Raw genomic sequence first — 72,089 nt, 5'->3', positions numbered from 1 at the left:
CGTACACCAATCATATTCAATTGACCTGTCTGCCACGGTACACGCTTGCATCAAGGGCTTAGACATATATATATGATCCATCAGTCGAAGGACATATGACCAGACCCAAGAGCACCATCAAGAAAGCAGTACGGAATTCGTTACGGGCCGATTCGGTTTCTAGCTGGGTGACGTTGCCATCTTCATCCTCTTCGACTAACGCATCGATGACTGAACGTAAAGAAACCATTTCCTTTCCCTCCCCATTCACCATTGTGAATTTCCGAGACACCTTCCCAGCCTTAGCAACCAACGCCAGACTATCAACCACATCGAAGGGAACCGTCTTACCTCCCATTGGGAGATCAAATACGCATTTCCATTGTGTTGGAGACAACGGTAAGACTCTGCCATCACCTGCAACCAAGGTCTGGGCAACTCCATCCACCCTAGTCATTAACCAATAGCAGAACTGTCGCGAGAGTTGGGTCAACTTCAACTTTAGCATCCCACCAAAACCCATTTGTTTAACAACTTCAATTCTAGAAGCATCAAACCTTTTGATCAACTTCGAAAATGCATCAACACGGCAAATGACCGCTGTAGACACGTACTTTTATCCCCGTTCCCGCAAGGGAAAGGTTCGATGATGAAAGCATAAAAACTCCACTTGACAACGCATCTCCTATAAAATAAACGAATCTCGATTCCCCATTTCATTTCACCCGAAACCTGCTATTTATGGAAACCTGCTAAAAATAGTAACTGCCGTAAAAGGTAGCTTCTAAAAGTGGCAAATCATAAAAGATAGAAACCTGTCAGAATTAGGTGTTGCATTCCAACATAAATCCTAAATGAGATAGAAAACTGCGAGAATCCTATTCCTAATATGATTCGGAAATAAGAGTTACGTATTAATTAAAATCCTAACGAGCCTAGAGTTCGTAACGGGCCCAAACGCATTCCGTCACAAAATTGATACGCGCTAAAAGACTCGAATTAATCTCAAACTCTACGGATTTCAGGAATCCGAATCTGACTAAAGAAAACAGCCCAGACCCTATTTTCAACGCCTGGCTCTGGGCACCGAAATATTCGGCGCCCAGGCCTGGGCGCTGAAAATACCTGGGTACGTGTTTTTTCCTAATTCTTTGTGGATTAGAACTATGCAATTCTATCTTTCCACGAACTCTTCCCTATAAATAGGCCCCTAAATTCGACGTGAAGGAACACACAACAACAACACACAATTATATTCTGAGTATTGACTCCAACCCTTAGCCTAAGCCTCTCGCTGCGAAACTGTTCACGCGTTCTGTCGCAATCGATCCATAAATTGAAAAGAACGTATCCTGTCCCATAATTGAGATTCGTTAAATAAAAAGGAGAAATAGCAAAGTCAAAGTGGTTAGTTTTCTGAGAACCGTGACGCACCTCTTAAGGGTGCGTCGTGATGTGTCCCTTTTCGATGATTTAACTGCTTTCCTCGCCCTTTTTATGAACTGTTAAACTAACCTAATCTGATTGTTCTATCACGCCTAACAAATATAATATTTTTGGGAAATCGGATTATCATGCTAGGTCCCTTAATGCTATTTAAATAAGATAATCGCGATCGAATTAGTATTATATGTTGCATATTGCTAAAATCAACTCAGATCAGTTTAATAGTTAACGTATGTCCTTTCAATTATTTATGCTAAGCTAGTAAGGATATCCTGCCTCTGGAGTTATCGACGAGCGAAGTACTCCTCTCGGTAGTTACAGTCCCCCGAACCCTCAATCTCTACCTTGCGGGTGTATGTTGAGAGATCCCCACACCAGGGATCACAAGGGAACCTACGGCCGTTGTGGTCAAACATAATTGCACTCCCTTTATGTCACGATAACCGGGTTTTGTCAGTTTTTCTCATTGTCGTTAAAAACTGAATGGCGACTCCTATATTACTAGTCAATTGGGTGTATACTCACAGGAAATCCAATTACACTTGATTGAATAAAAGAATCGTCACACCCACGAGGGACGAGGTCACACATTAGCCTCGCGCTTTTTCGACCCCCTCACAGTGGCGACTCCACTGGGGATAGTGAAGGCCGGAAATACTCGTGCTTGTAGGTAATCAAAATAGCCGGGGTGAAACGATCCTACCCCGCGTTTATTTCCCCATCAAGTTGGGACGACCTGAAAATCAGCATATTAATGTGAACTGGCAGAACCGCATAACGAATCTCGGCTCCCTCGGGAGTTGGGACTAAGGATAACTTTTTTCACCAATAGGGGGGTGCATACGCCGCGCATGTTTCCCACTCGGTACTTGTGCAGGTAGTACACCTATCCCGAACCCAATCGCTCGCCTATTAGGTCCCTCTCGCCTGCATGCCCCCTTGGCTTGCACTTGCGGGTTGGCCTCTTGAGCGAAATTCGTTTGTTGAAGACACTACCTCGACCGGGGCATGCGTTGGATCTACGATAGAAGCGGTACCAAGCCAGGCGCAAATAACTACCCATAGAAGCCTATCATAAACTACGTGACATATTTAATTTTCAAATCCATGTTTGTAATGTAGTTATGTGTAGCGAACTATGTGACTATGTTATGATTGTGCATACGAATAATGCTAGACAAATAATCCTAGAAAAACCAACGACCTTAAAAATTGCCCAAACATTCATGAACCAATTTGCCAAAGAGTTATACCAAAACACGTGTTCCGCAAACCCGAACGATCGCCACAAAAATAAGCGACGCTCGGGATGGCCTGTAACGAATCCCACAAACGCTGCACAACGCGTAAAGGACGTTATTAGACAAACACGCAAATCGAAGTCGCATAAACAAAAGTAGACGCAAACAGAAAACGAGAACTAGCCAGGGACGCATTTTCAATGCCCCTGGCTAGGCGCCAAAATTTCTCACACCCACTGCGGGGCGCTGAAGTTGCTGCCTGGCCTTATGGTCAGGCACAGCAGCCTCGGTGCCCGCCCATAAAAAAATATACGTAGCAAAAAAAAAAAACTTTTCGAAACAAAAAAAAATTGCTACGAGAGGCGTATGAAAAAGCACTCGATTCCAAAAGCGACTTATAAAAAAAATATAACTCTTTGTGTCGTTGTTAGGCTTCCTACGACGACAATGCTCGGCACCAAAACCGAGCATGCTAATTAAACGACCTTGAATGTCACATGGGAAAAGTATTCAAAAAATAATGTTCAAATGGAGTCTTCAAATAATGTTCGAATAAAAAAATAAATCCGAGTCTAGACTAGGTTATGCCGAAGTACAATCTAAATCCTAAGTCTTAGTCGTCTTATCTATAGAATCGGTCCTAATACTTGGTGTCGTTCTGCAAGCTAAAAGGTTAAACCATGTTGAGTCTCCCTTCCTAACATTTAAATCAATAAAGCACCCATATGTAATTGTCATCCCTTGCTAGGAATCCACGGCCTCAATACTCTCTCTCACCAATAAAATATATTATAGTATTTGCAAAATGGAAACGGTCACATTCTGGAAATCATTCCCCCATAGTCGCACAACCCCCAAAGTGAACCTAAGGTGTTAATACCATTGGCAAAGAAAAAATTAATGGCCCCAAGGCTTATAATCACATTGGGTCACGACTATCATAGTCCTCTCGAGTCACTCGCTCCTTGAAATACTACTAAGTACGGACTAAAAGATTTTCCATGAATGCAACATGACCAACCATGAAAATACCCAAATCGGCATACCATAAGGCTACCATTGGGGTAAAGCAATACACACTAAGAGGGAAGCCGCACTAATGATTCTAGTCTTGCAAAAATAAAAATCCGATCTCCCCAACTAACTACCTTTCCAACATTAAGCAAAATGACGCATAACAAATGAACACCCCAGGGTTAAAATCTAAAGTGTCAACCAACGAAAGTTATGGTCCAATTAGCCTAAGTCTGAGAGTCGCTTGGTCAAGTATTATAGGCTTACGCCATGTCATTATTTTAAGTCTAGGCCACCTCCTTGTATTCATACACGGGTTATAATCAGAAAGATTAATGAAAGTTCGAGTCTAAATCACAACTTCCAATTAAATCCCAGAAACTGGAATCTGAAAAGAAGCAAAAAAAATTATTTTCGATGTAATTCTTTCGTTAAATTTCAATAAGGTAAAAACAACATTTTGAATCTATGCTGTTTGCACATTTTAAGAAACGACTAAATACGCTTACAAAGTAAGATAATTAAAAGGTCCACCCTAGGCCTACTAAAGCTAAAGTTCCACCCTAGGCCTGCTAAAGTTAAAGGTCCACTATAGGCCTACCAAACGAGGCTCACTCAGTCTCGCCTTGTGACTCAAAGACCACAACCATCTACCTTTTAGCCCAAGTAAAAAAATTGATCGAAGGATTTATGTTGGGGAGAAATCCCAAGCAAAAAGAAAAAATAGAAAGAGAAAAGGGAGAGCGAAAAGAGCGAGCCATGAAATACTTAGCCCGTACCTCCCAAAGTACGAAATTTACCCAAGTAAACGAAGGAAAAGAATTGAGTCAACCAATCCAAATCATAAAATTCTACGATGTCTACCCTTTCCAATCCTTATGTTCTTAGACGCCTTCGCTCAGGGGCCCCTGTTCAACTCATTTAACCCATCCATGTTCTCGTTGCCATAACCCAAGAAACCATTACCTCGACTCTTGTTCTTGAACTTGTTGTCAAACGCAAACCACGCACGGCCATTGACACGTGCGTCATACCCATTATTTCCAAAACCTGCTCTTACACCACCATTAGCATAATGACCATATAACTTGTGTGGATACATCCTGTTGATATACCCTTGAGCCGTCCCCATGCTACTCATTGGCCTTGGTTGATGTAAACTCATGACCCTAGCTTGAGGCTGCAAATTGTGAGTCCTAGCAGATATAATCCTCATGCTTGACCAATACCTATACAAATTATCCTATCTCATTCAACCAATCTTTCAAACCGTCTTGAGTCACGAACAAAAAAAAAGGAAACAAATGAAAAGTGCAAAAAAAAATAATAAAATGTGAATAGTGAAAAAGAAACTTTGCAAAAGCGCCTCTAAAGTTAGTCTAAAAAGAAAAATAAAGAAGCATTTAGCGCACCAAAAAAATATCCGCCCAGAAACCATTTTCAGCGCCCAGAGCTGGGCGCCGAAATCTTTAGCGCCCAAACCTGGGCGCCGAATCTCTCTGCTTGCTGAAAAATTTGTCCAAAAGTGCTCGTCATTTTATCCGCACATGCACGGAAAAATAACGAACACTTGGAGGGGTACAACACGTATTCAGGTATACGTACCAAAAAAAAAAAACACATGAAAAGAAAATACATGTACTCAAAAATATAAAACAAATTTTTTTGGCTTACGGCAAGGCAGCAGATTTAAATAATAATAAACCTCACTTATTCTACCGTTTCAAATAATATGTTTCCACCTCAGAACATACTTGTTTAAAATCGGCATTCTACGAAACCATTTTCTAGGCTAAGAACTACGCAAGACCTGATTCCAAATCAAATCTATTTAAGGCGGATACGTAGGCAATCCATGATTCGGTCCAACCAATTTGCAAAAATATTAGAGCCTATAGAAAAACAAGAATAAAAAATAGAAGTCCCTTATTGAAATTTAATTACTTGCAATCCAAGTCGAAAGAAAAACTTAAGTCAAAAGAAGAATCCAAGTCATCAAGATGCCAAAATTAATGAGCACACATCGAAAAATAATAAGGGCACGTACCCTTGCCAGAAGGAACACTCACACTCCTAGGCACTTAGCCAAGACTCAAAAGATCACTCTGCCTCAATTGAATGGGGGCTAGCGCAAGCATCCATGACCTCTAAAGTACTCGACTTGACCCTCCCTAAAGTGAACTAACTCACTTAAAGGCCTTCTTTCACCACTAGACATAAGTCGTTCGCTTAAAGACCTTCTTTCACCACTAGGCACAGTCATAATCGCCAACAAGTAGTAAAGGCAGTAAGCTTGCAATAAAGAGAATTGTTCTACGGCATTGCCCCATCGTTCCTTCGAACCCAGGGCACCCGTTCATGGTAATTCAAATGCTTGCTAATCCCCTTTGAAAAAAAAATCAGACATTGTCAATAAGACTTGGCACTTAACCAAGGCTCACCCTACTCAGACATATGACACGGGCATCTAAAATTGAAATCTAAAAACATCGCTAATGGGAAGACATAATAGCAACTGGGGGCTAAAAAATTGAAATGAAAGAGCTAGGGAAAGAACTAGGTATACCTTGACCTTTTGTGCAGACATACACCAAGTAAATCTAAGTCGATTAGAAAACGGTTTATATTCCCGCAATTCTGGAAAAGATGGCCCTAAAAGCCTAAAGCATATGCCAAACGGGCACAAGTGTATCTTGACGCCTGCACCCTGGCCTCCAGCAAATCTTTAGACAGCATTCCAAAAATCGTAACAGTATTTTGATTCACTCAAGTAATCCTGTGCGAACCCTTCTATAAGTCAACTTACTTAGGACACCTCGGACTGTACACAGTAGGATTCGGATTTTAAATAATTTCCAAATAATTTTCAAAGACTTCTTCGAACATAATAAAGAGTCGTTGGTTTAATCTAAGTATGCGTTTATCCCGATGTTGCAAGTGCATGAGTCAAAAAAGATTTCTAAATATGATTATGGATAAAGAAAGGCACCTAGATTTTGGTCAAGGCACACTTCAACATGTGATTACCTTGACCATGGCAATGTCGCACCATACGACATTTACAAAAGAAGTAGCAAAATCACTACTCGAACATACCTCGCACTAAACGAGTCTGGTTCAAACTATTCATGATCCGTGTCACCATGAATGCATAAAAACGTATGCAAAGCATTGTAGCACCAAGCCAATCCCGTAGCTACAATTGGAGGATTGAGAAAAACACTCTAAAAATGCTCGAAATGACGATTTTATCGCAAATTCTCGACGCTAATGCTATACATACATCATAGGGGCACAATCCTAAGCTTTGATCGTGTAAAACGAACCTTAGAATGGCTACAACCCCTCCCAAATTCTAAGCGCTACTTAGAATATATAAAGTCACCCCACTAACAAGGGTAACTGAAAATCGCGAGTCACCAAAACTCTGATCAAACCACTGCACATAACGCTCGCCCTATAAAGCGCCCGTTACACAGTCTACCTCGTTCCAAAGCAAAAGCGAAATAAAAAAATCAAGGATAAGAACTGTCAAAATATACCCAGAGATAATTTTCAACGCCCAGAGCTGGGCGCCGATATCTTTAACGCCCCAGCCTGGGCGCTGAATCTTTCTGCTAGCCATGTTTTGCCCAGATATAAAAATGAGAAAGAAACATCTATGAATCCTCGCATCGAACGAAGTAATAAGCCGTGCAAACCCACGCAGAAGGTGCTACCCTTGTTCGAGGACCTGAACAAGGCGTGATAAAGTACTCCAATGCAAAAATAATAATGATATCCCAACGCCTGGAGGAATGTTCTAAGACACGCCGTTAGGCCACACAAGCCTACGTTGCACCATAAGTTCAACCGTCCCACGGTACAAGTAAAAAAAAAGAGTAAGGCATATCGCACTAATGCGAGCACGACCAAAGAGCATGTGTAAAAGAGGCAAAAAAATTACTTATCGCCCAAATTCAAAATGCAAGCCACACGACTTCTACATTAAGGATTAAAGGTAGCAAAATATTACCTACCACGAAAGGGATAGCTCGCACCTACACGAGCGGAACCCCAAGGCATCTTTTTCGAAAGAACCTAAATATCGTACGCCAAAAGGAAGCATCCCAACATGCATACTTGGAGGCTCCAAGCTACGAAACAACCATAGCAAAATAAAAAAATCTCGAAACAAATGTTTGAACAATCGAAAGGGTACGATGTTTGAGCCCACTTCATGAATGGGCCTGAACCCTATCAAGCTTCCAAGCAAACTATTCAAAATCAGTCGTTGCTCAAAAAAAAATGAAACAATTCAAGCAATCTGATTAATGGACCGCACACAACGGCCATTCTATGAACGCTCGTTCGCACATACATATCATCATTCACGAACACGTTCAAAAAAAAATATAAGAGCGATCAAAGTCTTACACCTCAAGGTATGTTCCTCGGGCCATATAGACTCGCCCAACTATCGCAATAACTGTACGCCTTAAGAGCAACAGTTCCTTAAAATAATCGCCCCAAAGCAACAAGCAACGTAGTCCACCAATCGGCTACGGCTTCTCAAGAAAATCATCACGTTCTAAAAACAGAGAAAAAACAAAAGAAGAGAGAATACATAGAACTTCCAAGTGAAATAAGTGAATGAACAAGAGGCCAACTATGTCATCAAGAAACCTCGCCAGAAATTATTTTCAGCGCCCAGCGCTGGGCGCCGAAATCTTTAACGCCCAGGCTTGGACGCCGAAAATTATCCCAGTAGGCCCCTAACTTCTATTGGGCCCTGCCGCATCCATTCGACTCGAAAATTGCCGATTTCCTTACTAAAAGTCGCACCTCACGACTTTGTCAAGAGTAGCACACCACTACAAAGATCGCTCGCACTTACGAGCACAATCCCAAACACGACCAAGGACATTACAAAATGCGTATCCCCAAGGAATCTCTTTGACAAGAAATGACCGCCAAGCGCGAGTGCTTGGGGGCTCGAAAGAAAAAAATATATCTTAAAAGAAAGTATGCAAAGTTAAAACAATATTCCCAGACTACCCTGTACGAAATCCCGTGTTTGGATAATCTCAAAAGAAAAAGAACCGGTTTGCGACCTCAAGACAAAGGTCGCCGTTGATACTTATACATGGTCCCCTAATCAAGGACCCAGGTAGTGGCAAAATTGAGCCGTAAGGACTAACTCAAAACCATAAAGGATGATGGCCACAAGACAATGGTCCGTCTAAGCATGTTGTCAACCCACATTCAGGTTGCAACTAAATCCGAGCATCCCTCGAAAGAATTCGCTCCTACAAGAATAAATGAAAAGAAATTCTCAAAAGAAATCACAAGAAAAAAAATGAAATAGGGACTTGCCCACCTCAATCAGGCAAGATCGAACCACGCAAAGTTCCAAATTAAAAAACGAATTCAGGGACGTCCAACCTCAGCGGACAGGGCTCGCCCACCTTCAGCGGGCGGGGTCTGCGTCACTAGCCGCGCAGGTCCTCAGTTTTCGAAAATGAAAAGAAAATAAAATCTTCAAATAAAACAGGCTCGCCATCTTCAGCCGGCGGGGTCTACGTCACAAACCGCGTAGGTCCTTATTTTCAAAAAAAGCAAAATAAATTTCAAAATAGATTCGTCCACTTCTATCTGACGGGGCGTCCACCCTCAGCGGACAGGTTCGCCATCTTTAGCCGGCGGGGTCTACGTCACAAACCGCGTAGGTCCTTATTTTCAAAACATCAAAACAGATTCGTCCACTTCTATCGGACGGGGCGTCCACCCTCAGCGGACAGGCTCGCCATCTTCAGCTGGCGGGGTCTGCGTCACTAACCGCGCAGGTCCTTAGTCGCTGCAGCGATAACTTTTGCTGGATTTTCCTTCGTTTTACGTCCTATAAAAACAAGGGTGCTGGATTTTCCTTTCCTTCGTTTTACGTCCTATTAAAACAAGGGGGTTTTCTCGTTTAGATAGCCCTGAAAATGAGAATCTTTAAAAAAAAAAAAAACGTTTTACCTCGTGATTGGGCTTGGCCAGGCCCAATTACACTTTATAGCTTTGATTTCGAAAAAATCTGTAGCCACTCCCAATGACAAAGTGAGGGAGTTTCTACGCACCTTTAGATTCTTCCAATGACAAAGTGAGGAAGTTTTTATACTATCAGTTGACAAATCCCAATGACACGTGAGGGATATGTCGACACTTCAAGTGATGACCCTTAAGTCAAATGTTATCACTCGGGGGCTCGTGAGACCCTCGCAAAACAGGTCACATACACCATGGCTTGTGTGACGCACTCCGTCTAATACTTTGACCATCGTCTTACTCCAAGACTCATTCAAAGTGGGGGCTAACTGTAGACACCTACTTTTGTCCCCGTTCCCGCAAGGGAAAGGTTCGATGATGAAAGCATAAAAACTCCACTTGACAACACATCTCCTATAAAATAAACGAATCTCGATTCCCCATTTCATTTCACCCGAACCTGCTATTTATGGAAACTTGCTAAAAATAGTAACTGCCGTAAAGGGTAGCTTCTGAAAGTGGCAAGTCATAAAAGATAGAAACCTGTCAGAATTAGGTGTTGCATTCCAACATAAATCCTAAATGAGATAGAAAACTGCGAGAATCCTATTCCTAATATGATTCGGAAATAAGAGTTACGTATTAATTAAAATCCTAACGAGCCTAGAGTTCGTAACGGGCCCAGACGCATTCCGTCACAAAATTGATACGCGCTAAAAGACTCGAATTAATCTCAAACTCTACGGATTTCAGGAATCCGAATCTGACTAAAGAAAACAGCCCAGACCCTATTTTCAACGCCTGGCTCTGGGCGCCGAAATCTTCGGCGCCCAGGCCTGGGCGCTGAAAATACCTGGGTACGTGTTTTTTCCTAATTCTTTGTGGATTAGAACTCTGCAATTCTATCTTTCCACGAACTCTTCCCTATAAATAGGCCCCTAAATTCGACGTGAAGGAACACACAACAACAAAACACAATTATATTCTGAGTATTGACTCCAACCCTTAGCCTAAGCCTCTCGCTGCGAAACTGTTCACATTTTCTGTCGCAATCGATCCATAAATCGAACAGAACGTATCCTGTCCCATAATTGAGATTCGTTAAATAAAAAGGAGAAATAGCAAAGTCAAAGTGGTTAGTTTTCTGAGAACCGTGACGCACCTCTCAAGGGTGCGTCGTGATGTGTCCCTTTTTGATGATTTAACTGCTTTCCTCGCCCTTTTTATGAACTGTTAAACTAACCTAATCTGATTGTTCTATCACGCCTAACAAATATAATATTTTTGGGAAATCGGATTATCATGCTAGGTCCCTTAATGCTATTTAAATCAGATAATCGCGATCGAATTAGTATTATATGTTGCATATTGCTAAAATCAACTCAGATCAGTTTAATAGTTAACGCATGTCCTTTCAATTATTTATGCTGAGCTAGTAAGGATATCCTGCCTCTGGAGTTATCGACGAGCGAAGTACTCCTCTCGGTAGTTACAGTCCCCCAAACCCTCAATCTCTACCTTGCGGGTGTATGTTGAGAGATCCCCACACCAGGGATCACAAGGGAACCTACGGCCGTCGTGGTCAAACATAATTGCACTCCCTTTATGTCACGATAACCGGGTTTTGTCAGTTTTTCTCATTGTCGTTAAAAACTGAATGGCGACTCCTATATTACTAGTCAATTGGGTGTATACTCACAGGAAATCCAATTACACTTGATTGAATAAAAGAATCGTCACACCCACGAGGGACGAGGTCACGCATTAGCTTCGCGCTTTTTCGACCCCCTCACAACCGCTGGTTGCTGTAAACATGAAAAGCGTATGGTCATATAAAAAACATTCCTACACAACTAGAAATGAATAATGGGACACTGAATTTTAATGAATACAGTTTCATGATTTAGATAAAGTTCACTGACTAACCTTGTTGCGACATTTTTGTAGTTGCGTCGCAACACATAACTCTTCCCTCTTAACTTGTTCCCCGTTTGACAGACCTTTGGTTCTTCTCACAACGTATTGCTGCTCCTGAATACCAATAACAAATATATTAAGAATTTATTTTTGCCAATCAACAGGGGAACCAATTACAATGACTCACTCCTGCTGCATTGCTTTACCTGTGGCCGTGGCTTTGGGGTAGGAAGTCGTCTCCTTTTTACACCTTGCTTGGGTAATATTTTCCGAGACACTTGTTGTTTGTATCCCCTCTTAATTGGATGTGGCTCTCGCTCTGGCACTTCATCGTACTCCTCATCAGAATTCTCAACTTCATCATAGTTAGTCTCCTCAGCTTCATAGTCCTCATCACCCTCATCTTGACTTTCGTCTTCGTACGAATCTTCATCTACGACCGCCCTACTCTTTTTCGTTGGCGGTTTATGAATAGGAAGTACACTCAAGTCACTGGTGAAGTACTTACACAGTTCATCATCCCCAAAGTCCTCGAAGGATTTATGTTTTTTATATTTGGACTTTGAAGTTCCCTCACATTCAATGACATTATTCCCCATTTTTCTCTTCGTATAACTATGAACTAGTCCCTTCCTCATGACACTGTGAAAATAATAAATAGGGACACAAAATCAAATACTTATACTCATCTCAAATTACCAACAACAAACACAGAAAAAAACCAAACATTACGCAAAATGGTTTGGTTCATTATTTCTTACCAACCCTAAAGTATACACGCGAACATTTGAATCGGGTCTTAATATAGTTAACTACAATTACTTTATATTCATCTCAAATCACCAACAACTGACACATAAAAGTACCATACATTAATAAATTTGACTACTGTACTTCAGTTTTACCAAACCCAATTTAGAAACGAGAAATGTATAACTGGGCCTTTAGAAATAATTGAGTACAACTACTCAATACTGATGTCAATTCCCCAACAAAGAACGCAAAAAGTGACCATACATTACTCAATTTGTAAGAACCCTAATTTAGGAACCCTAATTTATAAACGACATCTTTTGAATTGGGTCTTCTCATAAACTTTACTACAATTACTATGTACTACTGTCAAATCACCATACAACCAACGAAAAATACTCATACAAAATTCAATATGGGTTTGTTAATTCCATTTAGGGAACCCTAAATGGAAATTGGGAACAATTGAATTGGGAACAAGTAGTGATTGAAATTGAAATACTGAAATTGTAAAGAAAATTTCGACTTTGATACCTGGGTGGTGGATTTGGTGAACGTCGTCGACAAGGCAAGTCGGAGTGGAGAAGTCGAAGAACTGCGACACTTCAGGAGAGAGAAAATACACAAGTAGAAATGACAGGAGAGAGAAAGGATTTTCCTATAATAATTTTATTTTTAAATTAAAATATGGGTTTAATATTAAGTTATTTGTACTGTGGAATCGACAAGTGTCTTTGTTTTGAATAATAACTTTTTTGACATTTAAGTGTTAGTCAAATCTCCCGCCCATAAAAAAAACACTACAAGGACAATTTTAAGCCCCAATGGTTGAATCATTTTTAAAGCACAAAGTACGAACTTGACATATTTGTAAAATTTAACGTACCAAATTCACTAGTATCTATCATATTTATAAAAGTATAAGTACCAAATGACGATAGTATCTAACAAAACTATACAAACGCTAGGTACCATTAACAAAAAGGATATAGAGAACAGTACATATATGTTCACTAAGGGTGCGTTATGTTCACCTTAAAAAAATAAGTTTCAAGTCCAATAAGTTCAGATAAATTCAGATAAGTTTCAATAAGTTTCAATAAGTTCCAATAACTTCAGATAAATTCCAATTAGTTCCAATTAATTATTAATTATTAATAAATAATTATTAATTATTAATTAGTAATTATTAATTATTCATTCGTAATTAGTAATTATTACTTAATAATTAATAATTATTACGTAATTATTATTATTAATTAATTAATTATTAATTACTTATTAATTATAAATTAATAATTAATGATTAATAATTAATAATTAATGATTAATAATTATTAACTAGTAATAAATAATTATTAATTATTAATCATTAATTATTAATTAATTAATAATAAGTAATTATTTATTGTTTATTTTTATTATGTATTATTTATTATTATGTATTATTTATCATTCATTATTTATTATTTATTATGTATTAATAATTATTTATTACTACCTACATTCCTTAATGTTCTTTACGCTTACTATTTGCACGGACTCCAACGCAATATTCAACGACTTATTTATTATTTATTAATTATTAATTAATTATTAAATATTATTAATTTATTATTTATTATTTATTATTTACTATTTGCACCTTAATTAATGATTTATAGAAAAGTGCGAAAATGGTGTGAAAAAGTGGGAAACGTGTATAGAAAAGTGGGAAAGGTGTATGTCCAAAAATGGAAACTGGACACTTATAAGGGAACGCTATTTATGGGAACTGGACACTTATTTATATTTAGGAACGGAGGGAATAATAAGTTCAGATAAGTTCAGATCAGATAAGTTCAGATAAGATCAGATAAGTTCAGATAAGATCAGATAAGTTCAGGTAAGTTCAGATAAGTTCAGATAAGTTCAGGTCAAATAAGTTGAACAAAACGCACCCTAATGCTTCAAAACTACTAAGTGTTAAGGTTTACAGGTTTTGGGTTAAGGGTTAAGGGTCAATGTGAAGGAAATAGTGCCCAAGTATCCATTTAAGGTTAAGTAGTCTAATAAGTGTTGGTGAACTGTATGCCTAGCTAGAGGCCGGTTGTATTCCAGGAAACGGAAATATGGATCGTATCGGAAATATAATTATTATCAAAAACGTAGATGTTGCCGGAAACGGAAACATGGTACGTATCAGAAAATATTTTCGAAAATGGAAATATTGCCGGAGTCCTCGGAAATATTTCCGGAAATTGAAATATTTTCAGAAATGGAAATATATTGTCAAAATCGGATACATTACAATTTTGTTCGGAAACGGAAATTAATTGGGAATTATTAAATATTCTTCCAATCGGAAATGAATTCCCGCATCACCAACCGAATTGCTTACGAAAGAAAATCGATATAGATCCATTTTCATTTGTACATATCGGTTATAGGTAATTACTTTAGGGTTTGAGGGTTTAGGGTTAGGGTTAGGTATTTGATTTTTACATGTCGGTTCTACACATGAAACGTATTTTTTCAAAAACAGGTTCAAAAAAATGGAAGGGCATAGATTTAATACAACCACTGAACCTATCCTAAATTAAGTATGGATTACTGGACACTAAGTAGGGACTTTTAAAAATTGGTACCCTAGCTATTCAAATACAGCCCACGCATGTTGAATTTGTTACATTTGTTGTACCAAATTAGGGTATCTTTGTTAAAGTTTTTGAAATATTTGTACCAAATTGGGTTATGTGTGCTGTATTTGGTACAGTATTTGTACCAATTTAGGTTAATTAGTACTTTTTAAGTCTTGAAGAATGAAAGTAAGGATCGCAAAGTTGTAGTAATAACAACACATAAATATAGATTCTGTCTCATTCAAACACATACACAGAAACACATACATATAGATCATTCAAATATCTGAAATGAACAACAACACATAAACAATTTCATTGTTAAACCTATTTTCCTCTTCATAGTTTTGACTTCGAAAATCAATTATCCCACCCAAGAGAATTTCGGCATAAAAGATCATCAACATTGTCAAGTCCAAGTCCATCATCACCAACATCACCAACAATGTCAAGTCCATCATCTCCTCCAACAATGTTGGTGAAATACCCAACTGACCCATCTTGAGATAACATCTCAATACCCCCAGCAGAAGTGTGTGTAAACTCAACATCATCAGCGCCCTGAATAAGAATAAGTCAAATCAAAGTTACTGGTTTGGACATATGAACTGCAACGTAACAAGTACTATAAATACATTTGTAATACCTGCGTGGGAGGTTCCTGTGAGCAACCAGTAACATCATTTGTTTTGCTTCTCCTTCTCCGAATGGATGTTTTCTTTTTTGGCTCAACACAAGAACGGTGCCTACAACTTGGTGTCCTATGTGGTTTATTTCTTGCCACAGGATCATTCACAATGACGTTATCATGAGGTGTTGCACATTTGTTTCGTTTGTTCACAGACTTAGGGGTACTTTTGGTGGTCCTCTTGTTTTTTGTTTGACTTCACCCATTGGTAACAGATTTTGGAGTAGTTGCCCTCTTCTTGTTGGTTTGAGTCAAACCAGGAGTACCAACATCATCCTGTGTCTCATCAGCATCCATATCTTCCACACCAATCAACTGTTGATCCAACCGCTTCTCCAACACCTTCAATGTATCCATCACGATTTTAATGCACTCGGGATTCGTTGACGCCTTCAAACTGATTGGCTCGTATGCTAGAATTAATTTATCATGCTTCATGACATCTTCGGTCTTACTTGGATCATGGTACACCACCTTCACGTGCGAGTGCTTCCCTTGACACATCTTTCCTCCATCTACGAAGAATATAAACATCTGGGACATCTTGAATGTCATGCATGTCATACACTTTTATAATGTGCCTGCAAAGTATACCGTCACTTTCAAATAGCTTGCATTCGCACTCCGCCAATTTAGTCTCCAAATTTATCTGCACGATATAATTCCGCCTGTACTTTGTTGAAAATTCCTTGCGGGTTTCCTTACACAACACCCACACTCTGTCCTCCAGCTTATGATGTGCAACTTCAGCTGACACCATAGTAGTCTCAAGAGAAGTAAGGTACAGTACACGATTGCACTGCTCTTGAACCTCGAGGAATTTTGCATCTGTGTACACCTTTCTAAAGGCTCTCTCAACACTAAATTGGGTGGCCAACGGGCGAACTGCCCTTTGGTCAGCTGCATCAGCCTGTTGCTCATCGTTAGCTCTAGATTCCACTGCTTTAATATAAAATGGAGCAAACTCAAACAATCGAGTGTGCTTATCAACGAACCCATCAAAGAACCTGTTTATGCTTTCGGATCTTTGAGTGCTCTTCATTCCAGCCCAAAACATCCCGTTCATAAATGCAGGCACCCACATTTCCCTTCCATGGTATAATCCTGAAATAGTAGCAAAAGGAGATCAACATAAACAACTCTTGCACATCTTAAAGTTTGTTTTTTCTGCAGGAAAATGTGTGTCTACATGAAAATGTACCATATGGTTTTTTAATTAATGTACCATATATGAAATAATGAAAAATATAATTATAGAATTACCTGCAAGCCAAATCTCACCCTCCAGTTTATACTTCTTGATTACATCAGTCCATTGCACTTCAAATTCATTCTTGGTAAGGCTGTTGTAAATCACATTATGAAGCTCAACTTTGAACAGCTCATAGTCATTGTATTTTCCTAGTTTGTGACTGAACTTGGTAAGTATGTGCCACAAGCACCATCGATGTCGGACATCAGGCATTACTTCTCGTAGGGCCTTCCTCATGGCAGCGTCTTGGTCAGTAAGAAAACCAATGGGTTTTTTGTTAGACATACATGACAACCACTCAGTAAATAACCATTCAAAGGTCTCTGAATCTTCATGGGATAACAATGCACACCCAAGCAGAATGGTTTGACCATGGTGATTAACCCCAACAAAGTTAGAAAATGGCAAGTCATACTCGTTTGTTAAGTAGGTGGAGTCAAACACTACAACATCTCCAAAATCTTCGTAAGCAGCTCTACTCCTAGCATCTACCCACATCACATCCTTTAATATGTTATCCTCACCCACCCTATGCTTGTGAAAGAAATTTTCGTTGTCAGTAGACATCGCTTTAAAGTACTTCCACATTGCATTCCAATCTCCCTCCTTCATCTTTTCTGCCTTATCCCTAGCAATGATGTTTTGAAGATCTTTTTTAGTGAATGTCACGTTCTCAACTCCATTCCTCTCGCTAGCTAGACAGTTAAATATCTGAGGAACGTTAGCACCCGAGTTGTAGTCATTAAACAACTTCCTCTTTACAAGAGAGGTGATGTCTTCCTGTCGATACCTAGGAACATACCTAGATTTCCTCGGTGTTGGACAATGGTTCTTATGCTCATTAACTGCCCTTTTAACCACCCATTCCCCATCCTTGGTCCTGTTGCAATACATTAGAACCGAGCAATCACATTTCTTTGACCTTTTGGTGCCAAGCTCATCCCTAGTTGAGTAAACCATTTTCCCCTCAACCCGACGCCTATACACTGCACGACCATAACATTCACACTTCCACAAGTATCCCCTCATTTCCTTAGATTTCCCCCCCCCCCTTTTGCACATACGACCCTGCAGCACGGAGTATGCCAAATCCTTGTTGTCTCCCATACCTTTTGTAGTACGTATCCACTTCTTCCCAACTCTGGAATACCATCCCAACAAATGGAGGACTCACTACATCATCATCGGCTCCATTTTCTTCTTCATCATCCGTAATGTTTACTTCCTCAATTACATCCTCATTATCATTCCCAACAAATTCAACCATATTTCTGCAACATTTTACATTTCAATTAAGTAAAACCCCTTTCAAAACCCTAACCCTAACAAAGATTTCAATAACTAAAAATCATTATCCATTCTCAAGGCTTATACATTCCCACTTATTTAATTATCAATACAGATTATTATAATTCACACTTAATTAATAATCATGCCTCAATTCTTACAAATTACCAATAATTTGTTTTGCTCAAGTTCAAAACATAATTGCAATTTATCAATAACTGATTACCCTAATTCATTAATTGAATATGAAAAATTGATATATTGATTTACAAAATTAAGACAAGCACATACCTTAAACTTGCTCGATGATGTGCGACCAACTGTTGATTTTTGTGGAATACCAAATTCAACTCTGCTTTCTTTATCTCTCCTAAAACAATAAACCCCTAAAATTCGTTTTATACTGTACTTTCTATTTTTCCCGCCCTTCTATTTCCATAATTTCCCCCCTTTTTTTGGGATATTTTGGTTGGCCAATAACGTGTCGGAATAAGGGGAACCAATCTCCTCTGACAAATAGGACCTTGAAAAGGTAAAAAATATTCTCAAAATTTGGTATTATCTTATTGACTTTCTTCGTAAAATTATTATGGTACATAATACGTACCAAATATAAACTTTTTTTTAATATAGTATTATTTTAATACCAAATTTTGTTCATTTCACATTTGGTATAAATAAAATACCTGAATTTATGTCGGGTCGTAAATTTGGTACATATATCATACCATTCCCTCAATACTGGTACGTAACAAATACCAAATTTGCATCATGGTACAAATTTAATATAATTTTAATATGTTTTTAAAAGAATGGTACAAATGAAGTACCAACCTAAGTTTAAACGTATTTCTAGTGTACTAAATTTGAAATTTAGTATCATATGTTAACTTCTTTGTTACATATCTAAAGTATGGTACATATATAGTACCAATATCTATATTGGTACACATACAGTATATTCTATTTTTTACCAGTTAATCAATGGTACTTGTTAAGTCCAAATGTAGTATATTTTGTCTTTCATAAATCGATAATTTCCATTTATGAATACATTTTCATCTTCAAGTTAATACTCTTTGAATTTCGATTTTAATTTCAATGAAGAACCAAAATTCAAATACATTTTCAATCAGTTGAAAATTGGGAATATTGGGATAATTAATTCAAACAGTTCTCTATAAGTTGGTACCATCATTTATCTCCCCTTATCTTTCTCTCTGATTTTGTTCTGGTTTCTTTCTCTCTCCTGTTGGAAGCAAGAACATTTTCTGGTTTCTTTCTCTCTCCTGTAAAGGGAACAGAGGAACGCTTGCTATAATCGAAGGAATTTCGTGGAAATATTTCCCTCCAACTTTTCGCGAAAATCTTGCCTGCAAATTGGCGAAATTTTCCCACCATGTTTTCCCCCCTCAAATTTCAGGGGATCCCGTTCTCCGTTACGGTGCAAAAGTACCATTCCAGCTCATTTTGGACGCTTCTCCTTTAAAATTTAACCAGTTTATATTTTTTTAATGGTACTTGTGTCCATTTTGGACGCAAGCCATTATGGGCTGAGAAACCCTCCCAGTAATAGTTTCTTAAAATCATTTGATTCAACAGACCACGAAGATGCTGAGTTCTCACTCAACCTCACACACTGTCTAACTCAAGTGAGTTTCAACAACAAATTAGTTTGGTGACAGCAAGCTTCGTCAATCACCATGGAAATCGGGATCCATGATCTTAAAATCCCCTCATTCTCTCTCCTAAAACTCACAATTCTCATATTAATATCTCTGCACTCTTTCAAATTCTCAAATGCCTCCATTCACACTTACGACCAACAACTCTTCACTGAAGTCGGCAATGCTTACCTTCTTGCTGGTGGCAGCGAAGCCATTCGCGCCTCTCGTTCTTCTCTCTCCTCTCCCATTTCTACGCGGATCGTTTCACACTCTCTTCATGATGGAACTTCCTTTATCCGGTACTTCTCTTTTTTAAATTTTCTTCTGATTTATGGATACCCTTTTTGTTTATTTGATTAATTTCTTTAATTCGGTTTGTTTGAGATCAAGTTTTTTGATTTATGGGGTTGAAATTTGGATCTGGGTTTGTCTTGTTTTTAACTTGATTGATTGCATAATAAGGAAATTGAATTTTGTGTTAAAGAATCAAATCAATCAATAGTGGGGAAGGGAGTGTATGAGTTTATTCGGGTTGAGAATCACTGTTTGATAAGTAATACGTTGATTGCTTGTTGAAAGGGAAGTGATGGTTACAGCTTGTTTGATGGGAGGGGGGAAGAAAAAGGAAAAGAAAAGTAAGGAAATGAATTAGCTTTTCCTTTGTTTGATTAGAAAGGAATTGGAACTAACAATGTGTTCGGAATTCGAAAGACATTGGTGGAGGGAAGGGAAGCGGTGAAGTCATATTTTCCTTGAGATTAGAGGGATTTGGTTTATCAAGAGAGAAATTTGAAACAAATAGAAAGGATTTGGAACTAACAATGTGTTCGGAATTCGGAAGACATTGGTGGAGGAAGGGAAGCTGTGAACTCATATTTTCCTTAAGATTAGAGGGATTTGGTTTATCAAAAGAGAAATTTGAAACAAATACCTTCAAATCTTCAATTGCCTTCTATTTTTTTTTTGGTTTAAAGGAAGAAATAGATTAAGTTAAAGCATCTTGGCTTAGAGCCATACAAGTCTGCTGCTGACTATGCGATTAGTAATTCAGTAGGAATACATCAGTTTGTGCTGTCGACTACAAGTTCATTAATATAAGATAAGGGGCAGGGGAATGGAAGTTCTGCTATTAATACTATCATTTTGAGATCTTAGCAGCTTTCGCCAAAATGTCTATCACCTTGTTTGCAGCCCTCCCTTCAAACTCGACCCTTGTCCCTGCTTGACAAGGGTGTTAGACAGCCCTGTACATTGATTTTGAGGAATTTTGGTGGTGGTGGTGGTGGTGGTGTGGGTCCAAAGATGTGAAACCTCTATGACAGTAGGTAGATTTTGAGTGTATAACACTAGAACCATTCAGGCACAGCCCATTTAATGGCTTTGATAGTAGGTTCCGAAGGGATGCACTGTTGACTTGGAAATCCAAAGATTTCTCCTTTTCCATATCTGCCAAATGGCGCATATGAAAAAGAGACAAGTAATGGAAGGGGATGCACTGTTGAGGGGGAAATGTTATTCATGTTGTGTTTGAGCCAGGAGTTTAGGTAAGAGAAAATGGATCCCTTTCCAACCAAATTCTCTCATCCAAACAAATAGTAGCACTAAAAGTGGAATGGATTTAGGCTGTTAGGTTTCTTTTCTTCAGAATTCCACCAATTTGACAGGAAAGCGAAATGGAAATTTGATAGAGTCTTTCTTGTCAATATATTTGTTTGCTTAGAGTTAAACTAAAAACAAACAAGAGAAAGAGATGTTTTTATTCCTTTCCTTCGAACGATTCCTTTCAGCCAAGAAAAGAAAGAAACTTTCTCTCTTCCTTCTCATGAGTGAAATATTGAAATGCGATGGACTTACACGCCAGAGAAAGAGAAATTAGAATAGTAGTGAGCTTTATCCACGCTTTTGAAAGAAGAAGGACATACTTGGTTATTTTTCAGGCTACCAAGTTTCGGGGGCAGACCGGCAGAGTTCTCACTACCCCTACCCCTTAAAAATTTGTTTGTCAAAAGTCCGAAGAGTGAATAATTCCTCTATAAGTCGTTGAAATGAAGCTATAATTTTATGTCTTCATGCACGGCAAGAACTTTTGAGTCAGTATCAGTGTACAGTGTACACCAATATGAAGAACAATTAAATTTATTGGTCTTTTACTTCATTCTTTTGCATGATTTGGTCTTTGCTCTTTTGTCTAAATGTAAATTTCTACGTCCCTTCCTCCTGTTTGTAAAAGCATAACTTTCATCTGATATTGATAACTTTGTTTAGATTTGAGAATATTACATTCTGGAGAAGTAAGGAAGTTGCTGAAAACAATTCCGACAAGGACCATGGCTCTGGACTTGTGCAAGTCGTGATTTTTGAAGCAGCTGATCGAGATGATATTGGCGGTTCTGCTTATGGTGGACAGCGTTCTATTTGCTGCACTCCTGATCTTGCCAAACTCGAAGGATGTAAGCAAGGGGAAGTCATTAAAATCCGGTCATCTACTGATAGTAATTGGCCAATGATTCTAAATGTTAAGTTTAAGGGGCGTTCTTTAAGAACTAGGATGCGCAGACAAGAGGTGTACATCACAAAAACAGGAATGTATAACTTATTCTTCATTTCTTGTGACCCAAAATTGAAAGGACTAGTTATGAATGGGAAAACTGTGTGGAAAAATCCTGATGGCTACTTACCGGGTAGAATGGCCCCATCCATGAACTTTTATATTTTCATGTCTCTTGCCTACCTGGTGCTAACCTCAATATGGTTCTTTTACTACTGGAGGTTTTGGAACGAAGTACTTCAACTTCAACACTGCATCACAGCGGTGGTTGCTCTGGGATTGTTTGAAATGACGTTTTGGTATCTGGATTATGCTAATTTCAACAGCAGAGGCATTAGACCTGTTGCACTTACAACTTGGGTTGTAACTCTTGGAGCTGCAAGAAGAACAGTATCACGTCTACTTATTCTTTCAATTTCAATGGGTTATGGAGTGGTGCGTCCTACTCTTGGCGGTCTTACCTCCAAGGTGCAGGTTATTGGGGCGACTTATTTCTTGGCGACTGAAGTGCTAAACATTGCGGAGTATGTGGGCACAGTTAATGACATATCAGGAAGAGCAAGGTTACTACTTGTCCTTCCTGATTCATTTCTGGATGCTTTTCTAATCTTGTGGATTTTTACTTCTCTTTCAAAGACGCTGGAACAGCTACAGGTTTGTTGTTTGTGGTTGGTAATTTAATGTTATCTTTATAAGCATAAATCAAGATGCTGTTTTTTTTTTCTTCTGATGCTTCATAGTCGTTTATGAAGGAATTGATTTGGTGGTTATGATCTGCGTTAAAACTACAAAACCTTGCATAGAGTTTTTTGCACGAATGTTTTCAGGCCAGCTTTTTGGTAACAAATCCATGTAGCCAATCTCATTTATTGGGTTAAGACTTTATGGTTTGGTAATTTGGTTTGTTACTTTAGCAGTAGGGAGATTTCAGATGGTAAACGAGTTAATATATAGCACTGTCTAAATTTCATATTCTCCGAGATAAAATTTAGGGATGGAACTAGAATTATTGCAAACCCATGACTCACAATCATCACAACTTCCCCTTGAACTGTTGCTTCCTTGAGGTTCTTGCTACCATGTCACAATTAGCATGCTGAAATTTTTTCCACCTTTTGAGTGTCTGCTTACTCTGCTCCCAGTTTCTGCCCTGCATGTTTTCATGCAAGAAAATCATTTACAATCACGCTCTACGAGTAACGAGACTACACCCTCTGCTTAAAAATTGTTGCCTAACTTTGAAGTTTGTGAGTCACAATAGGGAAATATTTGGAACGGAGGGAGTATTAATATTGTGGTTGTTTGCCTTACTTTTTCTAGAGAAGTCAGCAAAATCCTTGCTTGGGATGTTATGGTTTCTTATTAGATTAAAATATTGTTTTCAGGTGAAACGAAGTTCTGTAAAGTTGGATATTTACAGGAAGTTCTCAAATGCACTGGCTGTTTCAGTGATTGCTTCAGTTGCATGGATAGTATACGAGGTATGCTTTTGTTTAAATTGAATTGCAAAGGTTGAATACTTGCTAATAGTAGTACTAGAAAATACTTTTAAGCCTTCTAATATTTTTTGGATGCAGTACCAGATTACAAGTAGCAAAACGATAACACTAAAAGAAGAATACTTGAAAGACGCGGTAGTCTTAACTAATTTTGATATTTCGTATAGCATACACGTAAGAGGAGGGGCCTTCAAACAAAATCATGGGGATGTCAAGAGTAAAACATGGCCATTGTAGGAGAAATGATATTTTTGATGGCGAGGAACTTCAGTAATTAGAGTTTTTGCTAGAAAATAGTTGGTACTCTTGGAAGGAGTCATTCAGAATGTCTTTTGTATTTAACTATTTAAGTATCACATGAAAACAAAATAGAGAAACATTGGTCAGATTTTAATTTGGGTCATAGAAGAGGTGATCTATGATATGTTTTGTACTTTTTTGCTGCTGTGTTTCCCGTGTGTTGGCTCATTTTTTGAGGTGATGGCTATTGCCTTACTCCGAGTATACTTAGTCTGGTAAATTTGCCTCTTAACAGGTGTATTTCAAGGCTACAGATCCTTTTAATGAGCGGTGGCAGAGTGCTTGGATTATCACTGCCTTTTGGGACATTCTGGCATTTGCAGTGCTATGCATAATTTGCTATCTATGGACTCCATCTCAGAGTTCTCAAAGGTAAGGTTAAACTCTATGTTCACTAAGTTGTGACCTTGTGAGTCACCTCTCCTCGTCTAGGGAACTTCTTGCTGAGCAGTGATTCATGAATGTTTGTTTTAGAGACATTGAAGCAGGACATATCACGTTGGCAAAGATGGAATGGGTGACACTAGTTATCTAATTCTCCCTCCATTTTCCTTTATATATTTGATATTTCACCTTCTACGAAGTATTTGCCAAATCTGCACACAATTTTCCATTTTTGCTCTGTTCTGAGAGACTTGACCAAGTAACATGTCCTATCTGTGGCATTTTTTGGCATGCAAAGGTCTAGGATCTATGTGACCATACTGGGCTCGTACCCATAGTTAAGATCTACTGCATATAAATTCCATGAGCCTTTTATGCATGTGTACATTTCATAGTCAGTTTGTTTAAAGTATATCCTTAAGGCAACTGAATTATACGGAGTACAATTTATGCATCCAGGATATGATTCTGGATTGAATACTAGGTTAGAATTGTTATAAATTTTTTATGTGTTAAGCAAATTATTCTGTAAATATTCATCTAGTCATAAACAAAAGACTTCTGTTCTTTTTTTCTTGTGAATTGCTGATAATCTGAATATCTGATACTAACATACTTAAATGCCCACTTAGAACTCTTGGTTGATAGTGTTTCTGTCGCTGCTTAATCATAATTTTAACTTTACAGGTATGCTTATTCAGACGGAGTGGGAGAAGAATTTAACGATGAAGAAGTACAATCTCTAACTTCAGAGAAATCTGGGGGCGATGTCAGTTTGGTCAAGCAAGGACAGGAAGCAAGAAATGGTGGAAATGATGACGCCTATGATTCAGAAGAAGATGATAATCAACCTAGCAAGGGTGAGTAAAAGAGCACTAAAAAGGAAAGAATACATAACTGCAAATTTGGAATTTTGCTTTGACAGCCAACACCCAACACCCAACACCCAACACCTGTAGAGATTCATTGAAGAAGCTTCTAGAAGTTGGTCAAAGACGTGATCTAAAGATATACAAAGCCTGTCCCGAATTCTTAGGTAAAATTGCAGGAGGCAGATATAAAGGAGTGTGCATGGGCCCAACAGTTATTCTGTAATTTTGTTTGCCTCTCATGTATGTTTGCGAGTTTGTTATCATCTTTGCCCTCCACTTTCCACTTTCCACTTTCCACTTTCCACTTTCCACTTTCCACAGCATATTTGTTTGATTAATATGTACTTATGTAGTATAACATTCAATTATATCGAATTACCTTTCTGTAATACTCAACTCAAAGTTGTTTTTGTCTATCTAACCAATATCGAATTAAAATTGTTTTTGTCCATCTTACAATATCGAATTGTGGATGTATGGAACAGAAAGATGAGAAATTGTGATATTGTCATGTACCACCTAGCAAGGAAGTTTACAGTTGCAATTAAGAACCTTTTTCAAACAGTTGCATAGTGTTTGCATTTTCCAGTATAATCCTGTTGAGCCGTAATGTCGTATGATTAATACAATAATACTGCATGCTCTATATTCATACTATAAATTAAGACAGAAAATGTGACAAATACGGAGTACAGGCAGCTCGAGGAGAAAACATTGTGGAATTCACATCCTTGATTCTTATCTTGTCCAAATTGGGCTGCAACTGCTGTGCACTTACAAAATAAGAAATACTTCGTAACAAGTAACAAGTAACAAGTAGTTGTAAAAACTAGAGGCTTCAGTAGCCAAAGCTGTTCCGAGTTGTCATTAGATTCTCTGATACAATTGATAATACAAGGAACTAATACGACATTTTTACCCAATTAAACCTCTATCAACATAGAAAATACAGAGGCTGAAAGAACATACATCTAACTTATACATCTAACTTCTCTCTGTGAATAGAGAAGTCAGTGAAAGTGAGTAAAAGGCAAGATAAGATGCACTCAGAAAGGAGCACCTCCTTCCGGCATATCCCAGTTATCTCCGTCATCCTCTTTTTTATCAACCTTCGTGGCCTCTTCCTTGCCAGGGAATGGACCGCGGAATGGCCCACGCCTGTAACCCAGCAAAATGTTTGAGTTAACAATTGTGATCAACTTCAAGTTAACAATTGTGATTACAAACTTTGAAATTTATCCCCAATTAGCTCTCAAAATCCCACAAATCCTCCTTTCTAAATCCTATAAGTTCCTAAAAAACTAGGTCACCCTTCAAAGTAAACTACAGCTTTAAATTTGCCAGCCCTCATCTCACTAAAACTATCATACAAACAATCCTCTAAACTCTCAGGAGATGTTCAATAAACTATTTGAAACACTGGTAATTTGCATATTGTAAACTTGATAAATCGCAACCTCCAGTCTCTACCAGAGTGTTGTAGATTATTGTTTCATTAATTCATTAATAATACAAGCTAATGGCTTGAGCCGTTTTACTATCAAAATTAACTTTAAAAAATAACTAGCCTGATTCCTTTAAGTCTTTTTTGGGTGCCGGAGTCTTAGGATTGAATCTCGCCTAAACTTAACACGCTCAGACTGCATGTGAATATATTACTTCAAGGCTAACCAAGTAATGATAATTCATGGTCAAAAATTTTAAATTTTGATCCAAAAAATTGCAATGAGGTAATACACTAATAAAAAAAATATTAGAAGAAAAAAAAAAGAGAGAGAAGGGACCTTCGACGGCTGTTGCGCTTAGCAGCCTCACGATGCTTGCGCTTCTTCTCCTCCTGCTTATTCTCAAAGTAACGGCGACGTTTACACTCCTGGATAACCCCAGCTCGCATAACCTCTCTCCTAAACCGATTGAGGAGTCTTTCTTCATTCTCATTATCATCCACCAAAACCTGTACATTATAAGCTGATCTGAAGTAAAGGGTGTTCGAAAATGCAAGAGATGGACAAACTACCGCCATTAAATCACCTGGGTATTCTTCTTTCTTCGCAATTGCTGCATTTTCATGCTTTTTCGAGGAGATAGAAATGGAGTTTTGTTGTGAGGATAGAGAATTTGGGTTGGGGAATTTGGGATTGGATGAAGGTGGGAGTGATGTGTTTGAGGGGAAAAGAGGAGAGAGAAAATTTAGAAGGGATGAGGTTGAAGCCATGGCTAAGGCCTAAGTGAGTTGGGACTTGGGAGAGAGAAAGAGGAAGAAAGATGGGTTTTATACGAGCGTGTGAAATTCCCCTGGTTTTGGATAGAATTTTAGAGGGGATAACTCCATTTGGATTTGAATTTGGATTTGGATTTGGATTTGGATTTGGGTTTGGGTTTGGGTTTGTGTATGGGTGTGGATGTGGGTGTGGTGTGGATTTGGGTTAAGAACTTATGATACTGAAGATATGGGTTGTTGTTTTGTTTGAAGTGGAGTCCAAACCCAACTTTGGTCAGTCACAAACTGTTCGGGTCATGTCGCAATCAAATAATGTTGGGTAACTTGGGTTAATGTTTTTATTCAGATTGATTTCGATCGGTTAGGAAAACTTTAAATTTGGTTGAAGTCTGGTCATATATTGCTTTGGGTTCGAGTGGATTTCGGTTTGAATCGATTTCGGTTCTGGTCCATATCAGATACGGTTTGAAATGGATAGGATTTCGAACGGTTTTGTATCAGCTTAATTTCGTGTTTGGTTCAGGTGTATATTGGATTTAGATACTATTTTGGTCGATTTGCTACTAGTACATGTCATTTTCGAATCGGATAAGTCTCGGGTTCGGTCAAATTTAGATTGATGAGTCTCGTGTTTTGATCAGGTTCAGATTGGACGTACCTTAGATTTGAATCTATTGCAGATTGAGTTTGTAGTTCGAGTTTAGATCAGGTTAAGCTTGTATACTTGTGCTCTATGGATTGAGTGACTCAATCTCGAGTTCAAGATCAAATTTGAATCGCGACACTTTATTACATATTTCTAAGACTTCGTGCCAACTACATATTTTTAAACTTCTACAAAGTATTACATTTTCTCCAAATTATTTATAAAAGGAATATAGAATAAATTTTCATATGTCATTAACAGTTCAAATTTGCTTTACTCGAGTCTCATTAATAACGATTAAATAGAACCAGATTCAGGTTAAATCAGGTACGATTTGTTTTATCTCTCGTGACTTTTGATTATTGGATCAATTCAGACATTTATTATTTCGGATATAGGATACAATCGGGTCAGATTGATAGTAATTTTGTTGAATTCGGGTTAGAGTTGACACGGGTAGGGTCAAATCGGATATCAGGTTTTATTGGTCAAGTCGATTATGGTTGCTACCAAGTAAGTTGGTTTTCGGATTGCTATCAGATCGGATACAGGTTTGGTTCGATTAAATGTTATCGGATGCAACGTTGTGGATCTCCTCAGGTTGCTAGCGGTTCAGGTCTTAGACTCACGGGTCAAATCAAATTTCGGGTCAACATCGGATCGATTTGGGTCTGTTTTGAGATCCCTATTTCTCAGATATATTTAGTTCGGATCTTAGTTAGTTTCAGATGGTTTATCGGGTTGGGTAACTTTTTGTCATCCCAACCTACTGCTGGGGTAAGTTTATCATTGTGTTCTGGGTTGAATTGTGGCTTAGTCTAGCACGTACGGTTAGAGTTGGCAACTCTGACACGACACCACAACTTGGCCGAAACCGACACGACACAAACAAAAAGTAAGTGAGAGAAAACGATATTAATCCAACCCGAATATGACCCGTTAATTTATTTGGCCCATGGTCAGGTTGTTTTTCAGAAACTTATGTTGGACATAGTATGTTTTTTTTAAATTTTTTTATTTACGACCAATTTGGGCTAGGCTTGAGATAACATTTATGTTTTTGGCATGTAGGAATGTATGATAGTTTTGTGCAAGTATAAGATAGTTAGTACAAGTGGTAGCATATATTTCTTACTAGATTTAAGCTCGCGATATGCACAATCTTGTTATCAGTGTTGTGTTAGATAAATGTAATAATTGTTGAAGAAAGATCAACAAATGAAAAATAGAAATTTCAATAACCACACTAAAAAATTAAAACAAATTTGGCGCAATCTCATCCCATAAATATGACATTCACTGTTCTACTACAGAGTATAATCTATTACTGAATTTATTTTAACTGGCTTAACATATCACTCACTTCTCGTCTACAAACATATAACTCATTACCATTATGATTAATGACCAAATAAAATTTTGAATGAATAGAGATTACCATCATGCCTCTTGTGAGTACGGAGTAATTCTTATACACGTAGTATGTATTTAAATTATAGGGTTATGATATACACAAATTCTTATTTACAATGGGTGAACAATAAATATTGTACACCGGAGTAAAAGTTAACTCAAAATGATTAAAAGTTAAGCATATATATGTAAAAGTTATATATTTTTCAGTGATAAATTTTTTCATTTTAGTAAAACTTATTTTCAAATTAACTAGTAATGTATAAAATTAATCGTTTACAAAAAGTCTTGCATGCACAAGGTGTACAATAAATTTATTGTACACCAACATAACTTTTACCAATTTTTCTCTAACTTTTACCAATTTTCTCTATCTTTTACCCTGTTTTCTCTAACTTTTATATTATTAAAAAAAAATTGATAGATAAACATTTTAAAGGGTTCAATAATTAATTTTATACATTATTAGCAATTTTAAAGAAATATTTTTTATTAAAATGAAAAATTTCATCACTCAAAAATATATAACTTTTACATATATAAGTGTAACTTTTAAGCATTTTACGTTAACTTTAACTTCGGTGCACAATATTTATCGTACACCCCATGTAAATAAGAATTTGTGAATCATTTAACCCTTTAAAATATTTATCTATCAATTTCTTTTTACTAAAATAAAAGTTAATCAAAACTAGGTTAAAATTACAAAAAAAGGTTAAAGTTATCTTGGTGTACAATAAATTTATTGTACACCTTGTGCGCACAAGACCTTTTGTATGACATATGAGTTTAAAATTCAATGGCCCGTTCTTTTACTGATTATTATCTTAGAAAAATAATATTTTGACATGTTTATTAGTCTTTCATTAACATAAGTTTTCATAGTTTTATCTAATAAATTCGTGTGGTGCAAGAGTGACCGATCAAATTTTAAATCTATCAATATATGCATCATATTTTTCCCTGCAACTATATCAATCAAAATTTTAATTTTTTTTTATTAATCCTATAACAACCATATGTGTACATAGTACATAGTACATAGTACTCCGTATTGAATAAAGACTACATTTAAAAAAAAAAAAAACTAGTGTGTAGTCTAGGCGATGCCCAGATTGCTACTTCGAATCTATACAGAAGAACGTTATTCACAATCACAACACAGAGTCACCTCAAAACTCCCATCCTTGCCGGCCAGTAGTATCAATGGTTACGAATTAAAATTAGTTAGACAATGAACTCAATATAGTCAATCAATACAAATTAAAAACACACAATGAAGATAGAGTATACAAACCAAAAGCGTGGGAATTGCGGCACAAAATAGCCAAGTCGCAGAAATTGCAACCTGCAAACAGAAAACAAACATCTTAAACAACTGACCTAAAGGCTAAAGTAAAAATATTGAACTTAATCCCCTCTTTTCTTTCACCTTATTTTGCAAAATTCAAAATTTCAATGTGGCACTAGGAAATTGTAGATTCAAATATTTAAGATTATGTGAATTCAATAATAACTAGTTATTGCCCCGGGCGATGCCGCGGTGACTATATGTAATTTGAGAACTAATCTTGATTGAGTTAAATAAAAATAATTACAATAGTTTGGTATTAAATACTTACATATAATATGAGATAAATATTTGTGCATAATTTTTTTTTAATATTTTCTTTATGTAAGGTGATTCAATATAAAATTTGGTTAAACATCTTAGTAAACTAAATTTAAATTTAAAATAGAGTAGTCTATTGTTATGTGTAATACTTTTTTTTATTGCTCTAGGTAAACTTACATGAACTAGCCTGCTAAAAAAACGTAATCATAAATGAACCTAAATTAAAATGTAAATGAAAAAAAAATTAAGTATAATTTAGTTTCATAAGAAAATTATTAAAATGTATAATTATGGTAGGCATTAAAGTTTTAATACATGGTATTAATAAACATAACTTATATGGTTTGAATTTCTTAAATATCATAAGTTGTATTATTGGATTAGTGGTTAAAGTTCTAACTTATGAACATGAAGTCATGAGTTCAAGCATTGATATTTGCATTTCTTCATCTTTTTGTAAAAAAATATTATATGTCAATGTGGCTATGCCATATCACTTACCATCAAATGGTGGCGACATGTGGCGAGATGGCATGAAATACCATGGAGATTTAATAATAGTATTAGATAGATATCAAAATAAATGAATAAAACTACTTTTTAACCCGTGATGTTTTTTTATTTTAAAGACATTGTTAAGTGATAATGTGTCGTCGTGAAATTGTCAACATACCCAATGTTTGTTGAGTTTTTGTTGCTAATTGTTAATCTGACTTTGTCAAATTGTCAATGTTCCCAATTTGTGTTGGATTTGTACTATGTAATTATAGGTATCAACGGGTATGTCACACCACCTGATAGAAATATCAATACAAGAGTAATACTACGTTATAGTTCGTAGTTTTTTTGAGATTGTTATTTAAGGAAACAAAGTCTCTTTTGTTTATTTGAACCTTGAAGATGTAGGATGTTCCAATGCAGTTTTCGAACCTCTCATAGACCTTTTCCTCTCCGTAGTCCTGCACCAAAGTTATATAATTAATTAGTGTTGGTTTTATTGTTTTCTGTTTTTTTTAGTGTTTGTTTTTTTGTTTAGTTGGGGTACCTTTGAATGTATTTATGTCATTGCTGATATGGGCAAGCGAACAATCTTTTCGACGTTTTTATCAAATAAACCGACCCTCATTTCGGCCTCCGCCTCCTTAATAGTAATTATTATCCGATACCTGTGAAAATTGTTAGTATATGTTTCTGTCTATTGTAGTGTAGTAGTAATATGTAAGCACTTTGTGTACTTTTGAATTGGGAATTCATCAACGACTTCACATTTTTTGCACATATGTTCGACATCTAACTTTGATTTGCAAGACCTACATGATTCATATTTCCAGCCGTAGTCCCTCACGTGGACCATGTCAATTTTAGCATGGCAAGTGTAGGTCATTTGTGAATCCTGATTGAATGAATTTATTAAATGAATAACATTATACGGGAACTTGGGTTATATAGTTGGAAATATGTTGTCATATACATAAGAACCAAATTGAGAGGGGTTTGTGTTTATTTAACCAATACACTAACAATGTATTGGGTTGAGGCATATTTAGTGTAGGAGAGGTAATTAAAATCTGGTTTTCTGCCTGCTCCAAATATAGTTGTTGTAGCTCTTCCACCGTCTTGCGATTCTTGACCATTGCTTCTCTTGCACTCTCAGGTTGGGGTATTTGTATTTGTATTTGTGTTGCTGTTGGTATATTTTCACCTAACCTGGTTATGATATTGAAGTTGTTAGTATATATTTATATGTGTTATTGTTAATTTTGGGAACTTTAAATTGGGTCGTAGCCACATTTTTTTCTTACTCCTCCTTGAAGTGTTGCACGTCTAAGTTGTTCATGTTGATGTAGATCTTGGTTGCACTTGGTGATCCTAGCTGGTAGTTTCCTACAAAGGTGGTTTTAATTAATTTCCATGAGATGTTTTTTCCTTATTTGTGGAAACTGGAAAGTATATGTTAAATCAGATGATAGTTCTTACCATTGTATTGTGTTACACGAGTGCTTGTGATGATGAGTATCTTTGGGTCTTGGTCGTTGTTATTGTCTGCCGATACCAAATATGTTTTCTCGTTCCAGAGTGTCACCATGACTTTTTGCTCCCTGCATTAAATATTTGAAAGTGAAGAATAGTTGAATGTATGTAATTTTAGTTGTGCTTGTAGCCTTACCTTTGGTCTTGAATGTACAACCTCTTTCTTATGTTGCCATATTCATCTGTGACTGCATTCTCTACTCCAATTAGCAAGCCAATAACATCTGCAGTTGTAGTGTTATAAATATAATTTAGTGTTTAAATACAGAATGTAAAAGACCTTGGCACTTGATTACTTACCTGTGACTATGTCGTATCTATTGTTGCGTTCATGTAGCTTATGAAAGGGTATTATCTCAAAGCAATGCATTCCGATTTTGTCAACGTTTGTTTGTTCCCAAGTAATAGAAGTATAAGAAGTGAACCAAATGATGTATTCATTATGAACTGGTTTGTGTTTGCGCTTATTTTTTGCGACATTAAAATGTTTCATTGAATAAACTTCTCCTTCTTGTAGCTTTTCTTTGAATTTTTTTATCAAGTACTTTGGGACCACTGCTTGGATATGCTTCCCTTGTATTTGTGATGCTTCATCAGCATGCATTATTATTATTATACAGTTGTTCTGTGTCTTGGTAAGATGAATGCTTTGCCACAAACCATAGATGTACTATATCTACAGAACATTGATAATTTAGTAGTGTTTAATTACCTGCTCATCTAGAAGAACCATATCCAAGGTGTCTGGCTCCACATTTTTGTGATCGTACCTTACTTCCTATAACCTTGTCAGGCGAGATGTTATTGTCCAGTTCTTCCTTGATGTATCCAGATCTGAAATATATTGTTTTCCACCTTCCATTGCCATTTCTGTTTCCTTGGTTATTCACTGTGTTATATCCTCCAACCCTTGGTTTTGTTCACCTGCACATTCCACGGTTAGCATTTAACATAATGATATAGTGACTCACAAAATCATCCTTTGTAAATCAATTAGTGTTGTTTGGTTTTTTTTTTGTCTTTGTTAGTAATGGGTTTAAGTTGTTTGTTATTATTTATTGTAATTATTCTTCATCTGTCTTTGACAACATTTTTCCTTTCTTAGTTCTTTTCTCATTACAAATTTTCAAATATTTCCCGGTATACCATATTCTTAGTGTTTGTGTTCTGTTTGTTGATGTTTCCATCTCTCCCTATACAAATCCGCAGTCCTGTTCTACTTGTGACCCTAGAAACTGCAACATAAAGTTGGCCATGGCTGAAAACCGGTTCTGGCAAGTATACTCCTACACGGTTGAATGTTTGGCCTTGACTTTTGTTGATTGTCATTGCGAAGCAGACTTCACATGGAATTGTCTGCGTTTCAGAGTGAAAGACAAGGTGTTATCAGCTGGTGACATCTCACACCTTGGAATGGCGACCTGTTTTCCAACTTGAGTTCCGGTTACAACTTCTGCCTGTATAACTCTAGTGTCTAGCCTTTTGACAATGAGCCTTGTTCCACTACACAACCCTTTCCCTTGGTTCATGTTCCTCAAGAGTATAATGGGGCAACCTACCTTTAGGTGAATCTGATGGTTTGGGATACCTGGAAATTCAAGAGTATTCAGGAACTCAGATGGGTATAACACCTCGTCATTTGTATTCCTATTTGTGAGGGGGCATATTCTGTCAGCACTTTTGTAAACCTGTTCTTCACCAGGAATCATGGATAGGATGTGGTTATTAATTTCATCTACCCATTCATTTTTTGGGGATAGGATCGCTCTCTCTGTGAGATACTTTAGGTCGGAGTACCTATTCAATAAATTTGGATAAATGTCGTTGATTATGGCCTTCTTTTTATCACCATCGTCTACTACCAGTAGGTCAGTTGGGATTTCAATCAAACTTGGTTCATCTTCCCCCTCTTTTGACATGGCTGGAAGTTTTCCATCACCTAAATCTAGTACCCATTTTCTGAATTGAGCTAACTCCTGATTTCCCGAGTCACCACCATTACCTTGAAGCCGCATGTTGATTGTCAATTTGAATACCTTACATTGAGACCATATAGTGGGCGATTTACTGATGGATGCATCAACAATATCTCCTCTTCATTTCCTTGGCACATCTGGAAGAATTTCGTAAAATCCCCTCCGAGTACAACTGTTTTCCCACCGAACACCAGTTCCCTAGCAGCGGGATTGTTGACTTGCATTATGTCACGAAAAGTACGATCGACTGCCTCGAATGCGTGTCGATGTACCATTAGTGCTTCATCCCATATTATCAATGTTGCAGCTGCTATGAATAGTGCTAGATTTGAACCTTGGTTGATTCTGCAGCATGACCGTTCATGGATGTGGATTGGAATGCAAAAAGCAGAATGGGCTGTCTTACCCGAGGGAAGTAAGAGGGCTGCTATTCCTGATGAAGCCACAGCTATGACAATCCGGTGCTCCGACCTCAATTTTAATGTTAGTGTTCGCCATAAGTATGTCTTTCCCGTTCCCCCACTTCCGTACACGAAGAACAAACCACCAGCTCTTTCGTGTGTAGCTTGTAGTATAGCCTGATATACTTCTTTCTGTTGCACATTCAGTCCTTCTTCAAGGTTGAAGGCTTCCCTTCCTAGCAAATTTGCATCGTACATCTGCTCCTCGATGATCAATGGGTTGTCTGTTTGCTGCATAAGAGACGGTTCTGGATAGGGGATGGTAGGAAATTCTCGCAGGGATCTGTTGGTTGTGTCCAGTATTTTCTCTATTTCACAGAGGCAATAATTTTGGGTCTGGTTGTCTGATAGGTAAGTTGTTGTTGCTGAACCGTCTATGTTGTCTATAAAGTATGTCATCTGACATATCTTTCCAGTGTCCTTCCCATAATTCCTTTGGATTTGACACTTCACAGAATAGTAGGAGAGTGACAAAGAGGTCCCTCAGTTGTGCTGCAGTTTCCCAAGTTGCAGCTTGAGTTAATGCTTCATGCCACTCGTTGTCCCCCTCTAACAGACCCCATGCATTGCATGCTTCTTTAAATGTCGGAAATTCCACATTGTTCACCGTTCTGATGTCCGCATAGCAAGTGGGTCCTCTTACTATGTTAAGAAGCATACGCAAGTAGTATTGTTCCCCTGAGGTTGGGTGTGCATAATAAATCCTTCCAATACTGAACCCCTCTCTCGTTTTTTCCATTTTTCAAGTTCCCGTACCCATACTGAAATGTTGTGGAAACTCGTCAAATGTCAGAGCACGTGCTCGAGGGTTTGTCTTGTTCATCTCCATCCACTCTGTGAATTTAGTCCTGGCGTCTCCCACTCGCTCAAGCACACCATCTAATGGTTCGTGGTCTTGAAACACCACAGTTTGTTGATCTTGTAAATGGTAGCTCAACCTATCAACTGGTGGGTATTTATACAGCACTGGAAAGTTGAACATTCTCCAACATGCTTCTGCTGCTGAGACATATCTACACTTAAGGTAGGATTGTATCTCGTCAATAATGGGCGCTGCTTGTGGATCCCCATCAATGTTGGTCTGCTGTACTGATGCCAGAGCCATGTCAGGTCCTTTATTCATGTATTTGAAGAGGTACTTTGCACAATTGTATTTGTTACACAACTCGACATTTATATGTGTCTGATATTTACCCAGCAAGTCTACATTATACGGCACAATGAATGAGTTGTCAACCACATTGCCATTTTTAATTGTCGTTCTTCCATTATCCCTTCTCCTGTAGTATGGGTCTCCATCTTTCCCTACTGTTGTGTCATTGGTGAATGGCTTAGGGTAATATTTTGTACACTGGCCATCTTGCATACATGGAGAATTGTGGTTGATCGGACCACATGGACCATGTGTCATGTGTTGCAACACTGATGCAAATTAAATGCAATTGGGTCAATTTCTGGGACCGGAAGCTCTGCACAAATTAATCTGCCTATGTCTTCCGTAGTTCTCGGTTTGTCCTCCTCTCGCAAGAACAACAATATGTGTGCATGGGGCAAGCCTCTTTTTTGAAACTCAATTGTATAGATTGCTGCAATATCGGTGGAAAAAGTTAGTTGTTTTCTATGGTGTATATGATATTGTATAAAATTAATTATATGTATAAAGTGTAACGAAGATGTATTACTGAAGTTGAAGGGAAAAGTTACCTGCTTTTGTTACCCCAAAGTGGCCTTTTTTTGTAAGGTCCAACATCAACTCATCAAGCTTTATTTTAAACACTCTTGTGAAGGAAATAATGCCCTTGGTCCAAGTATGCATTTAATGTTAAGTCTAATAAATGCGGTTCAGTATTAATTAACAAGTTAATAATTCAGTGAGATCAAGTGAGCTGAATGCCTAGCTAGAGGCCGCTTCAGTTCAAGTGGAATTAATGATATTAATCCACAGCTTACTCTTGACTGAACCCGTAGGGTCACACAAATAGTACGTAAACGGATCAAGTATTTAATGGCATTAAATACTCCATCTATGGATATTCGGAATCGACGGATCTTGGTTTCAGTGGGAGCTGAGATCGTCAAAGGCAAGTAAATGAATACTCCGGAAACGATGATATTGCCGGAAACGAAAATATGGATCGTATCGGAAATATAAATATTATCCAAGTCGTAGATGTTGCCGGAAACGGAAACATGGTACGTATCGGAAAATATTATCGGAAATGGAAATATTGCCGGAATCGGAAATATTGCCGGAAACGGAAATATTGTCAGAATCGGAAATATTATCGGAATTGCCAAATAATTCCGGAAACGGAAATATTAAATATTTGTTCGAAACGGAAATTAATTCCGGAGTCGGAAATGTTAAATATTGTTCGTATCGGAAATGAATTCCGGAATCGGGAATATAAACAGAAGCACATCGTACGAATTAGCATCGGACGAGACTTGCTAGACGAAGGCCCAACACGAAGCCAGGCCCGCGCCCAGCAAGCCAAGCGCCCAACTCACGCTGCCAAAGCCTCGCCAGGCCCAGCGCAAGGCCAGGCCTAACAAATCATGGCGCGCGCGCATCATGGGCTGCGAGCAAAGCTCATGGGCTGCAAGCTGTGCAGCTCGCGTGGGCCGCGAGGCTTGCACGGGCTGTGCTGCTCGTGCTCGTGCAACGCTTGTGTTCAATACAAATCCTAAAGCTAATGGAATTTGTTCTATGATTAAATCCTAATCCTAATAAAGATAGAATTTGTTTAATAGAGTTTTAATAAGATTCTAATTAAACAAATTGGTATCCTAATAGGATTCTAAATCCTTTTCCATGACTCTATAAATATGTGCCTAAGTTCACAAATTTATACAGACGATTTAAAAGTATTCAAAGCTAGGATTTTTAAGCAAAAAATCAGCCAAACACTTGCACCCTAATATCCGAAAATTCTAAGAACCTTAAGGGCGATTCTAGTTGGTCAAGCTTAAGGCGGATCCAGACATGCTGTGGACTTTCTACGGAGGGACGACGCTTGGAGTCCTAAAGACTTGTTCTTGTTCGGTTCGGGCGCAGCTAGGGAGGGCACGCTACAAAGTGTATGCATCCTAGACTAATTATATGATTATGTGCAATTAATATGATTCCTGACATTAAGGTTTTTCCGCATGATTTATGTTGTTCATATGTATCATAACCTAACATCTTGCAATTATATCAGCCGGTTTTCAGGTCTTTGTCCAAGGATAATGGATAAGAATTCAAGAATTTCCTGCCACTTTGGGTTGCATGTAAATGTGACAAAAATATCAGGAGGTCCTGCCCATCTACAGATTGCTACAACATCATGGTAGTTTTGAATCATAAACCGCGGGCTTCCCGTGAATGACGAAGGCAGAACAATGCGCTGCACAACAGATGCCGGTGTTGTGTCACCCCGTGAGACTGCATCAGCAAGTCCTCAGAACACTTCCTTTCGTATTGTTGATTGATTTTTCCTAACCCATTCCTACCTTGACTCTTGTACACATGTGAATGCATCCACTTCGAACTGTTGATTGAGCCTTCCTAACTGGAATCTTGTTTTAGATTCATGGCGTCTTTGTTGGAAACGGAATGCATAATTCTCTCTTTGTGTTACGTTGTTCTTGCCCTTGTTGTTTCATCTACGTAGGCATGGGGTATATCTGTCCGGTATCCATCTTCTCCATAAGGGAAAAACAATGGATATTGCATGGCCATGAAGCTGGGATGCAACTCTGAAATTCTTTTCAGACCATACGTTCTGTGTTCAATAATGACATCACGATTACCCTTTTCATCGTCACCTGTTCCCATTATCAATGCAGCCACCTCTGACGATGTAGGTAGGTTATACTACCTTCCATCCTTTGCACTTGTGCCAATTAATCGAAGCCGAACAGGTTGTTGTTAGGTTATGATACATATGACACTACATAGATCATGCGGAAACAACCATTAACCCAGGACAACATATTATTTACACATAATCATATAGCATAATTTAGATGCATACTCTTTGTTGCGTGCCCTCCCTAGCTGCGCCCGAACCGAACAAGAACAAGTCTTTTAGGACTCCAAGTGTCGTCCCTCCGTAGATAGTCCACAGCACGTCCGGATCCGCCTTAAGATTGACCAACTAGAATCGCCCTTAAGGTACTAGAAAATTTCGGCACTTTTGAGCAAGATGTGTGTTTGATTTTCTCTCAAAAACTCACTTTTGAATACTTTGAAACTTGTGTATAAATTATGACCCCTAGGCCTTTATTTATAGAGTTATGGAAAAGGAATCGTAATCCTAGTAGGATGCGAATTAATTGGAATTAGAATCCTACATGAATTCTATTTAATTAATTTATCCAATTAGGAATAGAAATTTAATCATACACTGACTCTTGCAGATTCAGGAATCACGCATGAGCACAAACTCACACACACACGGCAGCCACAAGGGCTGCCCATGCGCGTGCGAGCAGCAGCCCGCGCAGCACGGCCCACGCAGCCGTGGCCCTTGGCGCGCGCTGGGCCTGCCTTGCGGTAGGCCTGGGCGCTGCCTTGGCTGGGCTTGTGGCGCGCATGCTTGCTGGGCGATTGGCCCCGACTTCGTGCTGGGCCTTCGTCCGGCAAGCCTCGTCCGATGCTAATTCGTACGATATGCTTCCGATTAAATTTCCATTTCCGGAATCTATTTCCGATACGAACAATATTTAATATTTCCGATTCCGGAATTAATTTCCGTTTCGAACAAATATTTAATATTTCCGTTTCCGGAATTATTTTCCGATTCCGGCAATATTTCCGATTCTGGTAATATTTCCATTTCCAATAATATTTTCCGATACGTACCATGTTTCCGTTTCCGGCAACATCTACGACTTGGATAATATTCATATTTCCGATACGATCCATATTTCCGTTTCCGGCATTATCATCGTTTCCGGAGTATTCATTTCTTGCCTGTGACGATCTTAGCTCCCACTGAAACCAAGATCCGTCGGTTCCGAATATTCATAGATGGAGTATTTAATGCCATTAAATACTTGATCCGTTTACGTACTATTTGTGTGACCCTACGGGTTCAGTCAAGAGTAAGCTGTGGATTAATATCATTAATTCCACTTGAACTGAAGCGGCCTCTAGCTAGGCATTCAGCTCACTTGATCTCACTGAATTATTAACTTGTTAATTAATACTGAACCGCATTTATTAGACTTAACATAGAATGCATACTTGGACCAAGGGCATTATTTCCTTCAGTCTCCCACTTGTCCTTAGGGACAAGTGTGCATTTCCTAATTCCTTTGTCGCTCGATGCTTGCTCTTGAACATAAGGTAAGAGTTGTCATCCTTATTATGTCCAGAGGTGTTCCTCGGTTTCAGAGTTCAACTGATCAAATAAACAGATAATCATAGCCTATGATTCATCCGAGCACGGCCATGCATTTCACAGTTTCTAGCTCTCCGAGTGGTCTTGTACAACTTTTAAGCATCTCATCCCGATTTATGGGAGGACAATCCCAATCTTGCGATCTTGAGATTAGACTTCGTTTGATAGGTGATTACCTGAGCGTTGCCTTTATAGCCTCCTTTTACGGTGCGACGGTTGGTCAACGTCAAAGCAACCAGTTCTCAAACAAGTAATCTCAAATCACTCAGGTATTGAGGATTTAGTGTCTAATAATTTAATGAAATTTACTTATGACAGACTTTCATCTCTTACAGTAAAGTTTCATAGGTCTTGTCCGATACTAGTCTTCCCAAAGTAAGTATCTATGCAAATGATTATGACATTGCCATGTCCACATAGTTCAAGAAACAAAACTACTAGTCATCTTGCATTCTAATCGTCTAACGTTTTCTATGCGTCCAATTTTATAGAAAACTCCGATTAGGGACCATTTTCAACCTTTGACATTCAAGTTCACTTGATAGACATTTCTTAGTCACAGGACTGGTCCTGACAGTCTATCTTGAATATATCGTCAAATTGAAGGGACTCATCATTTAATAAACCACAAATTAAATGGAAAAATGAATTTCTTTCATTTATTGTGAATGATTAACCAATAATGTTTTACAAAGATTTAAACTCTAAAACTTTAAAACATTAAACAGAGACATCAAAGCCATTCTCCAATATGCTTGATTCCCATAGCTGCAGTGTGCGAGTTGTGCTTCGCTTGCGGCAGAGGTTTAGTTAATGGATCTGATATGTTGTCATCAGTTCCAATTTTGCTTATCTCGACTTCTTTTCTTTCAACGAACTCTCGTAGAAGGTGAAATCTACGAAGTACATGCTTGACTCTCTGGTGGTGTCTAGGCTCTTTTGCCTGTGCAATAGCTCCGTTATTATCACAATACAGGGCTATTGGTCCTTTAATGGAGGGGACTACACCAAGTTCTCCTATGAACTTCCTTAGCCATATAGCTTCCTTTGCTGCTTCATGTGCAGCAATGTACTCCGCTTCAGTTGTAGAATCCGCAATGGTGCTTTGCTTAGCACTTTTCCGGCTTACTGCTCCTCCGTTGAGGCAGAAGACAAACCCAGACTGTGATCTGAAATCATCTTTGTCGGTTTGGAAACTTGCGTCCGTATAGCCTTTAACAATTAATTCATCATCTCCACCATAGACCAGGGAGTCATCTTTGTGCCTTTTCAGGTACTTCAGAATGTTCTTGGCAGCAGTCCAATGCGCCTCTCCTGGGTCTGACTGGTATCTGCTCGTAGCACTGAGTGCGTACGCAACATCCGGGCGTGTACATATCATAGCATACATTATTGAACCAATCAATGATGCATATGGAATCCCATTCATTCGTCTACGCTCATCAAGTGTTTTTGGGCACTGAGTCTTGCTTAGAGTCATTCCATGAGACATGGGTAGGTAGCCTCGCTTGGAGTCCGCCATCTTGAACCTATCAAGCACCTTATTGATATAAGTGCTTTGACTAAGTCCAATCATCTTTTTAGATCTATCTCTGTAAATCTTGATGCCCAATATGTACTGTGCTTCTCCTAGATCCTTCATCGAAAAACATTTCCCAAGCCAAATCTTGACAGAGTTCAACATAGGAATGTCATTTCCGATAAGCAATATGTCGTCGACATACAATACTAGGAAAGCAATTTTGCTCCCACTGACCTTCTTGTATACACAAGATTCGTCTGCGTTCTTGATGAAACCAAAGTCACTGACTGCTTCATCAAAACGTATATTCCAGCTCCTGGATGCCTGCTTCAATCCGTAGATTGATTTCTTTAGCTTGCATACCTTTTTAGCATTCTTTGGATCCTCAAAACCTTCAGGCTGTGTCATAAACACAGTTTCTGTTAAAACGCCGTTTAAGAAAGCAGTTTTGACATCCATCTGCCATATTTCGTAATCGTAATATGCAGCGATTGCTAACATTATTCGAATAGACTTTAGCATTGCAACTGGTGAAAAGGTTTCATCGTAATCCACACCGTGGACTTGCCTGTAACCTTTTGCAACCAATCTAGCTTTGAAAACTTCAAGTTTCCCATCCTTGTCCTTTTTCAGTTTGAAAACCCATTTGCTTCCAATGGCTTGGTAGCCATCTGGCAAATCGACCAAATCCCATACTTGGTTTTCAGACATGGAGTCTAATTCAGATTGCATGGCTTCTTGCCACTGCTTGGAGCTAGGGCTCGTCATAGCTTGCTTGTAAGTCGCAGGTTCATCACTTTCAAGTAATAGAACGTCATAGCTCTCGTTCGTCAAAATACCTAAGTACCTTTCCGGTTGAGATCTATATCTTTGCGATCTACGCGGGGTAACATTTCTAGATTGACCATGATTCTCACCAGATTCTTCTAAAGATCTCTGAGTTTCATCCTGAATGTCATCTTGAGCATTCTCTAGAGTTTGTTGTTCGACTCGAATTTCTTCGAGGTCTACTTTTCTCCCACTTGTCATTTTGGAAATGTGATCCTTCTCCAAAAAGACACCATCTCGAGCAACAAACACTTTGTTCTCAGATGTATTGTAGAAGTAATACCCCTTTGTTTCCTTTGGATAGCCCACAAGGATACATTTGTCAGATTTTGGATGAAGTTTGTCTGAAATTAATCGTTTGACGTATACTTCACATCCCCAAATCTTAAGAAAAGACACATTTGGAGGCTTTCCAAACCATAATTCGTATGGAGTCTTTTCGACAGCTTTAGACGGAGCTCTATTTATAGTGAGTGCAGCTGTATTTAGTGCATGTCCCCAAAATTCTAATGGAAGTTCGGCCTGACCCATCATTGACCTGACCATGTCTAGCAAGGTTCTGTTCCTCCGTTCTGACACACCGTTCCATTGTGGTGTTCCAGGAGGAGTCAATTCTGATAGAATTCCACATTCTTTCAGATGGTCATCAAATTCATAGCTCAGATATTCACCGCCTCTATCAGACCGCAGTGCCTTAATCTTCTTGCCTAATTGATTCTCTACTTCACTCTGAAATTCCTTGAATTTGTCAAAGGATTCAGACTTATGCTTCATTAGGTAGACATAACCATACCTACTGAAGTCATCAGTGAAAGTGATAAAGTAGCTGAAACCACCTCTAGCATTTGTACTAATGGTCCACATACATCTGTATGGATTAAACCCAATAGTTCATTTGCTCTTTCTCCAACTTTAGAGAAAGGTTGCTTTGTCATTTTGCCAAGTAAACATGATTCGCATTTACCATAATCCTCTAAGTCAAATGGTTCTAGAATTCCTTCCCTTTGAAGTCTTTCCAAGCGTTTCAAGTTTATATGGCCTAATCGACAATGCCACAGATAGGTGAGATCTGAATCATCCTTTTTGGCCTTTTTGGTATTTATGTTATATACTTGTTTGTCGTGATCTAATAAATAAAGTCCATTGACTAATCTAGCAGATCCATAAAACATCTCTTTAAAATAAAACGAACAACTATTGTCTTTTATTATAAAGGAAAATCCCTTAGCATCTAAGCAAGAAACTGAAATGATGTTTTTAGTAAGACTTGGAACATGGAAACATTCTTCCAGTTCCAAAACTAGCCCGGAGGGCAACGACAAATAGTAAGTTCCTACGGCTAATGCAGCAATCCGTGCTCCATTTCCCACTCGTAGGTCGACTTCTCCCTTGCTTAACTTTCTACTTCTTCTTAGTCCCTGTGGATTGGAACATAAGTGTGAGCCACAACCTGTATCTAATACCCAAGAAGTTGAATTAGCAAGTATACAGTCTATAACGAAAATACCTGAAGATGGAACGACTGTTCCGTTCTTCTGATCTTCCTTTAGCTTCAAGCAATCTCTCTTCCAATGCCCCTTCTTCTTGCAGTAGAAGCATTCGGATTCAGAAGTGGGTTGACTGACCTTCCTCTTTGCAGATTTGGCGCCAGTTTGCTTAGTTGGGCTGGCCTTGTTGCCACCTTTCTTAGCATTCCTCTTCTTTCCAGATTTCTTGAACTTGCCCCCACGCACCATAAGCACATCCTGCTTATCACTTTTGAGCGTCTTTTCAGCGGTCTTCAGCATACCGTGAAGCTCAGTGAGCGTTTTGTCCAGACTATTCATACTGTAGTTCAGTTTGAACTGATCATACCCGCTATGAAGAGAATGGAGGATGGTGTCTATAGCCATTTCCTGAGAAAATTGCTGATCCAGCCGACTCATATTCTCAATGAGTCCAATCATTTTGAGAACATGTGGACTTACGGGCTCGCCTTTCTTAAGCTTGGTCTCAAGAATTTGCCTATGAGTCTCGAATCTTTCGACTCGAGCCAGATCTTGGAACATGTTCTTCAACTCACTGATGATTGTGAAAGCATCTGAGTTGATGAACGTTTTCTGCAGATCCGCACTCATGGTGGCGAGCATTAGACATTTCACATCCTTGTTGGCATCAATCCAACGATTGAGGGCAGCCTGAGTGACCCCGTCGCCAGGAGCTTCGGGCATCGCCTCATCTAGGACATACTCCTTTTCTTCCTGCATAAGAACTATTTGCAAGTTCCTTTGCCAGTCAAGGAAGTTTTTCCCGTTCAACTTCTCCTTTTCGAGAATTGATCGAATGTTGAATGAATTGTTGTTTGCCATATTAAAAACTACAATTGAAAAGAATAAACAAATAAATAACCATTCACAGTTTCTCTTAATAAACTTAAATTCTAGCATACATGCATAATTCAATGTTTATTAAGCATTTTATTCAAGTTATGTGTTCCGGCAGGTGTGAATAAATTGATTCCAAGATCCTAAAATCATTGAAGAACTAAGCACAGTTTGTCGACTTAATCCTAGAACATCTTAGGTAAGCAAAAGCCTTTTGCTAATAGTCTAGAAACTATTCTTGGTTGATAGGTACGTCTAAGAACTTTATTAGGTAAACCTATCGAATTTGCCACGACATAAAAGGACTCCTTACTTATATCGTTGAGTTTCACCAAAACTAACATGTACTCACAATTATTTGTGTACCTTGCCCCTTTAGGACCAATAAGTAACACCTCGCTGAGCGAAAACTATTACTTGATTGATGTAAAGGATATCCAAGCAAGTGTATATTTTGGCATGGCACCTTTTAACTCAATTTTTTAAGTTTGGAACTTAAGGCTCTTACTATGTTGGTTAGATTTTAAGTGAACTAAAATCCTTAATCATGCAACATAATCAAGCTTATGATCTCATGCATTTTAAGACATATTTAAAGCAATAAATAACTTAAAACATGCATAAGATATTTGTGATCTAGTATGGCCCGACTTCATCTTGAAGCTTTGACTTCAAAGTCCGTCTTGAAAATCTCCGTGGGAGGCACCATTTTCTTCAAATAGGATAAGCTATAACTAATTACAACTATTTGATGGTTCGCAGACCATATTTGAATTGAAAAATAACTTTGGTACTTTAGACCAATTACATTCAAATTAATGGTACGCAGACCATATTTTCTATCCTATTTGGGCCATACTAGTCACTTCATAACCTGCAAGACAGTACATATACAATATATACCATTCACCCATTCATTATCATGAATGGCCCACATAGCTGGTTAGTAAAACACATTATGCATCACGTAAACATTTGCAGCAATTAATCAAGGGCACCAATAATCTACCAATTATTCAGTCCTTATTAATTCTAATCGAGTTGTTTTAACCTTAAGGATTTGTAGACCTAATCAAGAGTTTATGACTAAAAAGCGCTCCCACTCAAACCAATAAATTCATATGCTTTACTAATTTTAAACATAAAATTGTATTTCTAATCTAACCGGAAACATACAAATTTAATTAAAATTTAAAGCTCATATAAATTTATAATTGAATCCAAAAATTTAATTTAATTTCAGTCGCATTTAAATTAATTCATGATTTTAATTTTAGTAAAATAATTAGAATAAATTCCATTTATTATAATTATAATATTCAAAATTAAAATCCAAGAAATTAATTCAAATTATTAATTTTAAAATTAATTAAAATTACGTGAACTGAAATTTTCAAATTAACCATTCAAAAACGATCTAATCGTAACGCAAACACCCTACGCGTTGCACGCCCATGGGCCGTACGCACACAGCCATTGCTGGCCATGTGCGCGCGGCTCATGCGCTCGTCGCATAGCTGCTGCTGTCCTATCGCAAGCCTCCGCACAGCGCCCCATCGCACGCGAGCTATTGCTCGCAGTGCGCGCGCGAGATCGCTCGCTGGGCGCGCTGGCTCGCTCGCTGTGCGCGCGAGCCATCGCTCGCTGGGGCGCGACATCGCTCGCTGGGCGAGCGACATCGCGCGCTGCGCGCGCGAGCCATCGCTCGCTGGTGCGCGACATCGCTCGCTGGGCGAGCGACATCGCGCGTTGCGCGCGCGAGCAGTGCTGGGCGCAGCGCTCGTGGCACGCGAGCTTGCGCTCGCTGCGCGCGAGGCTGCGCGCACTTGTGCGAGGCAGCGCGCGTTGTGGCGCAGCTCGCTTGCTGCCCACACGCGACTGCCTTGGCTCGCCCTTCGCCCATGCCCATTCGTTCATTGCTCGTGGCACACGACACAAGGCAGGGCTGCTGCCTTGTGCTCGTGCACTACGCCCTTGCTCATTGCATTCGTGCCGCACGGGCGACGAGCTCCCTTGCTCGTCGTCGCATGCCCGCATTATACAACACCCCTTAAGGGTAACACGAAGCGTCCATTGCTTCGTGCGTGCAAGTTATTTGAACGAATCGCATAAAAATTTAAAATTTATATTTAAAATTAATGACAAATTAATAAATATTATTAATTTCATAATTTTAGGGCGAAAAAATCGAAAATTTATTATCCAATTGATTTCCGATTGATATGGATTCAAGTCTAGGTCATAAAAATTTAAAATTTATCGTAAATTTACAATTTTTATGGTGGTTTTTAATCATAGGTTTCTAATTAAATTACAATTAATTATGAAAATCAAATTAATTCTAAATTATTCTAATTTTCAACAAATTAATCATAATTACAAATTAGATTGCATAATTAACAAGACTAGGCATTCAAACTTGTTAAACATATGCAGTAGGTCAATCAAAAATTCAAGATTTATCAACAGGAATCGCAAATATTTAATTTAACATCTTAAATTTACGAAATTTTGCATTCGAAAAACTAAAACCTTCGAAAAGTCATAGTTAGGCTTCGAATTTGAGAATTCTGGGTTCGGCAGAAAAATACTGTTTTTGTCAAAATTTTAGAATGCCTTTTACATGCGGAATTGACACAAAAATCACTCAATTCGGATGAGTAATGAAGAAACTGCCGAAAAACTGCGTACATATAATTAAATAAACGCAATTTGCAATTAATTAACAATTACGAAAATTAATCACCCCTTTTAATTCTTGCAAATTTGTAATATTTAACCATGTTCATGCAATTTAGATTATGAAAATAATAAGGGGCTCGTGATACCACTTTTAGGTTATGATACATATGACACTACATAGATCATGCGGAAACAACCATTAACCCAGGACAACATATTATTTACACATAATCATATAGCATAATTTAGATGCATACTCTTTGTTGCGTGCCCTCCCTAGCTGCGCCCGAACCGAACAAGAACAAGTCTTTTAGGACTCCAAGTGTCGTCCCTCCGTAGATAGTCCACAGCACGTCCGGATCCGCCTTAAGATTGACCAACTAGAATCGCCCTTAAGGTACTAGAAAATTTCGGCACTTTTGAGCAAGATGTGTGTTTGATTTTCTCTCAAAAACTCACTTTTGAATACTTTGAAACTTGTGTATAAATTATGACCCCTAGGCCTTTATTTATAGAGTTATGGAAAAGGAATCGTAATCCTAGTAGGATGCGAATTAATTGGAATTAGAATCCTACATGAATTCTATTTAATTAATTTATCCAATTAGGAATAGAAATTTAATCATACACTGACTCTTGCAGATTCAGGAATCACGCATGAGCACAAACTCACACACACACGGCAGCCACAAGGGCTGCCCATGCGCGTGCGAGCAGCAGCCCGCGCAGCACGGCCCACGCAGCCGTGGCCCTTGGCGCGCGCTGGGCCTGCCTTGCGGTAGGCCTGGGCGCTGCCTTGGCTGGGCTTGTGGCGCGCATGCTTGCTGGGCGATTGGCCCCGACTTCGTGCTGGGCCTTCGTCCGGCAAGCCTCGTCCGATGCTAATTCGTACGATATGCTTCCGATTAAATTTCCATTTCCGGAATCTATTTCCGATACGAACAATATTTAATATTTCCGATTCCGGAATTAATTTCCGTTTCGAACAAATATTTAATATTTCCGTTTCCGGAATTATTTTCCGATTCCGGCAATATTTCCGATTCTGGTAATATTTCCATTTCCAATAATATTTTCCGATACGTACCATGTTTCCGTTTCCGGCAACATCTACGACTTGGATAATATTCATATTTCCGATACGATCCATATTTCCGTTTCCGGCATTATCATCGTTTCCGGAGTATTCATTTCTTGCCTGTGACGATCTTAGCTCCCACTGAAACCAAGATCCGTCGGTTCCGAATATTCATAGATGGAGTATTTAATGCCATTAAATACTTGATCCGTTTACGTACTATTTGTGTGACCCTACGGGTTCAGTCAAGAGTAAGCTGTGGATTAATATCATTAATTCCACTTGAACTGAAGCGGCCTCTAGCTAGGCATTCAGCTCACTTGATCTCACTGAATTATTAACTTGTTAATTAATACTGAACCGCATTTATTAGACTTAACATAGAATGCATACTTGGACCAAGGGCATTATTTCCTTCAGTTGTAACTCTGATTCTTGAAATCTTTCCCTTGCCATTCTGAATGATTTTGTTAATTCATTGTGCTCATCAAACATCTTTGATAAACCTTAGACAATTTTTGGATCCAATTCTGATTCCCCCCCATTATTAGCAATACTACTAATCCTGTTAGCAACTTCATTTTGTGTATCATAAATGTACAGCTGAGTGAATCTTGGTTGCTCGTCGGCAGGAGACAGTAATGACCCTATTTTATGGTGGTTTTGCCCGTTCAATCTGAATACATATGGTGAGTTACCTCGATTTATTGTGCTATCCACCTTTCCGCCCATTGAGGTGAATGCAAATATGGAGTTTAACATCCTTGCCTGGACTTTCAATTTTGTTAACTCTGACCCTTCAGTTTCAAGGATTTGTTTTAAATATTCCGGCGGGTCTTTTAACAAAGGCAGCACAATTTTTCCCTTTTGGCAGCATATCCCATACTTTGATATTGTCTTATTAGAATCGTTTTTGACACGCTCTTCAAACCATACAATTGCCCCACAGTCAGAGCATGTATGTTTAGGGCCACCAAAGTTCCATGGTTCAGTGTATTTCCCTTAAAATGAAAGTGCAATATGTTTAGTGTTTATTTAAAATTTCAGTTTTGTGCTAAGTTTGATGGGAGTACTCACTATTTTGGTCAATTTGATGTGGTTGATAATTGCCGTCTTCTGTTGTATGTTGTAAGATATGGTTTGTTTGTTGACAATTGCTTGTAGTTGGAACTATTACATTAACCGTTTTCACAAGTGTTTACATGAGTGTGATAAATAATACGGTTTTTTCATGAAATACCCCCGAGCTTTACAAAAACGCACCAAATACCCTCGCGTGTTTCGATTCACATAATATACCCCTATTTATCCGTACTGTTCATGAGATGCACCTAACAGTTAACGGCGTTAGTCTACTGTTAGTGGAGTTTTACTATTTTGCCCTTAATTGTGTTATGACCCCCATTTACTTACCTACCCTTTGGCAGAAACTCAAAAAAAAAAAAAAATCTCATATTCTTCTATTTCTCTCTCCTCTCCCCTGTTCTTCAAGCTTCAACCTACTCGAAACCCAGTAATTCTGGGTAGATCCGTCCGATCTCATATTTTTTTATTTCTCTCTCCTCGCCGGCGGAGGCCGATCTCTGGTCGCCGGCAGTGATCCGGAGGATCACTTAAATCAGATGCTGATGGTGGTCGACTTGGCTTCGCGGAGGGTGGTCGTTTTCCGGTGGCCGCATTGGGAAGGTTGTCGATTCTCCGGTGGCGCGGAAGTTTCGCGGCGGTGTGTTGGCTGGGAGGGGGTTGTTGATGGCTGCGACAATAGGGTGGTGGTTGCTGATGGATGCGACGGGGGTGGTGGAATCTGGGTGGTCTTTCGCATCCACGGATAGGTTTGCTGACGCGGGTGGTTGCTCTTGTGTTGGCTGGGTCGGGTATTTTAGCCCAGCTCGATCCACCACTTGAGTTTCTGTGACATTAAGCAAATACTAAACTGCTCCCAGATCTCCCTTGAACTTGTAGCAACTCCGTACACAAGCTCGTATCCTCAAGAATCCCAAACCAAATTTTTTATGGAATTCTCAACGGACTCCCGCGCTGAAAGAAAAGTTCCATTCCCCACAGGTTCATGGTTCGGTCCTCTCCACACTTCAATCTGTTCCTTCATAAGCGTAACTGGGATACATGGCACCAAGTCCTGATAAAAAATTTGGTGACAAACAACCAGAGATTCAGAGGAATTAACTAATCTGTCATTTGAAAAATTGGTTGTTGCCATTATTTTGTTGGTGTAAACTGTAGAGTGTACTTAGATGTTGCTGACTTGCTGGTATAGTACTTGGGACCCATTTGTTTCATAAATATTGAAGTGGTAAAATTGGGAACTTGACATGGAATTTGATCGGTAGCATTGCAACTGATTTGGTGGAGTTTTGGGAAAGAGCTAGAAGATTAGGATTGACGACAGGTAGCTCCTATAAGTTTAAAAGGTTAATACGAATGAAGTAAATCATTCATTCTAAGCGCCTGACCTGTAAATACTACACCAAAAAATCGCACTGATTTGGTGGTGGAGTTTTAAACTTGACTAATGCACTGATCGATATGTACACCAACAATATAATTCAATTCAATCAATTTCTTATTGGATTTGTTGTTTGATCATTTCAATTTTCTTTGATTATTACTTCTATTTTTGTTTTATGTTTAACTTTTAGGTTGATTAATTTGATTAATTAGGTGAACAATTTGTGGAAATCAAATTCTGCAGTTTAAAACCAGTTTGAGTATTTGGTGCAACTTAGTTTCCAAATAGGTGTATATTGTGCAATAGGTTTATAAATAGGGGTATTCTGTGAATTATAAACACGACTTAACGGAGGACTAACGGAAGGTCGGTTTAGGGGTATTTGGTGCAAACTTGGAAAAAAATAGGGGTATATTATGTGAATCGAAACACGCGAGGGTATTTGGTGCGTTTTTGCAAACCTCGGGGGTATTTCATGAAAAAACCGTAAATAATAATAATAATAATTGTTATACATAGTGGGAGATGCTTATCTTACCATCAGTTGGAGGGAATTTTGTTGCTTGAGATATTTCTGTAATCAATTGTTGAGTTGCTAATGGCGTTATGAGTTGGTGTTCATAGTTATACAACCTTCTTGCCTCACGCTGCGGGATGTTGTACTTGAGTTGGATCGGGACCTTGAGTTGTTTCCTAATTGAAGTTTTTATTGTTTACTTATTTGTGGATAACATTATACAAAAGTTTTTAAATTCCTTATAAGTACTGTAATTTTTTTTAAATATCTTCTTACCGTTATTCCTTGCTGATCCACTGGTTGGTACTTCTTCCCGTGCTATATGATGTGCCCTAAGTCTATTCCTCCTTTGTGTAATTATACATCTCCTTAAAAATCGAGCATTTCTTGCCCTATCCACATTCTCCATCCTTGTAAAATGCCTAATTTTTAAAGTGTAAAAGTGGATCAAGGGAAAGGAAGATAACCATATAATGCCGAAAGTGTAAAATTCTTAAATGTCCCTAATATACTTCACTTTTACTGTATATTATGAAATTCTTTATAATTAAGTTTCTGCTTTTTTGTACATGGATAACAATATAATGCGAAAAGTGTAAAATCGTTTACTGTATATTATGAAATAATGTATACTTTAGTTGTGCTCTTTCTAAGGTGCCTTATAAAACTTTTTAAAATAAAACTAAAATTTAGAATGTGTAATATGCTATTAGGTTAGAAACGATATTAAGAAATCATGGAATTAAAATATAGAACTCCAAATAAAAGAAGACTCGTAAAGCCTATTATTTCAGCAGTCTTACAATAACAAAGTCATATGACTCGTTTAATTACCTTACTCTACCCCGATCCTTTATTATCCCTATTTAGCAATTTTACTAGTTGTTCTTTTAGGATCTATTTTCAGCATATTCTTGAAAGTAGTAGCGCTTCAAATCAATAAAATTCATCTCTTCTTTGGTCAACTTAATTTTAGCTATAGGACGCTTCTTTCTTTGATGCATACATGTAGTGTAATTAATTTTAGCCACATCAAAGTTGAAGTTTTCTTGTAATTTACGAACAACTTTTTCGGCTGCAAATTGTGTTGCTTTTTCCATGTTCTTGCATAGTTTACTAACCAGTTTTATTTCCACCCCTTTGTTTGTTGTAATTTGGACATGTGTCTTGTACTTTTGTTGTTTTTTCTTGTAACATTGCTTGTACAGTGGTTGACGGAGAGTGTACCACTGAATGATCTCAACAAGCAGTGTTGTGAAACTTATGCTGAATAGCTTCCAGTTATTCCTCATTATCTCTAGGGAATGAAAACATGTTAGATCTTAATGATCTAATAAGTTTTAAGATGCATTGTTTTATAAAAGGGCATGATTTGAATGCATTCACCACATAACATGTATAATATGATTTTTTGTTTAAGGCATTCAAATTAACTGATTTGACTTTCTCCGTTATATGTGGAACTGATACAAAGGTTTTCAACAAAGAGAATAATAATTCGAAATCCGAGTAAAAAACGATAGGCCTAGGGAAACAGACATTGAAATTGCTTGTAAATTATATAGGTAATAGAAGTCTTACCTGGTAGCGAATAACACTTTCCGGCTTGGATTGAGTTGCACAGATCAGAATATTCTTGTACTTTTTATGCTCCAGCAGACATTCTGAAACAATGTAAAAGTCTTAAATTATATAAAATGCACAATTTTATTATCAGATATTAAGCACAAAAATGGACACTTTGTGAGGGGGTCGAAAAAGCACGAGGCTAATGCGTGACCTCGTCCCTCGTGGGTGTGACGCTTCTTTTTGTCAAATCAAGTGTAATTGGATTTCCTGTGAGTTTACACCCAATTGACTAGTAATATAGGAGTCGCCATTCAGTTTTTAACGACAATGAGAAAAACTGACAAAACCCAGTTATCGTGACATAAAAGGAGTGCAATTATGTTTGACCACGACGGCCGTAGGTTCCCTTGTGATCCCTGGTGGTGGAGATCGCTCAACGTACACCCGCAGGGTAGAGATTGAGGGTTCGGGGGACTGTAACTACCGAGAGGAGTACTTGCTCTTTGATAACTCCAGAGGCAGGATATCCTTACTAGCTCAGCATAAATAATTGAAGGGACATGCGTTAACTATTAAACTAATCTGAGTTGATTTTATCAATATGCAACACATAGTACTAGATCGAACGCGATTATCTGAGTTAGATTGTTTTAAGGGACCTAGCATGATAATCCAATTTTCCAAAAATATCATATTTATTAAGCGTGATCGAACAATCAGATTTAGTTAGTTTAACAGTTCATAAAAGGGCGAGGAAAGCAATTAAACCATGGAAAAGGGACACTAACCACTTTGACTTTGCTATTTCTCCTTTTATTTAACGAATCTCAAATTATGGGACGGGATACGTTCTGTTCGATTTATGGATCGATTGCGACAGAACGCGTGATCGGTTTTGCAGCGTGAGGCTTAGGCTTAGGGGTTCAGAGTCAATACTCAGAAATATAATTGTGTGTTGTGTGTTCTTTTCACGTCGAACTTAAGGCCCTATTTATAGAAAAGAGTTCGTGGAAAGATAGAATTGCAGAACCCTAATCCACGAGGAATTAGGAAAAAACACGTACCAGGTATTTTCAGCGCCTAGGCCTGGGCGCCGAAGATTTCGGCGCCCAGAGCCAGGCGTTGAAAATAGGGTCCGGGCTGTTTTTCTTAGTCAGATTCGGATTCCTAGAATCCGGAGTATTTGAGATTTAATTGAGTCCTTTAGTGCGTATTAACCTTGTGACGGGATGCGTCTGGGCCCGTTACGAACTCTAGGCTCGTTAGGATTTTAATTAATACGTGACTCTTACTTTCGAATCATATTAGGAATAGGATTCTCTCGCAATTTCTATCTCATTTAGGATTTATGTTGGAGTGCAACACCTAATTCTGACAGGTTTCTATCTTTTATGACTTGCCACTTTTAACAACTACCCATTACGACAGTTACTATTTTTAGCAGGTTTCAATAGATAGCAGGTTTCTATGAATAGCAGGTTTTGGGTAAAATGAAAAGGGGAATTGAGATTCGTTATTTTATAGGAGAAGCGTTGTCAAGTGGAGATTTACGTTTTCATCATCGAACCTTCCCTTTCGGGAATGGGGACAAAAGTAGGTGTCTACAGTTAGCCCCCACTTTGACTGAGTCTTGGAATAAGACGATGGTCAAAGTACTAGACGGAGTGCGCCACACAAGCCATGGTGACCTGTTTTTGCGAGGGTCTCACGAGCCCCCGAGTGATAACATTTGACTTAAGGGTCATCACTTGGAGTGTCGACATATCCCTCACGTGTCATTGGGATTTGTCAACGGATAGTATAGAAACTTCCTCACTTTGTCATTGGAAGGATCTAAAGAAGTGTAGAAACTCCCTCACTTTGTCATTGGTAGTAGCTACAGATGTTTTCGAAATCAAAGCTATAAAGTGTAATTGGGCCTGGCCAAGCCCAACCACGAAGTAAAAATGTTTTTAAAGATTCTCATTTTCAAGGCTAGTTAAACGAGAAAACCCCCTTGTTTTTATGGGACGTAAAACGAAGGAAAATCCAGCACATCGTTCTTTTTTGGAAAAACGGAAAACCAATCCTTTAATTTTTGGAAAAAAGGGAAAACCAATCAATCCTTTAATTTTTGGAAAAAGGGAAAACCGATCCTTTAATTTTTGGAAAAAGGGAAAACCGATCCTTTAATTTTTGGAAAAAGGGAAAACCGATAAAGGTTATCGCAGCAGCGACTAAGGACCTGCGCGGTTAGTGACGCAGACCCCGCCGGCTAAAGATGGCGAGCCTGTCCGCTAAGGGTGGACACCCCGTCCGATAGAAGTGGACGAATCTATTTTTGAAATTTGAAAATAAGGACCTACGCGTCTTGTGACGTAGACCACGCCGGCTGAAGATGGCGAGCCTGTTTCATTTTGAATTTTGAAAATTTCATTTTTGGAAAACTGAGGACCTGCGCGGCTAGTGACGCAGACCCCGCCCGCTGAGGGTGGGCGAACCCTGTCCGCTGAGGGTGGACGTCCCTGAATTCGTTTTTCGTTTTGGAACTCGCGTAGTTCGTGACGTGATCTTTGCCAACTGAGATGGGCAAGTTTCCTATTTTTTCATCGTGATTTCTTTTTTTGAGAATTTCTTTTGTTCATTCTTGCAAGAGCGAATTCTTTCGAGGGATGCTCGAATTTAGTTGTAACCTGAACGTGGGTTGACAACAGGTTCAGACGGACCTTTGTCTTGCGACCGTCTGCTTTCGTGGTTTTGAGCTAGTCTTTATGGCTCGATTTTTGCCACCACTTGGTCTTTGATCAGAGGACCATGTACAAGTATCAACGACGACCTTTGTCTTGAGGTCGTAAACTGGTTTTATTTTTTGAGACATCCAAACACGGGACTTCGTACAACATAGTCTGGGAATATTGTTTTAACTTTTCATACTCTCTTTTGAAATATATATTTTTCTTTCGAGCCCCCAAGCATTCGCGCTTGACGGTCATTTCTTGTCAAAGGGGTTCCTTGGGGATACGCAATTTGTGATGTCCTTGATCATGTTTGGGATTGTACTCGTAAGTGCGAGCGATCTTTGTAGTGGTGTGCTACTCTTGACAAAGTCGTGAGGTGCGACTTTCAGTAAGGAAATCGGCAATTTTCGAGTCGAATGGATGCGGCAGGGCCCAATAGAAATTTAGGGCCTTTTTGAGCCTGGGTTCATATTCGGCGCCCAGGCCTGGGCGTTGAAATAATTCACGCCCAGGTGGGGCGTTGGAAGTGTTGTTTGGGATGGTCTTTTGATGACACAGTTGGCCTCTTGTTCATTCGTTTATTTCACTTGGAAGTTCTATGTATTCCCTTTTCTTTTGTTTTTTTCTTTGTTTTTAGAACGTGATGATTTTCTTGAGAAGCCGTAGCTGATTGGTGGACTACGGTGCTTGTCTCTTTGGGGCGATTATTTTAAGGAACTGTTGCTCTTAAGGCGTACAGTTATTGCGATAGTTGGGCGAGTCTATATGGCCCGAGGAACATACCTTGAGGCATAAGACTTTGACCGCTCTTGTTGTTGTATATTTTTCCTTTTGAACGCGTTCGTGAATGTTCAATACTTAGAATGATGATATGTATGTGCGAGCGAGCGTTCATAGAATGGCCGTTGTGTGCGGTCCATTAATCAATTTGCTTGAATCATTTTTTTTGAGCAATGCCTGATTTTGAATAGTTTTCTTAAAGGCTTGATAGGGTTCAGGCCCATTCATGAAGTGGGCTCAAACATCGTACCCTTTTGATTGTTCAAACATTTGCTTTGAGATTTTTTATTTTGCTATGGTTGTTTCGTAGCTTGGAGCCCCCCAAGTATGCATGTTGGGATGCTTCCTTTTGGCGTACAATTTTTGTAGGTTCTTTCGAGAAAGATGCCTTGGGGTTCCGCTCGTGTAGGTGCGAGCTATCCCTTTCGTGGTAGGTAATACTTTACTACCTTTAATCCTTAATGTAGAAGTCGTGTGGCTTGCATTTGGGCAATAAGTAGTCTTTGCCTCTTACTCTTGGTCGTGCCCGCATTAGTGCGATATGCCTTACTCTTTTTTTTAGACTTGTACCGTGGGACGGTTGAACTTATGGTGCAACGTAGGCTTGTGTGGCCTAACGGCGTGTCTTAGAACATTCCTCCAGGCGTTGGGATATCATTATTATTTTTGCATTGGAGTACTTCATCATGCCTCGTTCAGGTGTTTGAACGAGTGTAGCACCTTCTGCTTGGGTTTGCACGGCTTATTACTTCGTTCGATGCGAGGATTCATAGGTGTTTCTTTCTTATTTTTATATCTGGGAATTGAAAAACTTGGCTAGCAGAAAGATTCAGCGCCCAGGCTGGGGCGTTAAAGATATCGGCGCCCAGCTCTGGGCGTTGAAAATGATTTCTTGGTATATTTTGAGAGTTCTTATCCTTGATTTTTTTCTTTCGCTTTTGCTTTGGAACGAGGTAGACTGTGTAACGGGCGCTTGTAGGGCGAGCGTTATGTGCAGTAGTTTGATCGGAGTTTTGGTGACTCGCGATTTTCAGTTACCCTTGTTAGTGGGGTGACTTTATATATTCTAAGTAGTGCTTTAGAATTTGGGAGGGGTTGTAGCCATTCCAGGGTTTGTTTTACACGTTTAAAGCTTAGGATTGTGCCCCTATGATGTATGTATAGCATTAGCGTCGAGAATTGTCATTTCGAGCATTTTTAGAGTGTTTTTCTCAAGCCCCCAATTGTAGCTACGGGATTGGCTTGGTGCTATAATGCTTTGCATACGTTTTTGTGCATTCATGGTGACATGGATCACTACTAGAATTTCTATCTTTAACGACAAATATATAACGACGAACTAAAATTTTTGTCGTAAATAGCTTTACTCTACCACTTATAACGACAAACTTATGACTTAGTCGTAATTAGTGAAATAAGGTTATATTATTAATATGACAACCGTGGTTATAACTCAATTAGGTAAAACTAAAAAACAAAATTAACAGTTGTCGTTATTGCTAAGAGTGAAAAGAAAGACGCCGGATTAGAGCCTGACATTGAGTTCCCAAAAAAAAAAATTAGAATGGAAAACCGCTTCTATTTTATTCAGAGCGGCTCTACTCGCTCATCTTCTTCTTCCTAAACCCTAGATCCAAGAGCTTGCTATTTTTCTTTTTCCACAATTCTCTTCCAATTCTTCTCCTAAATCACTCAAATGGCCTGAGAATTTCAGTTGGTTTGTCTACCGAAAGATGAAGAGAAAAGGATTGAAGCTAGTTTGATTGGGTTTGTCTACCGAAAGCTAAAGAGAAAAGGATTTTGGTTCCTTTTAAAGTGGATTTTTGTCGTCTCTCACAAGGTACAGGCGATTACTAGTGCAAGTTTTCTCATATTTCATAATTATTTTCGATTTTGTGCGTTAAATTTCGAATTTATGCTTTATTTTGTCGAATTTATGCTTAAAATTGTCGAATTCATGCTTTAAATTGTCGAATTTATGTTTTATATTTCGAATTTGTGCTTAGATTGTCGAATTTGTGCTATAATTTCGGGTTGATTTTATGCTTTATATTGCTGAAATATAGTTCTGGGAACGGTTGAAGATCTTCCAGTATTTGTTCATCCATGTTCTATTTTTTTCCCCTCAAATTCCAGAAATTTGCTTTTTAGCTTTTTTTTCTTTTTTGGCCTGGATAAACTCAAATTGGATAAATTCCCTATATTGTTGCTCACTGCATCAGCTGAGTAGGGAATTACTCTGGTGGGTTTAATTCAAAATCTATGATTGCGGGTTTCAAGAAGCTTTTTGTTTTGGATATCAATGGATGTCCCAAAATTAGTACAGTAGCAATTGAATTGTTTAGGCTATCAAGAGGTGTTCTTATGAAAGAAGACGAACTTTTAACAATTGGCCCTAACTGGCAGTTTTGGTGGTACCAAAGAATTTTTTTGGAGTAATTATCTAGTTATGTATTTTTTAGCTTCGAATTTTCAAGAAGTTTGTATCAGTTCTGTATTTTTTTAACTTCAAAGAAAATGCAAATTTTGAAAATTCTCTATTTTTATTTACTCCTAGTAGCAGAAGTGCAGTTTAATAGAAATAGGAATTAGATGGAGCTAGTTCAAGCCTTGATTACTCAACAAGAGATAATTAAACCAACATAGTTGGAAATTGGCATGTGCTAAAAGTATCAGAAGCTACACTTTTGAAATACTGTTAAAAAAGTCGAAGCGCAATAATACAACTGGCCAGGTATGGAGTATACAAGAGTAGTTCCATTATTCATAGCTGATGGTAGGACAATCTAACTTCTGAACCCGAATTGGAGGGCAACCGGCCAACGTTTATCCTCTGTACCAAGATTTACTGAATAATTAACACAATCTTGTTGAAGTTGTACTTAGCTAGCTAGCCAATTTAATTTTCTTGTGGATTTGAATAGTCAGTTGAATAAGTGTAGCTAGTAAGCCGAATGAAGCCAATCTTGGCACATGCTAGTAGCTATTTCTCTATTGCTGCAAGCCGAAGCACATTTGGTTGTTAACAATTTGGTAAAAACTTATACTATGAAACAAGAAAAGCAACGAGTCAGAAGACAGAATTACTACACAAGCAGTTTTCATTGCAGTAAGAACTACTGAAATTTTAGCTTAAGGTTTCTGCTCAGAGACATGCATGACATGACAGATGGAAGAATAAGGGAAGGAGGAAAATGCATCTATATTTATAACCTCATTACTGTGCAGTTCAAGTGCCTTGTTCAGTAGATTAAAGGAAATGTCAAGCTCATTCATTGACTCATACATAGCACAAAGATTTGTCAAACCATTTGCAAATGTATTCTTCGTGTTACTAATGTAATTTCTTTTTGTTCTGCTAGGCAGTACAACAGGTTTTTAAATCAAAATCTCGAGATCTCCAACAAGCAGAATGAAGTTCTTGCAAATCGCATGGAGGAAGTACATTCTGAGAACAATGAAATGAAGGAACGTGTTAGCTTGGTAGAGTCTAAGGGTTTAGGGTTACTATTCCAACTTCACAATCTGGATGCGACATTGGTCTCGCAACTTAATGTTACTATTCCAACTTCACAATGTGGATCAGAAATGCAAAAATAGGTCAAAGCTGCTTCACATCAGTTTTGGATATTTGGTGCAAATTTTCTTATTTTTTGTTTAAGAACAAGGAATTATTGAGATTTAACTCTTAGTACAAACCAAGTTATTTGATCTTACTAGTTTGGTTGTTTTGACTAACATTGAAATTGTTTATTATAAATCTTTTGTGATTGGTTACGTTTAATGAAAATTTAGTTTATTATTCTATATACTTATTATGATTTTGAATGAATTGCAGGTTATACATACTTTTCATATTAACGAAAAATATATTTATTTTATATAGTTACATTAACGTTGAAATAGTTTGTTGGACGATAATTAAAATTATTTGTGTCAATTTGATTCTCTTTTTACGTCAACTTTGTTGGTCGTTATTTGTTGTTTGTTCGACGTCATTGAATACATAATAGCGACAAACAATCATTTTGTCGTTAATAAATAACGACAAACAATCTTGTCGTTAATAAGTAACGACAAACAATAATTTCGTCGTGTAAAATTAACGACGAACGTTGACGTTAATGCTAATAACGTCGGAAGCTATTACGACAAAACTCACGACGAACTTTGTTCATCGTTAAAGGTTTTAACGACGACTTTTTAGACTTATAACGACGAAAAAGTTTGTCGCTATAAACCCTTTTTCTAGTAGTGGATCATGAATAGTTTGAACCAGACTCGTTTACTGCGAGGTACGTTCGAGCAGTGATCTGCTACTTCTTTTGTAAATGTCGCATTGCCATGGTCAAGGTAATCACATGTTGAAGTGTGCCTTGACCAAAAGCTAGGTTCCTTTCTTTACCCATAATCGTATTTAGAAATTTTTTGACTCACTTGCAACATCGAGATAAACGCATACTTAGCTTAAACCAACGACACTTTATTATGTTCGAAGAAGTCTTTTAAAAATCATTTGAAAATTATTTAAAATCCGAGTCCTACTGTGTACAATCCGAGGTTTCCTAAGTAGGTTGACTTATAGAAGGGTTCGTACAGGATTACATGAGTGAATCAAAATACTGTTACGATTTTTGGAATGCTGTCTAAGGATTTGCCGGAAGCCAGGGTGCAGGCGTCAAGATATTACTTGTGCCCGTTTGGCATATGCTTTAGGCTTTTAGGGCCATCTTTTCCAGAATTGGGGGAATATAAACCGTTTTCAAATTGACTTAGATTTACTTGGTGTATGTCTGCACAAAAGATCAAGGTATACTTAGTTCTTTCCCTAGCTTTTTCATTTCAATTTTTAGCCCCCAGTTGCTGTTATGTCTTCCCATTAATGATGCTTTCAGATTTCGATTTTAGATGCCCATGTCATATTCCCGAGTAGGGTGAGCCTTGGTTAAGTGCCAAGTCCTATTGACAATGTCTGATTTTTTTTCAAAGGGGATTAGCAAGCATTCGAATTACCATGAACGGGTGCCCTGAGTTCGAAGGAACGATGGGGTGATGCCGTAGAACAATCCTCTTCATTGCAAGCTTACTGCCTTTACTACTTGTTGGCGACTATGACTGTGTCTAGTGGTGAAAGAAGGTCTTTAAGCGAACGACTATGTCTAGTGGTAAAAGAAGGTCTTTAAGTGAGTTAGTTCGCTTTAGGGAGGGTCAAGTCGAGTACTTTAGAGGTCATGGACGTTTGCGCTAGCCCCCATTCAATTGAGGCAAAGCGAACTTTTGAGTCTTGGCTAAGTGCCTAGAAGTGTGAGTGCTCCTTCTGGCAAGGGTACGTGCCCTTTATTATTTTTCGATGTGTGCTCATTTTGGCATCTTGACGACTTGGATTCTTTCTTTGACTTAAATTTTTCTTTCGACTTGGATTGCAAGTATTTAAATTTCAATAAGGGACTTCTATTTTTTATTCTTGTTATTTTATAGGCTTTAATATTTTTGCAAATTGGTTGGACCGAATCATGGATTGCCTACGTATCCGCCTTAAATAGATTTAATTTGGAATCAGGTCTTGCGTAGTTCTTAGCCTAGAAAATGGTTTCTTAGAATGCCGAATTCGATAAGTATGTTCTGAGGTGGAAACATATTATTTGAAACGGTAGAATAAGTGAAGTTTATTATTATTTTAATCTGCTGCCTTGTCGTAAGCCAAAAATTTATTTGTTTTATATATATTTTTTTATTGAGTACATGTATTTCTTTGGTGGTACGTATATCTGAATACGTGCTGTACCCCCCAAGTGTTCGTTATTGTTCCGTGTATGTGCGGATAAAATGACGAGCACTTCTGGACAAATTTTAGCAAGCAGAGAGATTCGGCGCCCAGGCAGGGGCGCTAAAGATTTCGGCGCCCAGCTGTGGCCGCTGAAAATTATTTCTGGGCGGATCTTTTTTGGTGCGCTAAATGCTTCTTTTTCTTTTTAGACTAACTTTAGAGGCGCTTTGCAAAGTTTCTTTTTTATTATTTTTTATTATTTTTTTACTTTAAGCGTAGAATGTACTTTTTTTTGTGACTCAAGACGGCTTGAAAGATGGGTTGAATGAGATAGGGTAATTTGTATAGGTATTGGTCAAGCATAAGGATTACATCTGCTAGGATTCACATTTTACGGCCTCAGGCTAGTGTCACGAGTTTACATCAATCAAGGCCAATGAGTAGCATAGGGACGACTCAAGGGTATATCAACAGGACGTATCCAAACAAGTTATATGGTCATTATGCTAATGGTGGTGTAAGAGCAGGTTTGGACTTTGGAAATGATGGGCATGACGCACGTGTCAATGGCCGTGCGTGGTTTGCGGTTCATAACAAGTTCAAAACAAGAGATGAGGTAATGGTTTCTTGGGTTATGGCAATGAGAACATGGTTGGGTTAAATGAGCTGAACAGGGACCCCAGAGCGAAGACGTCTAAGAGCATAAGGATTGGAAAGGGTAGACATCGTAGAATTTTATGATTTGGATTGGTTGACTCAATTCTTTTCCTTCGTTTACTTGGGTAAATTTCGTACTTTGGGAGGTACGGGCTAAGTATTTTATGGCTCTTTTCGCTCTCCCTTTTCTCTTTCTCTTTTTTATTTTTGCTTGGGATTTCTCCCCAACATAAATCCTTCAATCAATTGGGCTAAAAGGTAGATGGTTGTGGTCTTTGAGTCACGAGGCGAGACTGAGTGAGCCTCGTTTGGTAGGCCTATAGTGGACCTTTAATTTTAGTAGGCCTAGCGTGGACCTTTAATTTTAGTAGGCCTAGGGTGGACCTTTAAATTGTCTTACTTCGCAAGCGTTTTTAGTCGTTTCTTAAAATGTGTAAATAGCGTAGATTCAAAATGTTGTTTTTACCTTATTTAATTTTAACGAAAGAATCACATCGAAAATAATTTTTTGCTTCTTTTCAAATTCCAGTTTCTGGGGTTTAATTGGAAGTTGTGATTTAGACTCAAACTTTCATTAATCTTTCTGATTATAACCCGTGTATGAATACAAGGAGGTGGCCTAGACTCAAAATAATGACATGGCGTAAGCCTATAATACTTGACCAAGCAACTCTCAGACTTAGGCTAATTGGACCATAACTTTTGTTGGTTGACACTTTAGATTTTAACCCTTGGGTGTTCATTTGTCATGCGCCATTTTGCTTAATGTTGGCAAGGTAGTTAATTGGGGAGATCGAATTTTTATTTTTGCAAGACTAGAATCATTAGTGCAGCTTCTCTCTTAGTGTGTATTGCTTTACCCCAATGGTAGCCTTATGGTATGCCGATATGGGTATTTTCATGGTTGGTCATGTTGCATTCATGGAAAATCTTTTAGTCCGTACTTAGTAGTATTTCAAGGAGTGAGTGACTCGAGAGGACTACGATAGTCGTGACCCAATGTGATTATAAGCCTTGGGCCATTAATTTTTTCTTTGCCAATGGTATTAACACCTTAGGTTCACTTTGGGGGTTGTGCGACTATGGGGGAATGATTTCCAGAATGTGACCGTTTCCATTTTGCAAATACTATAATATATATTCTTTTTATTGGTGAGAGAGAGTATTGAGGCCGTGGATTCCTAGCAAGGGATGACAATTACATATGGGTGCTCATTGATTTAAATGTTAGAAAGGGAGACTCAATATGGTTTAACCTTTTAGCTTGCAGAACGACACCAAGTATTAGGACCGATTCTATGGATAAGACAACTAAGACTTAGGATTTAGATTGTACTTCGGCATAACCTAGTCTAGACTCGGATTTTTTTTTTTATTCGAACATTATTTTTCCTTGAAGACTCCATTTGAACATTATTTTTTGAATACTTTGCCCATGTGACATTCAAGGTCGTTTAATTAGCATGCTCGGTTTTGGTGCCGAGCATTGTCGTCGTAGGAGGCCTAACAACGACACAAAGAGTTATTTATTTTTATTTTTTTAGTCTCTTTTAGAATCAAGTGCCTTTTCGTACGCCCTTGCAGCAATTTTTACGAAAAGTTTTTTTTTGCTACGTATTTTCTTCATGCGTGGGCACCGAGGCTGCTGTGCCTGACCAAAAGGCCAGGCAGCAACTTCAGCGCCCAGCGTAGGGCGTGAGAAATATCGGCGCACAGCCAGGGGCGTTGAAAATGCGTCCCTAGCTGGTTCTCGTTTTCTGTTTGCGTCTACTTTTGTTTATGCGACTTCGATTTTGCGTGCTTGCCTAATAACGTCCTTTACGCGTCGTGCAGCGTTTGTGGGATTCGTTACGGGCCATCCCGAGCGTCGCTTATTTTTGTGGCGATCGTTCGGGTTTGCGGAACACGTATCTCGGTATTACTCTTTGGCCAATTGGTTTATGAATGTTTGGGCAATTTTTTAAGGTCTTTGGTTTTTCTAGGATAGTTTATCACACACAATCATATATTTCGCTACACATAACTAACATTCCATCATGAGGCAATAATAACATGTCATGTAGTTTATGATAGGCTTCTATGGGTAGTTATTTGCGCCTGGCTTGGTACCGCTTCTATCGTAGATCTAACACATGCCCCGGTCGAGGTAGTGTCTTCAGCAGAAGAATTTCGCTCAAGAGGCCAACCCGCAAGTGCAAGCCAAGGGGGCATGCAGGCGAGAGGGACCTAATGGGCGAGCGATTGGGTTTGGGACGGGTGTACTACTAGCGAAAGTGCCGAGTGGACAACATTCGAAGCGTATGCACCCCCCGGTTGGGGATGGGTATCCTTAGTCCCAACTCCCAAGATGAAACACCAAGGGAGCCAAGATTCGTTATGCGGTTCTGTCCGTTCACATTAATATGTTGATTTTCAGGTCGTCCCAACTTGATTGGGAAATAAACGCGGGGTAGGATCGTTTCACCCTTAGGCTATTTTGATTACCTACAAGCACGGGTATTTCCTTCACTATCCCCAGTGGAGTTGCCACTGTGAGGGGGTCGAAAAAGCACGAGGCTAATGCGTGACCTTGTCCCTCGTGGGTGTGACGCTTCTTTTTGTCAAATCAAGTGTAATTGGATTTCCTGTGAGTTTACACCCAATTGACTAGTAATATAGGAGTCGCCATTCAGTTTTTAACGACAATGAGAAAAACTGACAAAACCCAGTTATCGTGACATAAAAGGAGTGCAATTATGTTTGACCACGACGGCCGTAGGTTCCCTTGTGATCCCTGGTGGTGGAGATCGCTCAACGTACACCCGCAGGGTAGAGATTGAGGGTTCGGGGGACTGTAACTACCGAGAGGAGTACTTGCTCTTTGATAACTCCAGAGGCAGGATATCCTTACTAGCTCAGCATAAATAATTGAAGGGACATGCGTTAACTATTAAACTAATCTGAGTTGATTTTATCAATATGCAACACATAGTACTAGATCGAACGCGATTATCTGAGTTAGATTGTTTTAAGGGACCTAGCATGATAATCCAATTTTCCAAAAATATCATATTTATTAAGCGTGATCGAACAATCAGATTTAGTTAGTTTAACAGTTCATAAAAGGGCGAGGAAAGCAATTAAACCATGGAAAAGGGACACATTACGACGCACCCTTGAGAGGTGCGTCACGGTTCTCACAAAACTAACCACTTTGACTTTGCTATTTCTCCTTTTATTTAACGAATCTCAAATTATGGGACGGGATACGTTCTGTTTGATTTATGGATCGATTGCGACAGAACGTGTGATCGGTTTTGCAGAGTGAGGCTTAGGCTTAGGGGTTCAGAGTCAATACTCAGAAATATAATTGTGTGTTGTGTGTTCTTTTCACGTCGAACTTAAGGCCCTATTTATAGAAAAGAGTTCATGGAAAGATAGAATTGCAAAACCCTAATCCACGAGGAATTAGGAAAAAACACGTACCAGGTATTTTCAGCGCCCAGGCCTGGGCGCCGAAATAGGGTATGGGCTGTTTTTCTTAGTCAGATTCGGATTCCTAGAATCCGGAGTATTTGAGATTTAATTGAGTCCTTTAGTGCGTATTAACCTTGTGACGGGATGCGTCTGGGCCCGTTACGAACTCTAGGCTCGTTAGGATTTTAATTAATACGTGACTCTTACTTTCGAATCATATTAGGAATAGGATTCTCTCGCAATTTCTATCTCATTTAGGATTTATGTTGGAGTGCAACACCTAATTCTGACAGGTTTCTATCTTTTATGACTTGCCACTTTTAACAACTACCCATTACGACAGTTACTATTTTTAGCAGGTTTCAATAGATAGCAGGTTTCTATGAATAGCAGGTTTTGGGTAAAATGAAAAGGGGAATTGAGATTCGTTATTTTATAGGAGAAGCGTTGTCAAGTGGAGATTTACGTTTTCATCATCGAACCTTCCCTTTCGGGAATGGGGACAAAAGTAGGTGTCTACACACTTTAAGAAAAGGGAACACACAATAATCAACTAAAGAATCGCAAGATTTATAAGGGCAGTGGACCTTCAGACAGCAAGAACTTTATGTATCTCCATCAGACTAAATTAACTGAATATGTTCACCTCTTTTAAACACATCATACATAAGACATTTCAGAAAAGAAAGGTAAAAAGGAACACAGTAGTTATATAATCAATTTGTTATTTACCTATGTACGAACATTGTCCGTGTTTTGATGATAATGCCCTCCGAGAAGGTCTCATGTACACAAACCCGAAAGACCGCTTTGCTCCCACCCAAAAATAATAGAGTAATCACCTATACAACTAATACAAGCACCCTGCTTCTATTCTAGGACCTCTCGAAAAGGCCGTCACACTAGTAAAAGGTCGTTTAATGTGGCAATTTCATATCCTCAAAATATGAGGCGTCAGCATAATACTAACAATTTACTGGTTGTGCTTAGAATTGCAAACAACTAATTTGTTAAAACTCTAAAGCTAAGCTAATAATTGCCAAAATCCTCTCTATCCACCAAAATTCAGCCGGAGATACCCTAATTTTTTAAGTATTAAATCAGTAAGTGAATTATAAAACAAAAAATCCAGTTATGAAAGAGAGAAGGAAGAATTGAATTAAGGAATCGATAAATTCAATGAACTTTGCTAATTTCTGCAATTACTATGATCTATCAAGAAATTGAGACAAAATTAAATTGAAAAAACAGCATGAAATAAGGGTTTAAGATGCTCAGAATCAAATATTTCGCCTCATCTCCTGCGCTTTGGTAAAGTGAAATAAGAGAACTAAGGCCTTACATCAAATATCCTCCAATTGCATACTGGCCATAAGGGATGAACTACAAAATTCCTCTCAAGCATCCCTTCTGGATATACTTTCAAAATCACTACCATGTGGCAGAGCGGTGATAATTAAGCGTAGGAGATAGAGGTGAAAGCGACTACCTCCATGGATGAAGAGCTCGGGATGAAGAGCTGAGGACCTTTGTTTTATACTTAGCACAAGGCCTCCTAATTCTGGAAATAGTATTTCTTCTCCTTGGAAAGGAAAAATGAAGCCCTAATGATCAAACTATTCCTAAGTCCTAACCACTCCATACTCCATACTCCATAGTCCACAATCTCAATTCTCAAGCAGTTAAATAGGAAGTGTTGACTGTGTACAATTGAAATGTGACTTTCATTGACTTGGAATAAGATAGATTAATTATTTATTGCAATCAAGTGTTGGGCATGCGTCGCAAATCGCAATGCATGTACGGTGTACCTATCCAATCAAGATTAAGAAAATTGAAATTAAGGGCCAAGGATGATCATCCATGTTACTCCTTAAGATAAGCTACGTACGGCGTACCCCTTTGATTATTAGAGTCCGATTTGAGATCGGCCTTACCTATTCCAGATTAACTTGCTTAATGGGGATCGATTTGTATTAGTTACTTATTTGCTCTAAAGAATATTCCAAGGGCATATGAAACATAGTACTACGTACTTGTCAAACACACACTACTCCACCAGGCAACTACTCGTGCTAATTAAGAGCTTAAAACCAAAACATATATTCATTTGTTAAATGATTAATTTGTTAAAGGTGGCTGGGAAAGTGTCTTATACAAGCATGAATTATACCACTTTCTTATTTCACAACTAGTTGTTGGTTAATATGTATGGTTCATTTCATCGGTTATTTATATCCATTGTATGAGACAGTTGTTTATACGAGTAAAACAAAAGTCACTCATTGTCACAATATATTTGCAGTACCACTTTTATTTTGCCTAAAATTTAAAACACTCGAGAGTCATTTACGCAATTTTTATTTATTTACAAGTAGACTAAGTAATTAACTATATATATACTATATACATTTACACAATCCTAAATCTTTGTTCTAGTCCGTCTAAATAACATTAGGTTTCAAAGAATTCAAGTTTATCATATCATGCTTAATTCTTTAACTAGTATTTGGTACAACCTCTAGTTAATTAAGGTTGCAATTCAACAACCTGCCTATATAGTATATAATGTTGACATGCCGTGACAATGACCATAATATATATTATTGTTTTAGTACAAAGTTGAAAGTAAACATGATTAAAGCCAAAAATTACGACACTAATCCACGGCTTAACTATGCAAATGTCTTAATAAAATAAACTAATTACAAACAAAATAAATTTGGTATTGGAAATTAAAACTAAAGAATCCTTATCCAATCAACTTCCATTTTCTTGAGTTTGGGACGTGTCGATATCATATCCTTGATGGTACTAATCTTTATTAATTAAGTTAATGAATCAGCCCGCCAAACTTTAAGTAATTATCATATAATATGCATGCCTTTTTACTTGGATTTCATCTCATATTAAATATTCATATATATGAGCTTAATTATATCACAATGATTGGATTAGAAGCTATCACTCCATACATTAGAGAAGAGGTTTCATTCTTGCATGCATCTTGATTTTTTAATATTCATATACTTATAGCCATAATATAGAGCACGAAGTATGTCATTACTAATTTATTTTATTTTTTGTAAAATAAATGAATAAATAATTTAAACAATCAATATTTTGTTGATTAATTTAATTTACAGCAAGACTTCGTTCTATTATATTTATCTTATTTGGGATTATATTATCTGAACTTATCTAATCTGAAAAAAAACTTATTTGTGTGTGGAATTTTCTATATACAAATATTATTATTTTTGAACTTTTTTTATTTGAAATAAGTAGAAATAAATAAGTCTAACAGAACAAAGGCTAAATTCTTCAGTTTAAGTGTAAAGATCACCTAGTATTATTATGTGGCTTGAACGAAACACGAATTTACTTTAAATATCAAATTACAAGTGTTGAAGAGGCTATTATATCACCTTTTTTTATTTTGTTCCTTTGAAAAGTTTTACTCGAAAAAATATTTGAGTTAGGATTTAAGTCGTATCTTGTATATCTTTGAAGATGAAAAAGTGAAATAAAGCAATTTTTAAAGGAAGAACGGAGATTTATAAATCGGATATTGTATGGATTATAATGTATGATGCACCGGCGGCGGATTTAGATGAAGCTAGGTACGTAGTGCATGATGCCAAACAATAAAGAGTAATTTAACTTAATTAATTTAATTTATGTCGTCACGACCCTTCTTTTCATCATACACGAATCAGAAAGATCATATCACCCAACTGCTATGGAGAACAATCATATTATAAATTTCTTTACTTAGTGCTAGTTATTTATTAATTTAATAGATAATGGAATTCTAGTCGAGAAATTACTGTTTCATGCGTGGGTATATTCATCTAGTTCTTACTAAAGTGCACAAGGATATTCGTTTTCTCTTGTCTTGATTATTACTAATCTTAAACAAAGAAACTTTCTCTTCTTTTATTATTTATATGGTTTTTAGGTACTTGGGAGTTCTTTAGTTTCAAAGATAAAGAAGGTTCTTTGGAGTTGGGTACGTATGCTATTGAGATACAAATGAAAAATCCATACCCCAAACTGAAAGGAGGAATTGAGGAAAAATCATATCCGTTTCTGACATTTCAAGGACTTTAGGTAAAATAAGAGAATACGACCTCTTAGAACAACTCCAGTGGTAATAAAAAAAAAGATATGTTTGTAAAAGGTTAAAATTAGGGTTGTCTCCAGCAATTTGGAGGCAGGGGCGGATGCAGTGTGTATCGTGGGTATACACTAATTCCACACCCTGTTAGCTGAGGTTAAATAAATTAATAAGCAGCTAGATATCACAAAAGTATTATGGTCTCTTGGATAAAGAAGCCTAATGATATTCTCTAGACCTAGGTTCAACGCTAGGCTACCAACAATTGGTAGTTTGTTTTTTTTCTCAACAATTTCATACTTGTTATTGTTAGTTTTACTAATATGTTAAACTTTT

The 72,089-nt window shown here is 38.1% G+C and overlaps 4 protein-coding genes across 18 annotated transcripts; 1 reads left to right on the top strand and 3 right to left on the bottom strand.

Moving 5' to 3' along the window:
- Positions 1 to 16,128: 16,128 nt before the first annotated feature.
- LOC130469750 (protein FAR1-RELATED SEQUENCE 5-like) lies at positions 16,129 to 18,187 on the bottom strand. The gene is made up of 3 exons (XM_056839208.1): positions 17,985 to 18,187; positions 16,932 to 17,899; positions 16,129 to 16,772 (listed from the first exon to the last, which is right to left on the bottom strand). The coding sequence occupies exons 1-3, from the start codon at positions 18,185 to 18,187 to the stop codon at positions 16,129 to 16,131; spliced, it is 1,815 nt and encodes a 604-aa protein (XP_056695186.1).
- A 1,605-nt stretch (positions 18,188 to 19,792) lies between these two features.
- On the top strand, positions 19,793 to 25,926 carry LOC110783511 (uncharacterized). Of its 2 annotated transcripts, XM_021987857.2 has the most exons (5): positions 19,794 to 20,173; positions 22,140 to 23,076; positions 23,808 to 23,903; positions 24,457 to 24,593; positions 25,293 to 25,926. In XM_021987857.2, exons 1-5 carry the CDS (start codon positions 19,911 to 19,913, stop codon positions 25,471 to 25,473), a joined length of 1,614 nt encoding a protein of 537 aa, XP_021843549.1. In that variant the 5' UTR covers positions 19,794 to 19,910; the 3' UTR covers positions 25,474 to 25,926. The 2 variants fall into 2 exon arrangements, with proteins under 2 accessions (XP_056696406.1, XP_021843549.1); XM_056840428.1 differs by lacking the exon at positions 25,293 to 25,926 and having other exon boundaries at positions 19,793 to 20,173; positions 24,457 to 24,597.
- A 251-nt stretch (positions 25,927 to 26,177) lies between these two features.
- On the bottom strand, positions 26,178 to 27,763 carry LOC110783512 (30S ribosomal protein S21, chloroplastic-like). The gene is made up of 2 exons (XM_021987858.2): positions 27,262 to 27,763; positions 26,178 to 26,635 (listed from the first exon to the last, which is right to left on the bottom strand). Exons 1-2 carry the CDS (start codon positions 27,690 to 27,692, stop codon positions 26,524 to 26,526), a joined length of 543 nt encoding a protein of 180 aa, XP_021843550.1. The 5' UTR covers positions 27,693 to 27,763; the 3' UTR covers positions 26,178 to 26,523.
- Positions 27,764 to 32,243: 4,480 nt separating this feature from the next.
- Positions 32,244 to 69,433, bottom strand: LOC110783488 (uncharacterized). Of its 14 annotated transcripts, none has more exons than XM_056840417.1 (8): positions 54,269 to 54,626; positions 52,964 to 53,109; positions 52,709 to 52,863; positions 33,704 to 37,426; positions 33,540 to 33,627; positions 33,350 to 33,471; positions 33,175 to 33,256; positions 32,770 to 33,079 (listed from the first exon to the last, which is right to left on the bottom strand). In XM_056840417.1, the coding sequence occupies exons 4-8, from the start codon at positions 34,005 to 34,007 to the stop codon at positions 32,836 to 32,838; spliced, it is 840 nt and encodes a 279-aa protein (XP_056696395.1). In that variant the 5' UTR covers positions 34,008 to 37,426; positions 52,709 to 52,863; positions 52,964 to 53,109; positions 54,269 to 54,626; the 3' UTR covers positions 32,770 to 32,835. The 14 variants fall into 14 exon arrangements, 13 of the variants coding, with proteins under 13 accessions (XP_056696404.1, XP_056696395.1, XP_056696400.1 ...); XM_056840422.1 differs by having other exon boundaries at positions 33,704 to 34,327; positions 54,269 to 54,351; XR_008930582.1 differs by lacking the exons at positions 52,709 to 52,863; positions 52,964 to 53,109 and adding an exon at positions 68,366 to 69,416 and having other exon boundaries at positions 34,116 to 37,426; positions 54,269 to 54,351.
- Positions 69,434 to 72,089: the final 2,656 nt, after the last annotated feature.

This window comes from Spinacia oleracea, chromosome 3 (assembly GCF_020520425.1).
Source record: "Spinacia oleracea cultivar Varoflay chromosome 3, BTI_SOV_V1, whole genome shotgun sequence".
Taxonomy (NCBI): domain Eukaryota; kingdom Viridiplantae; phylum Streptophyta; class Magnoliopsida; order Caryophyllales; family Amaranthaceae; genus Spinacia; species Spinacia oleracea.
The sequence above is the reverse complement of the archived record's forward strand: the minus strand, read 5'-3'. Positions and strand labels throughout refer to the sequence as shown.

Coding starts and splice junctions, on each gene's coding strand:
- LOC130469750 (XM_056839208.1), bottom strand. CDS start 18,187: ATGGTTGAATTTGTTGGGAATGATAATGAGGATGTAATTGAGGAAGTA. Junction 17,900..17,984: donor ATACTCCGTGCTGCAGGGTC/GTATGTGCAAAA, acceptor TGCAGTGTATAG/GCGTCGGGTTGAGGGGAAAA. Junction 16,773..16,931: donor GGGTGAGATTTGGCTTGCAG/GTAATTCTATAA, acceptor CTACTATTTCAG/GATTATACCATGGAAGGGAA.
- LOC110783511 (XM_021987857.2), top strand. CDS start 19,911: ATGGAAATCGGGATCCATGATCTTAAAATCCCCTCATTCTCTCTCCTA. Junction 23,077..23,807: donor AGACGCTGGAACAGCTACAG/GTTTGTTGTTTG, acceptor TATTGTTTTCAG/GTGAAACGAAGTTCTGTAAA. Junction 23,904..24,456: donor TTGCATGGATAGTATACGAG/GTATGCTTTTGT, acceptor GCCTCTTAACAG/GTGTATTTCAAGGCTACAGA.
- LOC110783512 (XM_021987858.2), bottom strand. CDS start 27,692: ATGGCTTCAACCTCATCCCTTCTAAATTTTCTCTCTCCTCTTTTCCCC. Junction 26,636..27,261: donor AAGCGCAACAGCCGTCGAAG/GTCCCTTCTCTC, acceptor GCTGGGTTACAG/GCGTGGGCCATTCCGCGGTC.
- LOC110783488 (XM_056840415.1), bottom strand. CDS start 34,007: ATGCATGCTGATGAAGCATCACAAATACAAGGGAAGCATATCCAAGCA. Junction 33,472..33,539: donor TTGTACATTCAAGACCAAAG/GTAAGGCTACAA, acceptor TATTTAATGCAG/GGAGCAAAAAGTCATGGTGA. Junction 33,080..33,174: donor GTGCAACACTTCAAGGAGGA/GTAAGAAAAAAA, acceptor TATCATAACCAG/GTTAGGTGAAAATATACCAA.